A 72,089-nucleotide genomic window follows, 5' to 3' on the forward strand; every position below is an offset into this window, starting at 1 on the left:
TAGATACTATACACACTCGTATCACGATAAGAGTGTAGCTTATCGTTATTTCTCATAGTAATGATATGTATCATACCATATTGTACGATACAGTATGATACAACATTGATACTACATACCCAAAGCAGTTACCTGAGTCCCAGTCAAGCCCCAATTTTCACATTTATGAATGACCACACAAATAAACATAAGAAATCAGAAATGAAACAAATCAAAGGGATCTACTAATATTTGCTGCACAACGTCAAGAATAAAAAAAAAGGAGTTGTAGAGCTTATTTATTTACAAGAACATGCTCAAGAGGAAGTACGGAGAAAATGACAAAAGGAACAAGGATGAAACTAACCAGTATTGTATCAAAGGCTGAAAGAAAATCAACCTGGTGAGTCACTAACAAGGCGGTCTTCCCTGACAAGGCTCCCATGATACATTCCTGACAAATGCCAAGTTAGCCTTATATAAGAGCAAAACATAAAATTTGTAATTTAATAGGGATATAAGGCTGATTTACATTAAACAAGCTGTTAGCAGTGTGAGCATCAACAGCACTAAATGGATCGTCCAAGAGATAAATATCTGCATCCTGATACACAGCACGGGCCAGCTGGATACGTTGCTTCTGACCACCACTGAGGTTAATCCCTCTTTCTCCTATTTCAGTGAGATCTCCAAAGGGCAACATCTCAAGGTCTTTTGCTAGTGAACACTTCTCAAGTGTCTGCTGATACTTTTCCTTATTCATGGAAGACCCAAACAGAATGTTGTCCCTTATTGTTCCACTCTGAATCCAAGCACTCTGAGAAACATACGCAATTGTGCCAAAAACTTGCAACTGCAAAAGAACATGGCACCAATATAGATCTAAGGGAACATGAATCCTTATAAAATAATGGTTGATATATGGGGCATGTATGACTAAAGACACTGAATTTAGAAGATTACTTGCAAATTCCATCTGAGTTTGATTCAGTGACCAGACCATCATTTGTGGTCAATGAATGCAGCATGAGTTACAAAGACACTTCAATGTAGGGGTGCATAACAATGAGCCCCTGTTTGAGGCTCACTTAGTTAAATGAACCAAGCTTGAACTTGAACTTAGGCTCATTAAAGCTTGATAAAGCTCATTTAGGCTCACAGATTTTTTTTTTAATGTGTATATTCATACAGTTAGGTCATATAGTTTCTTTGTTGCACAAAAGACAAATAAATAAATCTTACCCTATTGAGTAGGCCATTTCCCATCCTTGAAAGAGGTACCAGGTTCTAATCCCATCCCCTCAAAAGCTTTTAATTGTTTTTTAAATAAAGTTAATTAACTTGGGTCAAGCCAAGCATAATCAATCTCGCTCAAGCTTGACCGAAGTTGACCTGAGACGAGCTTGAATAAGGCTGTTCAAGGTCAGGTTGAGCTCAAACAAATCTCAAACATGGCATTTTTTAAACAAGCTGAGCTTGAACAGCCCAAGCTCAGCAGCCCTACTTTAAACCCTTCTTATACGTTGAGAGCTGCTATAGCTTCCAAGGATTTGCAACTACAATTGAATTAGTTAATGAATTGGGACTAAGGGGTTCAAATGGATAGGATTTGGACTGGATCATGCAAGATCCGAATCCGAGACTGAAATGCAGAGAGTATACCGGACCTGGATCCAAATTAGATCAAGCCATTTCAATACTAGACATTCTAGCCACGAATGAAATGTCCAAACACTGTGATTGAGGAACATGAATTTGAAAATGTCATAAATGAATTGAAGAGGAGATGCACAAAGTTATTAATGGGCAGGATCTCCATGCACGGGCATAACCAAAACATGTCCATGTCTAGCATGCTCTCAGATTAAGCACTACTTAGAGCCATCACTGGTTGGAACCTATCATAACTAGTCCTAGACCAATTGGCACAATCAACATATAAATATATAAAACCAGGTTCGACTTCATTTCAGTAAGATCTGGAACCTTTAATGCTGAACCTGACTTGCAGATACATCTGATCATAATAGGATCCAGTCTTATCTGCAGCTGGTCCAAATGACAACAGAAGATGCCAAAACTGGATCTGACTTTCCATCTAGTTTAACACTAATATAACAAGATGGAATGATCTCTGTTGAAAACGTGTCAAAAATTATGATAAACAGGTAAAGACTTACAGTGCCTTCTACAATGGGAACCTCCCCAAGAATTGCAGCAAGAAGGGTTGATTTTCCTGATCCAACTTCTCCACAAATTGCAACCTTCTGACCTGGTTTGGCTACAATGTTTATATTCCTAAGAATGGGTCTCACGGTGTCCCCTTCCCATGCTAAGTTGGCGGACTTTATACATATTGAATGTTCAGGTTCTTTCTCACTGAAATCCCTCTTGATATGTCCATTCACCAGCTCTGGAGCATCTAGAAAGTTCACTATTCTTGCAAATGCAACCTTGGCTTGAATGACGACTCCAATAATGTCAGGTATTGATCTAACAGGATCTTGAACAAGTCGCAAAGTTGCTACAAAGGTGAAGACATTGCCGGCTTGAAGAGGAACCTTTAAGAGATAGCAGGTGGCAAAAGTAGCAGTTGAAACCAACACAGGGGATGTCCAGAAAAGGAAACTGTTGTAAGCATTTTCTAGCTGAAAAGCTGATAACCATTTGTGTTCTACTTTGCGCAAGCCTTCTATGGCTGACTTGAAATGCATTTCCCATGCGTACAGCTTCAGCACCTTCATGTTCACCAGAGCCTCTGAAACTGCCTTGAGCCTTTCATCCTGTGCCTGCATAAGTTTGGTCTGAAATTTATGTTGCAGTTTTGCAAGGGGAGTATTACAGATGACAGTCAGTATAATGACAACCAATGCTGAAATCATAGCGGATCCCACTGCATTGTAGAGAATTGCCAATGCAAAACAAAGCTGGAGGCTTGTTGTCCACGTCTGATGAAACCAGAAAGGGAACTCTCCAATGCGGTAAGCATCTACAGTCAAATAGTTCATTATCTCACCAGCAGAATGCCTCATCTTAGCCCCATTAGAGAGCCTTAGTTGCTTTTGATATATAGCAGCTGACAGAAGAGATCTTAACTGGAGACCAATCCTTCTGGTCCGAAAATACCACTGCCTCTGGGATAGTGATTCTAGAACTTTTGCAAAAAACAGAGATATGGCAAGAATGTAACCCTCGTACTTAAATGATTCATTACCTTCCGCAACCTTAATGAAGACATTAAGAAGCATAGGGCCTGAAGAAATGGTGAGAATTTTAAGTAAGGCAAAGAATCCAGACACTATTATCTCCCTGCGGTGACAGAAAACCAATGTCCAGAATATGGATGGTGATCCAGACTTATTCTTTTCCTTTTCTTGGTTCAATCTCTCAGTGAACAATGCATAACGGCTTTCTGCCCTGTCCTCTATGCTTAACTTAGGCATGTCTTTCTCCTCCAGAGGACTCTCCCATCCCTTTTTCATTATGAAATTCATCCACCAAAATGATAATCGACTCAAAACAGATGCCTTGGCAAATGGAGACACACACTCATCCAAACCAATTTTCACCTTACTTTCACCATTCAAAGGCATGTAAAGGTCACTATCATCAATCTGACTGAAATCGATTCTTGATTCTTTTATACATAGTAGGAGCAAGAGAGCTCCAGGCAGTGACAAGAGATCAAGCACAATCTTAATTGACAACTCTTTGTCAATTGCAGCCACTAAAATGGCTGTAACAGACAAGAATGCTGAAAAAAAGAATGAAATCATTGACCAGATCCTCAAAAAAGCTTTTGCAACCTGTTCTGTCCTGAGGCTGACTGTCAATCCTAACAGTGTCCATGTTAAACCCTGAAACAAGGGCACCACCCACATGTGTAAAGGTACTTCACCTGTTATCCATCTCACCTGGAAGATCCAAAATCCTAGCACAATGTAAGACAGCCCCACGATGCTGTTATAAACAGCAGAAGATCTATGTACATGTGAAATATGCGGTGAATGAGTGCCTGTCCCTGCTGATCTTGATCCTTTGTGGACGAGATTGAAGAAGAACATAAGCAGGAGCAGCATGCTCACACAGAGGGAAAATCCATTCTTGATACATAGAGAAGAGTGGGTGGAACCCAATAGCACAGAATAAGCTGATATGCCAGTTCTTCCGCAATCTGAAGCATTAGATGAAGACTGGGACTTCCCACAGAAAGCAACCCAGACACCTATACAATTTCAGAGCTTTAGTTAAACACAGAACAACTTGGAGCTAGAACTTGCATTGATGGTCTTGCACATGATAGTAGCAAAGTCTTCTCAACTAACCTGTGACAACCTCCATAATTCTCTCTTTAGTTGCTTATCTTCCTATTCTGCATTCATCAGAAAGGAAGCTTGATAACTTGAACTACACGCCATATGATTTCAAAGTGCAGAAAATGATAATGCATAAAAAGGTGCATGCTGACTTAAGGGATCAGAGCCTCTTTTTTCATTTTTGAAAGAAATCAGAAATCAAGTTTTTGACTTATGACAGAAGTGGAGTATATTTGTTGGAGATAAGGATTCACGCCTGGCTGTGCGACCTCTCAAACCGTCTGGATATCTTGTTGGATATCTTACCTTTCATATGGCTTGATTTCCTACCTTATGAATTATCCTTCAGATTTGCTTATGGTGCTACCTTATGAATTATCCTTCAGATTTGCTTATGGTGGTTAGGTAGTTCTATCTAGTGCTGTGTTAAAAGTCTATATATGCAGCTTATATTTCATCGTATGAGAGAGATATAAAAAAAGGACGTGTCTCCTTTATCGTAGATGCAGGTCGAACCTGACCGAACCTAGTGTATTGTTCTTGTGTCTTCCATCTCTTCTACCTCCTTCTATCACTTTTGCAACATGGTATCAAAGCCATGTTGCCTTCATTGATTCCTCCCAGTTTAGTGATGGCCAACGAAGAAGTTCTGCATGGATTCATCACGACAGATAACTCGATGCAAACATCTCATCCAATGGCGCTTCAGGAGCAGGTAAACTCAACCTTAAAAATCACCACCGTTCCTCTGAATGGTTTTAATTACCTCACTTGGTCAAAATCTGTCACGTTGTTCCTTAGTGGCAAATCTCAGCTCGGTCATGTGACGGGAAAAAAACCACAACCACCTATCGAAGATCCCAAATTTGAAGAATGGGAATCAAACGATCATATGGTTATGGCCTGTCTCCTAAATTCGATGAAACCAAAAATTGCAGATGGTTTTATTTTCTTAGACACTTCTAAAGCTATTTGGGATGCTGCCAAACAATTGTACAATGTACAATTTAATGTTGCCAGGCAATATTAATTGTCACAAGAACTACAAGGATTAAAAAAGGAAGATCGTCCTTTCAGTGAACATCTTAGCAGAATGCGTGCTCTTTGGGATGAGTGGAACTCCTATACACCAAAATCCACCGATCCCGCTACTCTTCTCAAATGGCACGAACAAGAAAAAAAAATTCAGGTCCTTGCCAGTCTTGGAGCCGATTATGAACAACTAAGGAGCCAACTACTTATGACACCAGATCTACCTTCTCTTAGCACTGTATGTGCTACGGTCATGAGAGAGGAAAGTCGTCGTAAGGTAATGAATTCTACCTCCTCCTCTTCATCCCAAAAGGATGAAAACTTATTAGGTTCGACAATCTAGATAAATAAAGAGGTTCCAAAAGATCATGAATCTGAGCAATCAAAGGAAAGAAAAAAACTTTTTTGTACGTATTGCAAAAAAGAGAATCACACCAGAGAAAGATGTTGGAAACTCAATAAAAGGCAACAACCTCAAAATCGATCCAAGATGGCCAATGTCGCTAGTGAAGGCCAAACTGAGACACCGATTACTCTTGAGAAGATCACTCAGCTGATTCAGGATTTTTTGAAACAAAATATTGCAGTCACCGCTGTCAAAGCCTACGACACCGATCCAAGCACACACGCTGGTATGAAATCTTCTAATTCCATTTCTTCTATATGCACGTCTGAATGGATTATTGACTCTGAAGCCTCTGACCATATGGCTGGATACTATGGGTTACAAAATATCAAGGAAACTTGTGATAAAAAACCGGTTACCATTGCCAATGGGAATACGCTGAATATTAAGGGAGAAGAGAATGCTCAATTTTTTGGGAAAAAATAGTAAAGTTCTTTACATGCCGTCAATAGCTTCAAATTTACTATCAGTGAGCAAGATAACAAGCTCTCATAATTGTTATGCCATCTTCTCTCCTACTAATGTGATTTTTCAGGATCGGATGACGGGCCAGAAGATTGGTAGAGGGTTCGAAAGGCATGGAATTTATATTTTAGATGAAGATAATAAGGTTGCACTATCCTCAGTTTTGGACAATAAAGAGAGAAGACTACATGCAAGACTCGAACATCCTTCCACTCAAGTCATGAAACATTTAGACCCTCATATTTCTTTTGATTCAGATAGCTGTGAAATATGTAAGTATGCCAAACTTACTCGTGCACCATTTCCGAAATCTGAAAACTCTTCAAAGCATTCGTTTGAGCTTGTTCACTCTGATCTATGGGGACCATCACTAGTAAGCTCGCATTTGGGATACAAATATTATCTCTTTTATTGACGATTTTTCGAAAGCTATGTGGGTCTACTTCATAAAATCAAAAGAAAAAGTCTTCTCAAAACTTCAGATTTTTTACAACATGATTCACACACAACATGGAGTCAAAATTAAAGCCCTCAGAACTAATAATGGTACTGAATATGTGAATGAAAAATTTGAAAATTTTAGAAATGAGCACGGCCTTGATCATCAAACCACATACGTGGGATCTCCGCAACAGAATGGGGTTTCAGAAAGAAAAAACTGACACTTACTCGAAGTCACTCAAGCTCTTCTTTTTCAAGGAAATATTCCTGAAAATTTTTGGAGCGAAGCAGTCGCTATTGCTAGCTATATTATCACTAGACTACCTAGCAAACAATTGGGTTTTAAAACTCCAATTGAAGTTTTAAAGGGCAGATGTCATTCCATTGAACACTTTCGCATATTTGGATGCATAGTGTATGCTTGGAACCCTCCCAATTCTAGAAACAAATTCAGTCGAAGAGCCACTAAATGCATGTTCCTTGGTTACTCTCCATCACAAAAAGGATACAGATGCTTTGATGTTCAAAACAATAAAACTTATATTTCTAGAGATGTCAAGTTTGATGAAAACTGCATGTATTATGAGGGATATACTACTCAGGGGTAGTTAAAAAGGTTAACGTCAGAAGTTGCATTTCCAAATCTACCTTATGATGAACCCTCGATGGTTCAAGATAGTGAACCCCAGCCCGAAACCAGTTCTACTCTACCAAGAGAAGAGATAGAGCAACCCATGGCTCCAAACTTGAGGAAATTCATTCGTGAGACAAGAGCACCTAGCAAACTTAGGGATTTTGTTACTTATCAAGCGGTAATGTATCCTATAGAATCTCACAGTTCCTACAACCATCTATCTAAGGAGTTTTTTGCTTATCTTACCAAGATAGATGAGTTGAAGGAACAAAAATCGTTTGATGAAGCTAACTCCATTCCCAAATGGCGTCAGGCCATGAGAGATGAAATCCAAGCCTTAGAAAGAAACAAGACTTGAACCCTAACTACTCTTCCTATGGGAAAAAAGGTTATTGGATGTAAGTGGGTCTATCGACTAAAGTATAAGAGCGATGTCACCTTAGAAAGGTATAAAGCTAGACTTGTTGCAAAGAGATTCACTCAAACTCAAGGTATTGACTATACAAAAACTTTTGCCCCAGTCGCGAAGATGAACACCTTGAGAATCCTTCTCTCTGTCGCATGTAACTTCAATTGGAAATTGTACCAATTGGACGTTAAGAATGCTTTTCTTCAAGGTGACCTTGAAGAAGAGGTTTATATGGAAGTCCCTTCTGGCGTTCACACCGAAAGAAAGCAAGTTTGTAAATTCCAAAAAGCAATATACAGATTAAAACAATCTCTTGAGCATGGTATTCGAAACTTAGTAGTGCTCTTAAAAGAGTTGGTTTCAAGAAATGTGCCTCTGACAATTCACTATTTGTAAATAAACTCTCAAAAGTTTTCATTCTTATTTATGTGGATGATATTATCGTTGCGGGTGACAACTCTCAAGAAATTGAAAAACTCAAGAACTATCTCCATAAGATATTTGATATAAAAGATTTGGGTAAACTCCGCTATATTTTGGGAATTGAAGTTGGGCACTCAAAGAAAGGCTTATTTCTCTCACAAAGAAAATATATCATTGATTTGCTAAAGGAAACTGGCAAGTTGGGGGCAAAACCGATTGAATCTCCCATTGAAGTTAATCATCACCTTGACGTGATTCAAGATGAACCTCTTACAAATATCAAGCAATATCAAAAGTTAGTTGGTAAATTGATTTAACTAACTATTACCAGACTAGATATATCCTATGTGGTCAGTGAAGTGAGCAAATACATGCATTCACTACAAAATTCTCATCTAAAGGCCATAAACCGCATACTCAGATATATAAAGAGTACTCCTGGATAGGGACTACAGATGAAGCACTCAAGACACGTTGAAGTGGAAGGATATTCAGACTATGATTGGGCAGGAAGTGCTTTAGACAGAAAATCCACTAGTGGATATTGCGTATTCGTTGGCGGTAATCTTGTTGCTTGGAAGAGTAAAAAACAACAGGTTATATCAAGATCCAGTGCTGAAGTCGAGTATCGATCCATGGCTTCCACAACTTGTGAATTGGTCTGGGTGAAGGCTCTTCTAACTGAAATGAGATTTTAAGTGACGACTTCCATGAAGTTATTTTGTGACAACACTGCAACAATTCATATAGCCGCAAATTCAATATTTCATGAAAGAACCAAGCATATTGAAATTAATTGTCACTACATCAAAGAAAAAGTTCAAAGTGGGGATATCTCTACTCCATTCGTAAGAAGTGAAGAACAACTTGATGATATTTTCACTAAATCTGTAACCAAAGAAAAGCTCAAGGAAATCACGAGCAAGTTAGGAGCTTTGAACCTTCTCGCTCCAACTTGAGGGGGAGTGTTGGAGATAAGGATTCACGCTTGGTTGTGCGACCTCTCAAATCGTCTGGATATCTTACCTTTCATATGGCTTGATTTCCTACCTTATGAATTATCCTTCAGATTTGCTAAGATTTGTTCCACAGATTTGGTGGTTAGGTAGTTCTATCTAGTGCTGTGTTGAAAGTCTATATATGAAGCTTGTATTTCATCATATGAGAGATATATAAAAAAAGGACGTGTCTCCTTTATCGTGAACGTAGGTCGAACCTGACCGACCCACGTATATTGTTCTCGTGTCTTCCATCTCTTCTACCTCCTTCTATCACTTTTACAACAATATCCATCATCCCTGGCCGGAGCGAAATCACAGGAAATCAAGTTTTTTTGGGGGGGAGGGGGTGCGCGGGGGTGCCTTTTCGCATATTATTATGAGAATTCAAAGGGAAATTTCTTAGAAAGTTATATTCTACATGCGTCCTTCTTGTTTTAATATTCCTAATCCTGTCACTTCACGGTTACAGTTAGTGTGCCAAATAGGTGCAAAAGAAAATAACAAGTTCAGTTTTTCTTTCCTTCAGCTTGGACTTTTGACACTCACAACTGTTTGAACTTTCCAGAAATTGCAAAACATATCATATCCTTGGAGGAAAGCCAAAGGAAAAACTTTTTGAGCTCTTGTGCTCAATACAAATATATAAATTTATATTTATTTATTTTCTATATATACACTCACACCAATTTTCTAGAGAACCATGGAGGAGAAAATAAATTCACCTTACACGATTAAATCAGATTTCATGAACTAATGGCAAACTTATAAATTGAAAGCAAATTGCACAATATTCCAAAAATCTCCATCACAAATCAAATTTTCTGATGTCAAGATTTATCACCGCAATTTCAAAAATATAGAGAACCCCGCTAAAAATTGAATACGTATGAAGAAAGCATCCAATAGTGAACAACATAAATCAGAATAAAAAAAAGCATAAAAAGTTGCAAAGCTTGTCGCTATCTCTTACCTTCACTCAAAAAGTTTTTTGTGCCTGTTGACTTCCTGCAAAACACAGACACAGACAGATCCAAAGAACGATGAGAAAAACATGAAAATAATGACTCAAGAATCCACAAAAACTTCTTAGTTTTCTTTGAAATTGAAAGAAGAGAAGTTCAATTTCACGATTTAGATCTTTAACGAAAAATTGCATACATTCACTAGAAAACGACGAGAAATGCATCTACAAAATGAAAAACTCATTAGAAAAAGACCAAAAACCAGCCGTTAAACTACTAAAAACAAAAGCAAAACGACAGAAAATACTCAAACAAGTTAAGAAGAAAGCGAAAAGGAAGCCAGAACTCACGAAAAAGCAGAAAACAAAAAACAAAAAACAAAAAACAAAAGAAAAACACCAAAAAATACTCAAACAGGTAAAGAAGATCGCGAAAAGGAGACCAGAACTCCCCCTTTTAGTCGTTCTGACTGAGACAAGACAGAAAGAATTACGGTCCACGCGATAGAGACGGATGACGGCGGCCCCTCCCCTTTTGCTTTATTTATTGGGCGAGTGTATGGTCGCGTGCAGTGTGCCTCGTGCCGAATGAGAACAGGTGAGCGTCCTCACCCAATGTTGTCAGTATCGGTATCGGCCCAGAATCGTTGGGCCACCGATTCAGCTGTATACTCAACGGAATCGCTGTATCGGCTTAAAATAATAAAAAACTATTACGTATCAATCATAAAGTGACATGTGTTAAAACCATTAGAATAATTTTAAAATAATATTAAAAATGTTTTTTGACATTTTTAATATTTATTAAAAAACAGCCGATTCAGGCCTACGTACAGCGTATCAAAATTCTGCCCGATACTATGTGTATCTTAGGCCGACCGATAATGATAACATTGTCCTCACCATAATTCACTGGCCCCTGTGTCAAACTGAAAGCCCAAGATCAAATTCAGCTGGCGCATGAGAGTTGTTGTTGCTTTGTCACGGTTGGGACACTTAAGGCTTGGTGGTCAGTTTTATCTTACAAAAATGCGGGCTCAGTAAGTGACCCGATTTTTTAAGAGGGTTTTCCTTCATAAAAAAAAAATTGCAGATCAGGTCATATTGTATATAAGTGATTGCAATTATATTTAATTTTAGCTGCACTGAAAGAATGCGCAGAGACAAGGAGGAGAAAAATGATTTTGATATATTAACAAGCTTGATACTCTTTACATTTTATACAATACAGATAAGAAAATAGCAAAATAGAAAACTGTGTGAGATGGTTAAGATGTTATCACATTCGATGTTATCCTCTATCACATTTGATGAAAACCATGCGAAACGGTTATCATATAGACGTGATTTCCATTTGGGAAATCGTCTGGATATGATAAGTCCTTCCTTATCATAACCAACGGCTGGATTAGGACTGTTTCTAACATGCACATTTCACTTGGGAATTGTGAGTGGAGCACTGGCTCATTTCCATGGAGAGGGAAGGGTGGGATGGAGATTGAATAGAAAAGATGAAAGAGTAGGTCTAATTTTGAAGACTTTGGACGTCATGGTATATATATATATATATATTCTTTTTTTTTTGTGATCAAACCCTACAGATGTAATTTGCTAGGTTGTTTAGTAGAAAAAAGTTTTCTCATGTGTAGTGACGTGTAAAGGGCTCCTTAAGGGCTTCAAAAATCAATGGTTCACAATGTACAAATATGTTTACATAAAAAAAAACGTGAACCAAGGTGCAAAACTTAGGAAAAAAAACATGCTGAGGGCACCTATCGGATCAAACACCTATGATTTTCACCTATAGAATAGTACCTTTGAGGTAGCAGGGACACACACACATACACACAGATCTTCTAGGTAGACTTTTGAGGAGCATAAAAATCCGCCTTACACGATTAAAACAAATTTGGCGAACTAATGATAAACTAAAAAGTTGAAAGCACATTGCACGATATTCCGAAATCTCCATCAAATAAAGCATCCAAATACAGAGCGACATAAATCAAAGTGAAAAATAAAAAAGATGCATAAGAAGTTGAGAAGATCGTCGCGATCTCTTTTACCTTCACTCAAAAGTTTGTGTGCCTTTGTGTCTGTTTGACTTCCTGTAAAACACAAACACATCCATAGAACCATGAGAAAACATGAAAATAAAGACGCAGAAATCTACACAAAATCCTGATTTTCCTTTGAAATTGGAGACAAAGAAAAAGAGAAGCTGCATTTCTGTAAACACGTTAGAGCAGAACACAAAATCATGACAAGTTTCGCGATTTTATCCAAAAATTAAGCTTCATTTGCTCAAATAATGAGTACAGAAGGAATCAACAAACGAGGACGGGACTCGTAAACAATACCAGAAAAAATAAAATAAAAAGAAAACTTGAAAATCTTTAACGAAAAAAAAAATCTCACGTTCAAACTTGAAAACAACGAGAAATACTTCCTTCTCTACAGATGAAAAAACTCATCCAAAAAAGACGAAAAAAGGAAGTTAAACTAGTAAAATCAAAAGCAAAACGCCAGAAAATACTCAAATAAGCAAAGAAGAACGCGAAAAAGGAAACCAGAACTCACAGAAAAAGCAAAAAAAAGAAGAAGAAAGAAATAGAATCCAGAACTAGCGCGCTTGAGCAAATCCTGCACCGTTCATCCCCGAGAACTCGAACAAGGACCCGATTTTCGAAAACTATGCACAACGGAAGAGAAAAACTTGCAAAGAAATGCAAAACAAAAAAAAAAAATATATATATATATATATATATCGAAAAAACAAGGCTTTCTCGCTAAACCACTAAAAAACTTCAACACAGCTCTTCCGGTGTCATGATCTTCCACCACGAACAAGTCCTCCTAACTTCAACTTCATAAACACGCCTAAAAGCAACGAAAACTCGCAGCAAAAACGGAAAAAGTATATATACGAAAGCAGAGGAAAACCGCTTCAACAGACTCGCTCGTTCCTTCACGTGCTTGCTCACCTGCGTTCATCGCCCTAACTTTCGCGTACAGATTCCGAAGATCAAACCGTAAAAAACGAACAATACCACGCCATGGCCATACTGCACCACCGGCTCCGATCTCATCAGACCGCCACGACTGGGCGAATGGCTAAATAAGAGAGCAGCGTGAGGCCGGACTCTCGTGGCCCCACCCACCGTCTCAACGGTTTCTTCATCGCTCACTCCCTCTCTTAAGCAAGAAGGCGAGAGACACCTAGCTTGTTTGCATTTTTTTTATTCTCAATGGTGTTCCTACAAATGACTGCCTGACGGGTTTTTTCACATATAAAAATGTCGGCAAAATTTTAATTTGGCTCAATAATTCGCGGTTTCAAAGTTCAATCAAGCTTGCTTATTACTTGATAGCAGATCCAATGATATGCATCCACAATATACACACGGACGATGGTCGATGAAGTTGGACCAGTAAAGATATCAATTCACTTTCTTAAAGTGATTTGACAGATGTCATGATCTGCTCTGCCTTTTTCTTTTATTCAATTATTTGAACGCTCCAGATGTGAGACTTGCATAGTGACCAATACCGCAAGATTTATAAAAAATCTTGAGATAATATGGTGAGAAATTGCCTGAAAGTTTAAAACAATATTTTTTTGTGAGATTCTTACAAATATCGCAAGATTTATGAAAAAACATAAATACCCCGTTTTAAACGTGATATTTACATTTTAAATAGCTATTTATCATGAAAAACTCATGTATTTTTTTAAAATAAATTTTATTATAAAATATAATTATTTAATTTATTTTTTATTGCAGAGATTTTCCATAAAAAGCTTAAGATTTATGAAAATTTTTCAAATTCTTGCCAGTTTTTTAAAAAACTAGATTTTGCCGATAAAAACGTCACGGCGCCTCGTGCCTAATAATAAAAATGGGTGAGCGACCACACCGTCCACAATAAACACAAGGACGGTGGTCCTTGTCGAATTAAGCTGGACGGTCAGGATGTCAAATCACTTTCCTAAAAATGATTTGACAGATCATGTGAAGATGTCAAATTACTTTCTTAAAGTGATTCGACAAATCGCCTGATCTGATCTCTGATGACTCCCATTTCTTTTTTCTTTTATTCAATTATTTGCACGTTCCGGATGTGTACCTCGTGCATAATAATAAAAACGGATGGTGATCTCACGGCGGGCCTTCCTTGGGTGAAAAGATCAGGTGGAATATGATTGCATGAAAATGTGTGCATTAAACATCCTCCATTTTGGGGACAGGCCTGTCAGTTGTGGGGCTTAGAGGGCAATCAAGTGCTTAATGCACAAATTTTGTGCCATGCGATTGCACTCGATCCGAACTCTTCCCTTTCAATCATCATCAGTCATTCAGATTCTGTGGGCACATCTCCTCTTTTTAATGGAGAACCCGGTCAATTAATGGGCCAGTCTCATCAGTCATCTGTTTCTTTTAGTGTTGATAAGCATAGAGACTATGGTGGTGGGCAGTGGGTTTAAAACATACAATTTGCTGTGGTTTATCTTTCTTCGTGGTTCATGCAAATGCAAATATGTACTTATCAGAGAATCTTTTTATCTAGGTAGGGGCCTAAAGGCAAGGTGATTCCAAGTAGTTGGTCCCTTCTTGAAGAAAGTTTTGAAAAATCCTTCTACAACAACTTTTATCTTTTCATTGTGTTATTTCAATTCCTCGACATTGAAATATCACAACTTTTATCCTGTCACTCTCTTGTGCTTTGTGTGCTCAGACATCTTTTTTTCCGAGTGTGATCCCTGAACTTTGATATGCTAATTGTTGGCTCTATTATTTTCTACCCCAGATATTTAATAGCTTATGTCTGTGTCACCTAAGGAATGTCCTGGTTATATGATCCTTGGATCCATTTGTGCTGTTATCTGGGCACTAATTAACTAGATTTTTTTATAATGTACTTCCCACCAAAGATATACTCTCTTATTTCTTTTTCCTTCTACTGGCTGAACCAGGACCTTCTCTATCTTCAATATTTCCAATTAGTGGTTTCCATGTTCCTGCTAATAAGTTTCTGTCAGATTTGTAAGCAATGTATGTGTTGAAACCTCTTTTATAGATGATATCACTTCGTCTATGACCAGCATATACATCTAGAGAATTAAGGTGGCCATTCAATTTGGCTCTACCTAATTCAGGGAGTGTCTATTCACAGTCCTAGCACTAAAATTTAAGCATACATGTATTGAATATTTTGGTATAGTCAATTGATACTGTATTGCCTTTATTTAACATTATGGATCAGTTGCCTCTATCCATCATAAGCTTTTGCTGGGTCATAAGAACCATCGTTAATTTTTATCTTTTGACATTTCCTGTTAGTTTCATTTTAAAAAATAGCTTCTTTTATCTTCCTTCCTAGATACATCCTATTTGATTTTTGAATAAAGTGCTACTCTGCCATTCTTTTCCTTTTTTTTTTCAGTCTGGCTCATAATTTACTACCCTAGAGTTGGTAGTTGATGTCTTTGTTGTTCATATAGATTCAAACCAATCTTTTATCTGTCTAATCATTGGGTTTTTTTTCTGTTACTGTAGTCAAAACATTATTGAACAGCTAACACTATCAACTACTAGTTAACCTTACAGAAAGAAAGGAACTAGATAAGAATATGGAAAGATAACTAGGGATCTTATGATCATAAAAGGTATACTAAGGGTGAATAACAAAGAGATGTTGAAAACAGACCAGGAAATGAGATATGGACATAGGAAAGGATAAAAAAAAAAAAATTGGTTCAGTTTGGATTTAACACACACACGCTCACCAGATGCACTTTAAAATGAGCGACATTTTTTAGAACAAAAAATGAGAGAGTATTTGAGTACATAGAATATGATAATATTATTTGTGCCTTAATTTAACGGTTTATTCTTTCCTAGAGGTAGATTGTTCCAGCATTTTTGCTTGTGGTCGATGCTATTAAGTTCAACATGCTTGAGATAGAGAATTTGCATGTTTGCAATCTTTCCTGGTCAGAGCTTATTGGTGATGATTTGTTTGCTGTACTTGTTATTATCAATTCTGAAGATGGATAAGTTACATGTTATCAATTCTGAAGATGGATAAGTTGAATGATGTTACTACTGTTTTTTGTGCTCGTTGTTCATGCTTTCATCATTAGGCTATGCTGCAGCTTGAGCGCATGAGTTGTAATGAGCTGAGTTAGTTCATCCCAACCATACTGAGCTCGTGGAATAAATTTTTTTTTTTTTTATGTTGAATGCACCAAGTATCAAACACCTGACCACCTCTATCCCAACTTCATACCACAACCAAGTTTGTCACACCAATAAATATGTTATAACACATATAATATATACATTACCTTTATGTGATGAACTTATATGAGTGGACCCAAGGTTAGGACCCTTGGCCATGCTCAGGTCAGCAATCCTTCATGTGTTGCTCATGGCTTAGCTCGCCAAGCCTATTTTATGAGTGCAAACTCACTCTTGTTGAGACAAGCCAAACCACAAGCTGCTTGCCCTCGTTTTACCAGCCATAATTGTGTGTGTTTGCGCGCTCACTGCTTTGTCCTGTATCAAAAACGTCAGTCACATCTCTCTGAAATGTAGGACCGAAATCTCATAAGCTAAACTTTTATCTTTTTCCATATTAAAGTTTTCTAATGATTCGAGTAGTGTCAAAATTGTATTTAATTTTTTTATTAATATAAAGTAGACAACTTTTCTAAAAGGTACCCATCTCGAGAAATGCAAACATGGATGGTAATATATAATTTAAAAAAAAATTTACTGCACATTTTTAAGCTATGCCTGTAAACATTTTTTGCTGAAGGCCTTTTATAACCTGGTTTCTCTGCCATAAAAAAGTGTTTAGTGGGGCAACTCTGCGCCAATAAAAGATCTTTTCAATTTCGTTAAACATCTTTGCTGGCGCAGCAATATTATATTTTTGCTGGTGCAGAACTGCACCGGTAAAAGATCCTTTTAATTTTGTAAAACACTTTTGCTGGCGCAAAACTGCGCCTGTATTAAATTTTTGCTTGCTATAGAACTGCACCAGTAAAAGATCTTTTTAAATTTGTGAAAACATCTTTGCTGGCGCAGAACATCAGTATTATTTTTTTGCGCCAGCAAAAAATCATTTTCCTGGCAGTGTAAAGTTGTGCTAGGAAAAGCTTTAACGGCGATGCCTTTCTTGGAGCATTTTTGCGCCAGCAAAAACCTTTTTCCTTGTAATGCATTCAGGTCCTATGATGGGTCCGATTAGACCTTGGACCAGACCCCATACCATAATCTCAAATTAGGTTTGGGTTTAGTTTTATTTGGATCCGAACCAAACCTGACCCATTAACACTCCTACCGATGAGGTGTGCGGGTCACTTTAACTGGTGGACTCGGTAAGGGTTTGGGTGTTGGTGACCCCACCCAAAGTTTACCTCGTGAGGGGCAGACCCATTAAATGACCCGGTTGTCGATGAGGGTTCTTTCTTTTCACAAAAAAATAACTATAAGCATATTTACATTAAAAGATTAAGATGAGAAAAACCTATCCAAAATTTTCAAACATAGAGTGAAAACAGATTAGGTCAAAGGCACATCTGATGGTACCTCTGGCACCGTTCATCCACACGATGAACAACCTCTTAAACACTATAATGGTTTTCTTTGTGTCTTAGATGGATCCCACAAAATTTTTTGGACCATTGATTCTCTAAATGAAGGGCATCTAGTGCACACAAAATGAATGGCTGGAAATCAATCCAAGACCATCTTATAGATGAATGGTACCAGAAGGATACATGCCTCTGGCAATAATCTGTCTGAGGTACCTCTGATATCATTCATCCATAGATGAAGGGCCTTCCAAACACAGACTGTATTCTTTGCATCCTAGATGGGTCCCACAAAATTTTTGAGACATTGATGCTCTAGATGAGAGGGCCATCTAGAGCATACAAAATGGAGAGCCGCTGACCTGATTAGACTAACTGCTTTTGCAAAGACAAGAGATCATTATAGAGTTTTTTGTAAACCCAAAAAACTACAATGACTTGCAACATTTTTTTTAAAGGTAAGTTGGGGTTAGGCATACCCCCCACCAGTTATTAAACTTACCATTGGGTTTTGAACCTGCAAAATCTGACATATGCACGAGAAAAACATGATCTACATGGTAGTTTCCACTCAACCAAATATGTAGATCACATCTAGAGGATCAAATGTGCAAACTTTTTTTTTACAAACTTTCATTAAAAAATTCAGAACTCATAAAGTAGCAAACATTAATCCCCCACCTCCCTCTCTCTCCTTTATTGAGTGATGCCTCAACAAGGGCCAAACCTCTCTTCTCAAGTAGAAACCATCCAATTTTCAACTGTTTCCGAGTTCTGTTGCTAATCAAACACTACAAATATGATTTACATGACTTAGAAGCCATTTGGATGTCACCAAAACCTAGGTTTAAGTAGAAACCCCGTTTAGAGTCTAATCAAATTTCTATCCATTTGTATTAGGGGTGGCAAAACCTGACACGACCCGCCAACCCGCCTCTTAGGCGGGTTCGGGTTTGGAAAAAATGAACCCGTTTAATAAACGGGTCGACCCGCCTAACCCGTTTATTAAACGGGTCGGGTTCGTGTTAAGGGTGTGCCAACACGCCAACCCGCCTGACCCGTTTAATAAACAGGTTAGGCGGGTGGGTCGACCCACCAACCCGACCCGCCAACTCCTCTGCCAACCCGCCAACCTGACCCGTCAACCCGACCCGCCAACCTGCCTACCTGCCAACCCGATCCGTCAACCCGCCAACCCGACCCACCAACCTGACCCGCGAACCTGAAAACCCGTTTACCCGACCCAACCCATTTATTAAATGGGTTGGCGGGTCGTGTTGGGTTACCCGTTTATTAAACGGGTCGGGTTCGGGTTGAGGTATGCTGACACGCCAACCCGCCAACCCGACCCGATTGCCACCCCTAATTTGTATGATACAAAATATGGTTTTAACAAAGGAGGTTTACCCAAAACCTAAAAAGGAATTTTCAAATGCACACCAAACTTTTGGCTTTAATTCATGTATCCACCAAACTTTTGGAGGTTTTCAATTAGGCGCCAAAGGTTTCTCACTGTTGGTCAAATGCCCCCATTTCTAAACTGCCGTTAGTTTGCCCTTGAGTTAGCACTAACTATTGTTTTAAAGTTACTATTTTGCTCTTGCAACAATTGAATTGCACGTTTGGGCTTTTCTTCATGCTTGATTAAAATTACTTTTTTACCTTAATTCCAGAAGTTAAATCTACCTTTACCCACTGATTTGTCATGTTCTCCAAAACAAAACAAAAAGGAGATAGACAAAGGTGGTCCTCTGATCAATCCCGACACCATGAACAACTCCTCTTTAGAACCAATGAATGAAATGGCGTAGAGAGAGAGAGAGAGAGAGAGAGAGATCATACTTATGGAAGACAGTAAATTAGGGAATATGAGAAAACCCAGTTAAATGCGGGCAAGTTTGGGGTTGTTTGAGAAAAGTTTAGGGTATCACCAAAGTTGCTTGGATAGATTGGTCATTTTAACAGTTAACAGAGGTTTTGAGGGTAACTGATTTAGGTGTCATTTGCTTAACCCAAGTAAAACCTTTTGGTGGATAAGCGTTTGGTGTGCACACGAATTAGACCCAAATGTTTGGTGGGCATTTAAAAATTTTTCTTAGGAAAAACAAGGCAAACTCGATTTTCTCAGCCAAGTTTATTGCGGGTCAAATGCCCTGCACCCACTCACGCATGTCCATCCTGTCCCTTCCACCTCCACACACATTATGGCCTTTCTCCAGCCACACTGGTACTACTGAGGAAAAAGAATACCAGCTGCACATTTTCTCACTATTGTTCAACCAGAAACTAATTAAAAGGTTTTGACTTAAGAAAAATATTTCTGCCAAGTGACTGACCGAAAATGGTTGGTATTGCCCTTAATGTCCAAAACCAACCATTTTTCTAACTAATAACAAATCAGAAAATGACCAGATAAGTTCTACACTTGATTTTATAACAATGAACTCTTGGATCGTCTAATTCCGACAAGTTGGTACGTTTTTATAAGGTTTAGAAATAAACGGTCTACTATTGTATAAAATGTTCGAGTCAAAAATTTATATTGTCATAAAAAAAAATTTGATCCAAGTATCATTTTTCTAACAAATCAATCATATTTAATGCATCTGCGGGTCAGATTTGCTAACAAACAACCCAAAAACTCTTGTTCATTCATGGTAGACTCATAAATTTGGAAGGCACATACTCCACACTCTTTATTATATGTATAAGTTCGAATCTTTTGGAAGATGCATTGAGATCCAGCTGACGAAAGACTTTGTAATCAATAACGGATTTTTTATAAGTTTTTATTTTTATAATTATTAAACATCATTAATTTCAGTCAACTGTCATTAAAAGTTCTTTCTCTCTCTAACCCCAATATATTTAATATGTTTCCCTCCTTATTTGATAGTCCATGTGCTCTCTATTTAATGTTCTCTCTTTCATTCAATGTCCCTTCTCTGTCTTCAATTAGTATGATTCTCTTTCCCATCTGACATCCCCTATGCCCTCTAATTAGTTTTCTCTCTCTCTCTTACATAGACATCTCATTTAATACTTTCTTTTTCTCTCAAATCCCACAGTATAGCATTTAAAGCAATGTTGTCTTTGTGTTATCCAATACAACAAAAAACCATGCATCCCTTTTAAATCATTCTTTTCAGATCTCATTAATTTAAAACATTTTTTCTCATGTAAACCTTCTCCCTCAATCTCTCATATTCTCCATTCAACCAGCCTTCATGCACGTCTCTTCAATTCCCCCCTTCTCACTCCATTGCTTTTAATGTGACACCTCTTTATTATCACCAATGTAACTACTACCATTTATATCCTACGGTTCCTACCCTTCACTCTCAGTTTTCAATGACACCTCTTTACTACCCCATTGTGACTACTCTTATATATCTCTCACATATGACATTTGGCCTTCAATCTTCTATATCAACTGAATTAATAATTAAGGGCTTGTTTGGAATATAGGAACTGGGATAGGAGTTAATGCATTGGGCAAAAAGTTGGTCAAGCTATCACCTGGTGGCTGTTTGGAAACTAGTAGCTGGGATGGGAGTTAATGCACTTGGGATGGGAAGTGGTATTGTATTTACACTAAAACATGGAATTGACAACTACTACCTCTAGGATTTAGCAGCTGCCACTTCCCATCCCAGCTACTATATAGTTTCCAAACAAGGCCTGAATGGTTTAGGCATGACCTTATCACTTTTTATTTCAAGTTTTTTACAGTTAGATTTCAAAGAATCCGTATCTCCATCATATCACCATCATCATCATCTCTCTCTAGGTTAAAGTTTATTACATCAAGCGAGTCATGCTTATTAGTTTGGTTATACATGAGGATGGATTTTGAGACTATACACGTTAGGTTCTTCTTGTCATAATTTTTTTATTTTGTTTTTATAATATTACCTTTTGATTTGTTGTCTAATATTACTATTTTATTTTTCTATAATATTACACAAAAGGTAGCCGATTACATATATATTCATGTTAATATAATGCTATGTTTTATAGTCTATAAAGTTAATTGGTGATATTTTTGTTAATTTGCTTAACATTAACATCAACATCAATCATATAAGGGTTGAACGTGCAACCTTTCTTGATTCCCTTCTAAATATTGTACTTTCTCTTTTTGTAAATTGCATTTTTTTTAATTAGCTACGGAGTTGGGAATGTGTTCCTTTTTTATCATATTGTTTTGTTGGATTTTGATCTTTCTAAAAATAATACATATTAACCTTTATATTCTCTCTCATCCTGTTCCGTTGCATGAGTTTTGTACTAGTGTGTGTCTATTTAGATGACTCAAACAAACAAATGCATTTGTTTGGACGTGAGATTATGCAATTGCTCGGCCTTTTTTATATTTTGTCATGCATAGCGTAAATATTATAAAAGCATAAGGACAATAAGGGGCGAAAAAGTGATTCTTCATTACTTTTTTTTAATGACTTGCTTGCCATGTCTTGTAACAATATAACTTAAAAATTGTTTGATCATTTTTTATATAGTTATCAAAAAATAAAGTTACTTCGAATATGATAATTTTCTAGAAACCTTTTTATTTACCTTATATATAACTCTCTCTCTCTCTCTCTCATGAATTGCCAAATCTTGCATGGCCCACTATGTTCAATTTTTTTTTTTTAGAATAATGAAGAAATAGTTTATTAGATCAGAGAAGATGACGAGAACAATAAAGATGGACTAACAGGTTGGTTTGGCCAAAGATGCCCTGACAGATTAAAACAAATCTGATTGAACAGCCATTTGTTTGGAAAGTAATAAGCCCCTTTGACATCACTTCATCTGCAAAAAAATCTCGACCTAAAAACCCAGAGATAAAGGGCTGATCTTTGAAAAGGAAAAAGAATTGATCTGCATAATCCCAAATCTCTCTCTCTCTCTCTCTCTCATCAATTGCTAAATATTGCATGGTTGCTATGCTGAAATTTTAAAGCTTATCTTTTAATTACCCCCTCTCTCATGTTACTCATCATTTGCCAAATTTTGCATGGCCACTAAAATGTAGAAAATTCGAGTATTCGTATCAGCATATATACAAATATTTTAAAGAAAGCATTATTTCTCCACCTACTTGGAGAAAATTTTCATAGACACAATTGCCAAAATTATTAAATTCTATGGCTTGGAAGTGTTGGGAAAAAATATTGCTCTCATTTCATACATGATCCAGATAGGATGTGGCCAATACCATATTTGGCCAAATGGATTTAAATTTGTATTTGGACTCAGATGGTCAAAGGTTCATGCCCAATTCACCTTTTACATGTAAATGAATTCGGATATTCATCAAATCCAGATATTTTCCCGGATTCAGCAACAAAAAATCAAAACCATATCTGCATCCCATTATTAATCGGATATGGTTTTGACTTATCAAATGCAACTAAACTGAAACAATTTGGATCCGACATTGAATAAAATATGATTCATTGACATCCCTATTGGGAGGAATTTTTCTGTGATCGGACCAGAGGGGGGCTGGTCTGGGGGCGCGTGACTGTCAGTGTTTGGGCTGAGTATGTAAAAGGTACTCAACCAATCATTCAACATGCACCCAAACAGTGGGGCCCTAATTGGGCTAGGGTGCATTTTTTGGGTGTTGTTTCACTTATAGTGGGGATGAGTAATGATATGGCACTTCCTTGTAACAAACAGGCTTAAAAGAATAATGTTGATTGAACATATTGTTTGGATTGCATTGGTAGAAGGGCTAGAAACTTGTTTGGATTGCATGGTAGCTTTTTTCACAATTTTTTTTTTTTTGGGATAAAGTGAAGTATATTAATTTAAAAAGCTGAAGTGGCGTTACGAGGAGTAACACCCCCATCAGACAACAACAATAAAACAGAGCAATAAATAGATAAAAATAACAGAATTATGCAGGGCTCAAACCGTTGAAGCCAAACTGGCTGACATCTCTGATTCTTTGCTGAATTAAATGAAGGGGGGCACCCACCTGTATAAAACCAGTGTGCTCTTCCTCTCTTTCCATAGATTGCATCTTTTTTGAGTTTTACTCAGAGAAACCGCCCCAGGTGAAGAGACCTAACTGCTCTGGATCAGCCTGCCGTGCTATGGTCTCTGTCCATGTTGGAGTAAAACTCAGAGGGCCATGGGATTTGATATTACACCAGTAAGCTTTTTAGGGATCCTGAAAATAGACATCAGTAGATAAAAATGGCTGGTATGGCACCATCCACATCGGATAGAGCTGCCAAAACATTTTCCAGCATTGGGAACTAAAAAATGAATATGTATTTCCTACAATTGATTATACCAACAGTCTACTTGGGATCTCATTATGTAAATTGTTTTCACTCAATCTAACATTGTATATAATCAGGTTTATTTAATGGAAATCGACTCTTCCATGGTATTTCCTTTTTATCAGAAAACACATTTTGAGTTGGAAAGTTTTGGTGTGTTCACAAATTGTCAAGTTTCGTTCATGTAATCCTTATAGGTCCGGGTATGTTTTTTCTTATGGTGGGTTCGACCAACATTCAACTGCATGAGGTTGATGGGCGGACACAGGTTAAGTACTAAAAAAAAGACCCCTTCAATGAAGGGTCTAGCGCTCGACTACCCAACCCATGAGTCATCCCAGGTTCGACTCCCACAGGGTGTGTAGGTGCCTTTAAGTGGTGGGCTCCGTAAGAGCTGGGTGTCAGTAACTCCACCTGAGGTGTACCTAGCAGGGAGGTGAGCCCATCAAGTGATCTGGTTCTCGGCGTGGGTTCCTCACTCATCAAGAAAAAAAAAACACAAAGGGGATCCTGATCTACGCTAATCTAGGCTATGTGATATAGATCCAATGCCTAACTAAGATTCAAAATTAAATAAAAATTCAAATGAAAAATCTGGATCCAAAGCACATCGTATGAGTCCCAGTATATGTCTCCCTTCAATCTGCATCAAGAACAAATTCCACGCACGGTGACAAAATAGTGCCATAATCAGGTCAGGCTGGGGCCTTGGTTAACTCGAGTTTGGCTCATGTTTTCCGATGGGATGTGAAAAAAAAAGACTTGTTGCCAAGCATCACAATTTTTTTCTATAAAAAGTTATCCCTTGTTGATGCTAGAGCGGAGCAGAAGACCCCAATGATTCATTTGGATCTATTTTCATTTTGGATTTCTATTTTGGTTTTTGTGTTTAGATTACTATATTTATCCATCTTTTTTAGGCTAATCTTATCTTAAAAATCTCCATTCTTTAAAAGGAGAATAGTTCTCGTTGTTAATGGGGAGTTGATACAAGAATTCCAATTAAATTTTTTTGTTTAAATTTTGAGTTTTTTTGTTCTTGTTTTTTCAGCTTTTCTTATATTATTGGTAGGGATAATAGTAGTTGGTAGTTTTATCATAAATCAGATCGTCTCGATTTGCATCAATTTGGTATCATTGGCTTTGATTTAGTGGAGGTGTCGATCCTCCAAGCATAACAGATATGAACTTGGGAAGGAGATCATTGAAGAGAGATGATTTATGATTGCATAACAGATTTTTTCAAGTCAACAATACTCAATGTCGTTGGCAAATCGATTCTCTGGTCGCACATGCAATCGTTCCAACAATCCGAAGTGATCACCACCACCTCTTCCTACCTTGCTTCCTCATCCATTACACACCCATAGCCCTTCTCATCATTTATCTGCCCATACCAGACTCCCACTAACCGGTTTTTCGCAAACCATATCCCAGACACCGAATAACCGACGATCGTGACCTGGCCAATGGATGCCCGTGATCCGAACTCAGCCCTTGCCATTGCATATTCTTCTTCATCCCTCTTTCTTTCATCTCCCCCACTAACCACCACTTATCTCGAGCCATCGATCCTCCTGCCACCGCTGCCACTCCCTTCATTTCCCTCTCGTCCACACTCGCTCGCCACCACCTCCATTGAGACCCACCATACCTTCGCTGAATCCCTGCCCTGCCCACCGTTTTTAACCCACCACAAACCAGCCAGAGGGACGGTCATCGATCAGGATCTTACCGGCAACCTTCTTCCGGCCAGGCTTGACCGACGGGACATCCATCCACTAGTTGGATGGCTTCCCTGACCTCCTGGCTCCTACAACACAAACCTCCCACCTTCCATCATCATTTCCCTTAGCCGCCGATGGCTGGAGACCTACTGCTGGCCAGGCATGTTCGATGAAATCCCCTGCTCGTACCCTCTCTGCCAATGTGAGGTACAAAGATGGCGATGATTGGGATTCCAAACCCTACCCATCGCTACCCTCTTTCACAACCTATAAAGGGTGGGAGTGGGGGCAATGGAACTGGTTTGGTTTTCCTCCCCTACTTTTATCTCTCTTTCCCAATTATCTCATGTAGAAAAACTGGTTCTAACCCACAGAACCGAATCTCAACCCTATCCTTTGTATTGGGCCCAGAACCAATCCAAAATACTTTAAATCTGCCTCATCTTGATCCAAAACATTGTTTGAATTAAATGGGTCAAGACCAAACCCAAACTCCACCAAAAATTGTAGAGCAATGGTTAGAACATTTAATCTGTGCAGAGTATGGTGATAAATTTGACATTTTAGAGTTCACAGGCTTCCACGATCCAAATGCATTCTTTGTTTGGATTCAAGCAATGGAGCATACCTTCGAGGTGAATCACATGAACAAAGATCTAACATGGATTGAGATTAAATAATTAATGCGGGTTAAGTTCACTGATCAACTACCCTTAGCCTTTGGCCCAAACGATACTCAAACCCAAATAGGTAATACCTTGTTAAAACATATCCCAAATGAGCCTTCATTTAAATCCATTCAAGACCTATGTAATACCCAAATAGGTAATACCCAAATGTATTTCAGATCCAAACCTAATAATCAGATCCAAGATTATTCTATATCCATATTTCACAACCCAAACCCATTTAAAACCTTGGACTTGCTTAAATGGGATAGTATGGGCTTCCACAAGCGGCTATGGATGGGTTTCATCAGAGTGGATCTATTTTTTATCTCAATCATCTGCTCCAGATCTATTTGACATGTTTTATATTAGATTTGTATCTCAATCATCTGCTCCAGATCTATTTGACATGTTTTATATTAGAGGCATCTCGCGTAACTTTGGTTAGTTTGAAAAGAATGTTCTTGGTTTAAGTATGTTTTGGAGTAGATTTTGTTCGTTCAGTTTATAGACCATCACTGATATTCAGTTCCATATTATAGGCTCATAGCCCACAAGGTGGAACGAAATTGAAAAAGGCGCAAGCAGAAACCAAACTTAAGGGCAAGTCTTTTTCAAGAAAAGAATGATGCAAAGAGTGGAATAGAAGACCCGGGTCCATAAGAATGTATTTTCATTTTGAATTTCTATTTTGGTTCTTGTGTTTGAATTACTATATTGTATCCACATTTTTAGTATAAATCTTATCTTATAAGGAAGCTTGTTTTGAATTATTGCAAATTTTTTTCTTATTTTTTCAGCTTTTTCCTAAAAATTGGTAGGGATAATCGTAGTTCATAGTTTTCTCATCAGGTCCTCTTAATTTACATCAATTCTTCATAATTATTCATTTTCATTTTGAATTTTTATTTTGGTTCTTATGTTTGGATTACTCTGTAAGATTCATATTTTTAAGATAAATCTTATCTTTTTAAAAGGTCATCTTAAGAGAAAGTTTGTTTTGAATTAAATTAGGAAATCCCTTTAAAAGGATAATAGTTCTCATTTGTTAAGAAAGAGTTGATATGAAAATCCCAATTAATTTTTTTCTTTAAATTTTCAATTATTTTGAATTTTTTTTCTTATTTTTTTAGCTTTTTTAGATAGTTGATAGTCGTCTCATAAATCAAGCCCTCTCAATTTACATCAATTAACAATACTGGAGCAAAGCAGAAGACCCAGGTCCATAAGGATCTATTTTCATTTTTTTTTTGTTCTTGTGTTTGGGTCCCTATATTTGATACATATTTGTATGATAAATCTTATCTTTTTATAAGGTTATCTTAAGAGAAAGTTTGTTTTGAATTAAATTAAAAAGTCTCCTTTAAAAGGAGAATAATTCTCATTGTTAAGGGGGAGTAGATATGAAAATCACAATTATTTTTTTTGTTTAAATTTTTAGTTATTTTAAATTATTGTTTTTTCTTGATTTTTTTTAGCTTTTTCTAGATAATTGATAGAAATAATCACAGTTGGTAGTTTTCTCATAAATCAGGTCATTTCGATTAACATCACTCGTGATGCAGTTTTCCCAGCCTGTACTGCAGAAATTTCTCTCCATCTTCGGAGAAATTTTTCTCCACCTACATAGATAAATTTTTTCTTAAAAAAAATTAAGAGGCCCAAATGGCCAAAACATACCACTGAGCATAGCAAATGTGGACACCTTTTCTGGAGGCGCATTCTTTTTAAGAAAAATGTTCAGGAAACCATACTCCTTGTCCTATGAAAAAATTTCACTTCCAAAGAAGCTGCAATTTTTTCTGGCTGCGCCATGACCACAACAGGGAGAAACAAGAAGGCTCCTGCAGATCACCTCTTCTGCTCTTCCCAACTAGAGAAGTGAGAACTGGTAAGCAGCAGCTTTGGCGCTGCGGGTGGTTCCCCAATCTACTCGATAAAGAAGATTGGAGCCATTGGCTGCAGACCAGACCCTGGCGATTCCATCTGACACCCCACAAAGAACCATGGTTTACACCAACAAGTTATTGCTGGTTCACAGTATACCAAGTTTGGCTCAAAATAAAACCAAAAAAGGTGCAATAAGACTGCTCAAAAGGCTTAATGAAGATCTAAGGGCTTAGGCTAGTCTCAATTAACTCGTGTGGCTAGGAAAAACAGTTGGCAAGGAAAACCACAATTACAAGCCTAAAACCATATTTAACTTCCATTATTTTCTCATTTGTTTGTCCACAAATAATTCCGCATATCATAAAGGTCCATCTTTAAAATAAACAATGTAGCCCCAAGAAAAGTAAACCTCAAAGGGAATACCTCTAAAGAAATTGTTGACAACAAGGATTAAGGAGTTTTATGCCACTATCTTTGCATTTCCATAAAGGGAAAAGTGACGGGCGTAAACTCAACAGGTCATCATGCAGCTATCTTTGCAAAAAGCTGCTTGCGGATCTGCACAGACAAAAAGATTTGTTAACCACAGAATGAAATCAAGAATGATAATTTGTAGGATATTTTATACTGTAATTTGCTACTGTTACATGCAATGTCATAATATGATGCAATGGCATATCTATGACATATGTTCATGTTCGAAATTTCTGATGTTCTGCCAGAACCTTTATAGATGAATGAAGTTGACAACCATGAGTTATATTGTTACCGCCTCATTTTCCTCATCCCTCAAATCAATCCTCAGATCTATTGTTTTTCTTCTCTAAAGATGATATCACTGCTAGTGTCAGAATCTGTTTGAATAATATGAAGATTTTGAGCCGGATAAAACCACCTATCAAATTGGTACTACATAGGAAACATGAAAGTAGGCAAATGTCTTCCAAACTCCATTAAACACATCTGAGAGAGAGCTCATATTGACCATTCTAAGTGAATATAATCCAAGAAAGGCTGAAACATTCAAATACTCGTACTAATTGAGACTAGGAAAAAACAGAGATACAGCAGACACACAATGCCTATATATATATATATATATATATATATATATATATATAGAGAGAGAGAGAGAGAGAGAGAGAGAGAGAGAGAGAGAGAGAGAGCCATAAAAGTTGTCAGGGGTTTAGCATCTAATCTGGCATTACATGCACAAGCAGAATGCCATGTTTCTTCTCATACAAGAGAATATCAGGTTAACGGATCTTCAAATGAATTGCTGATAAAATGAAATATAATTCCTGTGTTAAAAAAAAACTCCAAAAGAGCAACGTGTGGATCTTTAAATGTCAGATGTCTTTCAATTCAAAATATGGACTAAATGCTCAAATGTTATTAGAGTATCACGTCAGCTTGTCCATGACAGTAAAGCTCCCACATGCATTACAATAGTATGCAACTATTGCAGAGGAACGAACAAAAAGCATATTCCTACTGCTCACATTCTTTCTTTTTGAAATTCAAAAATTATTTCAACTAACTAAATTTCTTTAAAATCACATTCATGTTCATTGTGCAATGTATCACAAAAAAGGATCTCTAATTTCCAAACAATCTGTTGTCCATATGACTAGGAACGGCTAAGTGTCAAGGAACAGGTACCTCTGGCAGCTTCTGTCGAAACACAACATCCAATCTCGCATCAAGTGTGTTCTCGCACACAATCTTTCCATCACGAGAAGCCAACACCACACCACCAGCACTGGACAAACACATAAATCATGATGAAGACCACAAAACACAGGCAGTGGATAACAAGTTGCGAATCATGTACTAGAGTTTCTCATAATAGCACTCAAAAGCACCAGAAAAAGGTGATATGTTCAACTAATTTCTAACCATTCTCTACCAACAAATTAATCTGATTCCAGCAGGCTACGGTTATGTTATTCTCAGGATATTTTACTGATATACAGTCTTTTAAAGCCAGGAAACAACCACACACACACACACACACCGGATGAGCCAGGGGATCTCATATTCATGAACTCTGACCCAACGAAACACCCCCACCCCCACATGTTAAGAATATATGTATATACATGTATGTACATATATATATAGTAATATGTATATATACATATTTTTATGTGTTTGTAATAGGAAATACCCACTAGGGTATTTCTGTCTTTTCACACTGTGTAATAGGCTGCACCCAGTAGGGGCACAACTGTCTTTTTTTATTTTTTGTTTGTAATATTGGCCTATTGCCAAGGGCTTTTTAGTCCTTTGGAATAGAGCTGTTGGGAGCTCCCCCAACAACTCTCTTTCTAGCCATTGGGGTGCTCCCAACAGCTCTTTGAGCCCATCTATCTCTATAAAAGGAGGTCGCTCACTCTTGTAAAATGCTTCTTGTCTCAAGCATTTCAAGTTCAAATATATTTATATTTTTTTATACTTGCTTCTTGCCCTTTGAGGCCTTGTGCTTGTGCTCTTGTACTTTACCCATAAGTGGTCTTTGTGTGTACACACTTTAGTGTGTTTGTAACAGCCCATAAGAGGCATTCTATTGTTCGTTTTGTATTTCATTACACCACACACACACACACACTACTAGGGGTGGACAACGGGCCGGGTGGTCCAATGGGCAAAGCCGACACAGCCCGCCATAGGCCGAGTTTGGGTCAAGGTTTTAGGCCCGGGCCCGTTAGTTACCGGGCCGAAACCCGGCCTATTGTATACATGGGCCGGGTCCAGGTTGGCCTGCGGGTTACAGGGCCAGCCCAATGGGCTTGAGCTATTTATTATTTTTTAATAATATAAAATTTAAAAAATAATTAATTGCGTAGCAACTTGGTAACTATTATTATTTACCTAATTAGTTGTATTAATTTTATGAAACCTAGAAAGATAACTAGTTGGGTACATGGAAACTTGTTAATTATTATTTACATAATTAGTTGCACTAATTAGTTGGGTTTGGGTCGGGCCCGGCCTGCTTCACATTGGCTCATTGGGCCGGGTCATGGGCTGCTCTTCAAACTCGAGCCCGTTAAGAACCGGGTCAAAGCCCACCCCGTTAGTAAATGGGTCAGGCCATCTCCGAGCTGGGCTGCACTTAAAGCCCGGGGGGGGGGGGGGGGGGGGGGGGGGAAGTTCTAAACAGGCCCAGGACGGCTCGATGCCCACCCCTACACACCACCGAAACAGTGTGTTACCCCTAGATGTCCAGTCAACTGTTGCGCCTCAATGCATTTCGGGGAGAACCAGATAGCTATGGGTTCGAGACTTGGGTTGGTTGAATAAGAAAACATAGCTTGAAAGCAACCTCCTCAACCCCAGATGCAGCAGGATTATAAGAGGTTTGGGGGATCTCAGGTCAGCAACCTGAGATACCGTGTTTGAGTAAAGATTGGATTTGAAATGGACCCATACAGATCCGACCTCAAACCACAAAGCTGCCAAATTCAAATGAGGGCAAAGAAATAAAAAGAACATTCAAAAATTTTGTCCCTGGAACCCATTGGTTCCCATTTTGAATAACATCATGACAGTTTGACTCTCTTAAGTCACCAAAGCTTATTAATGCTCCAAGATGAAAGCCTTGGTGAATGAGAGGTTACCAGGAAGGACCATGTGCATGATGGTGGCTTGGAGCAGGAGGCAGATAGACTTGATTATCAACCATAATATCAGGAGCATGAACCTTGGCTTTCTCGGCATATTCTTGCTTTGCTAATTGCAAAATTGACTCTACTGATTCAACGTCATCCTTCCGGCAACGTAATAGTACAGCTGGCTCTTTTAGTCGTAGCAAGCTCTAAAAAAGAAGGCAGGTCTCAGTACAACTAAATTGTTCATCTAGAATCATCAGTACACAGTAATCAGTTTTGATCATTTTTACCTGAACAATCAGCTCTTTCAGAAGCTTCCCATAGGCAGCCCCATCATGGCTTACACACAAGAGCTCCCTTGCAGCCGCTTCCTTCATAGAGTTAACTAGATCATCCTGGGCTTGCAGAACTTTGATACGTGATGCATTCAGCTGCATGGAATACTCACTGCATAGAAAGAACACTTAAAAAATCAGACGTCCACATGCTACATCATTGCAGATGAACCAATTATTACATACCCAATAGTAAAATTGATAGTCTATCAACATAGAAGCTCCATTTTGATTGGACAAGCCATTAGGTCAATACACCAAATTCTTAGAAAATGTTTATGACATTGACATCTAAATAGGCCAAAAGATTACCAATATATCAATTGTGAGGCAGGAAGAAAAGGAAAGCCCTCATACCATGGTTGGACACTGAGCCTAGCCACCAAGAAAGTCTGTTATCCAGCCTAGGCCAAGGCGTCAAACCCAATTTTAGGCCAAGAACTAAGCTTCATTAATTCCAAGCCCAGGCTTGGGCTTGGGATTCTTTCTCATTTTAACTATGCTAGCTAAGATTAGTTACACAAAGGTTTATTGTTTTAAGGGCGTGTTTGGGAACCCACTCTCATTTCGAGTATTCGCGTGTGAATTAACTGTTTGGAAGACTCATCGAAATTCTCATTTTGCAAATTTTCTGTAGCCAGGGACAAAAATGGACGTTTTGTTATCACAGACTTTACCATCTAGAGAAGTGGTGAAACTAATACAAAGAACATATTTGGTGTAGATTGTGGGGCCCAGGAATTCATCAAGAGGGGTCTCTCTTCTATTTTACCCAGCAAACACTGAAACAAACACAGCCTATATCATATAATAGCATCAATAACATCAAGAGCAGATAAGCTATCAAATGCCTATACCATATAATAGCATCAATGACATCAAGAGCAGAGAAGCTACCAAATGCAGGTGGAGCAATAGCATATCTATCCCTGCTAGAAGGAACATTATGCTACTAGAGAAGCTAATAAACACAGACAGAGCAATAGAACAGCTATACCTGCTAGAAGAAAAAATATGCCACTAGAATACAACCATTTGCATCATGAATAACCAATAACCTATGTCACAGGGACTCGGCCAACTGGGTGCCTCACCCGCATCGATGCGATGTGATGCGACGCGGGTGCGCGTGCGGGTGCAGCACCCGGTGCGGTCAACCTGACCCTGGGTGCGTTGACTGCACCCAGGGTCATTTATGTCCAACTTTTGGACTTTATATATATATATATATATATATATATATATATATATATATATATATATATATATATATATATATATATTTTTTTTTTTTTCCGCACCCCCGCACCCAAGTTTTTTGAAAGTGTCGCACCCCTGCACCCACACCCACACCCGCACCCGCACCCACACCCATGTGACATAGCCAATAACTCTTACCACGTGAAAGTTAATACAGAAGGATACTGCTCTAAAAGTAGCCATCAAGGACAAAATTTGCCCAATTATTTTTATACAATCAATAGGAATTAATTTGCAAGAAAAAGAAAAAGGAAACAACAAGTAGAAAGATAAATCAACCAATGTCTAGTGAAATGGTTGGCACTTTACATCTTTTTGCGGATTTCAACCTGCTTCTCCTTTTTTTCATACTCTTGCCTAATCTTACGCTTCTCAGCTTCCACTAATTGCAGTTTTTCAATATTAAATTCCTGCAACAAGGTAACATGACAAAAAACAGAGACCAGCATTTAGATGATAAAAAATTAAAAATCTAGGAAGAATTTCAATAGCTAACCTAACATCATTACAAAATACAGAAGTATCAATATGGAAAGCATATTGAGCATTGTGTACAAAGAGTCACAGTAAAACTTTATAATCTTTATATGATTCACAACATAGACAGTGCCAATTAGAAAAGAGATCTGAATCTCCACATTACACAGGAAGAAAGCAAGTAATTATTATTTTTGGATGATAAGAAGGATTACTGACTGTTCAAAAATGAACCCTTTCTTTCATTTCAGTTTATTTAGACCTTAGTATTTTACTGTCTTATATGTGTTTAATGTTCAAAGATGACTAGAATTGTTTAGGTATTCCACCACGTGCATATTGGCCTGTGGAGAGAGAGAGAGAGAGAGAGGATGGGCATGCTTGGTTAATTGAGAAATTTTCATTCACTTAATTTTATAGGGCTCAATTAGTGAGTGTTGCAGGTCTACATTTGTCTGAACTCCATAACCCTCAATCAGTGAGGTTAATTCCCTATGTCACACGAACTCGGCTAGGGGGTCGATGCACCTGCGTCGACACGCCCCGACACGGGTGCGGCTTCGGACACGGTCAACAAAGATTCAGACTCGGTCAACAAAGATTCAGACTCGGTCCCACTATCACCAAACAGGGACGCAAAACTAATTGCTTCACAATCCCATTCACATGAAGCCCGTTAATTTAAGCCCAATTTTGCCGCCAACTTGTCGCTGACAGATCCCAAATCCACGAAACCATTCATAGGCAACGCTATCTCACCCCGCGCTTCATATGCAGTTCAATGGACCAGCCAATTCACTTCAAACACCCCTCTTTTTTCCGCTTTTCTGATAATCGATCTGGGGGATGCCCCCAATGGGATTCGGAACAGAGATTCGTCATCAAGATAATGCAATTTCTATTTGGTCCAGCTCTTTCAACTCACTTACACCAATCACTCAAGGTTTCAGATTACCCGTCTATTTTTAACACTCCGAATCCTACCACAATCGTCGGCTCCATAGTCGATCACAATCAAACTTCAAAAATGGCACGAAAATTATGAAATCCTCTTTCACCAACCAGAAAAAAAGGGACAAAAGTCGAAACAACATCAAAAGAAAAGGAAAACGTTTCATTAATATTTTAATTCTAAAAAATATTTTGATCCATCGGACAACATAATATGAGCATGAGAATGATTCTTTAATCTTTCTGATGTTGAGAAGAATCTCAATGTTTAGTTTCGATCTAATTTCTCGATTAAACGCATAAAAGCATGAATCATTGCATAAAAAAGGAGCAGAAAGGAATCCAATGGATAAAGAGAAAAACAACAATCAGGGTTGTGAATAAAAAAAGAGAATCGATAAAAGCCATCAAGAAAACCCTAATTTACGAGAGGAAGAAGGAAAATTTCCCACCTCTTCCGCAGAGACGGAGATCTCGCTGGCCTTCTCCTCCGCCTCTTGGCGGATGAACCGGACCATCTGCTGGATCTGCTTTGACACATCTGCGTCGTTCATCTTGGCCCCCGGAAGGAATCAACGGTGGCGATGGTCTCAGATCGTACCCTTTCCCCTCCCGCCCGGCGCAGAGAGAGAGAGAGAGAGAGAGAGAGAGAGAGAGAGAAGAGAGAGAGAGGGCTTTTGGGTCGTTGCGGGATTTCTAGCTAGTCGTTTTTTTCTGTTGGCAGCCTTTTTTACGTCAGTTTTTCTGTTGGCAACCTTTTTTTTTTGCTATATTTTACAGCACAACCCTTCGGGACGGTCATATTTTACAAATCTGTTCTTTTTATTTTATATATTTACACGAAGAAACCACTCGAGTCGAGGATCGACCCAGTCACGTTGGCTTTGCCTGCTGTCATGATAGCGTAAAACTCCGTGAGCTTCGACTCGAGCAAGGAGTGATGCCCATGGGATTTGAACCTAGATCACCGGACTAGCGGTTAGGTCCCATCCCACTGCGCTCCCAAATCTGTTCTTGAAAATAAAAAATAGTAGTTACATACTTATGTTGAAAATAAAAAATAAAAAAAATCTAGCGTGGATGAGTAGATCAAGAGACCTCAAATGTTTTTGACAACCAAAGGCGTCTCAATGAACTGACACAGAAGAGCAGGAGATTACATGGCCTTGAAAAAGAAAAAACCAATAAATCAGCATCTTCATTCTTCCAAAACCACCATCTTATTTGCCCAAGAAAAGGCTAAAATATTATTGTTAAAAGTTTACTCAAGTTGTGAATGAAAAGTAACTCAAGTGATCATCTAAGAAATTCGTTTTTTATCTTACATATTTCAAAATTATTGCGGGGAGGCCAAAATTTACCATACGCAAGTATATGTATATGAAGAGGTCATTTGAATGAAGAAATACCAAGATGGGTGGTTGTTAAGCAAGTGCATGCCCACCATGCTGCAATGCGAACACTAAGTATAGGGATGCACACGAGCCGAGCCGAGCTGAGCTGAGCCTGGCTTTATCGAGCTCAATAGGCCGATTAAGCAAGTCTACAAAGCTTTATCAAGCTCAATAGGCCGATTAAGCTCGGCTTGTTTGCTCGCCGAAGCCTCATAGCCATGTACAAGCTCGGCTCATTTAAAGCATGAGCATGCTTCAGGCCGAGCTTAACCGAGCGGGCTCGTTGTGCAACCCATAATACCCTCATTTCCTTTTGATGAATCAGTCTAAAAATTAAGTCTTGAACCTTAGCTGTCATTTGTAGAATCACAGAGGCATCCTCCCCAATGTTGTTGATATCCAATCGGACCTGTATGGTTGGCCGACGATTCAGGTGGACCGTCCCGATACTGATTCTCAAGTGATTTGTTCTGAATCGGCCGAAAAAACAATTAAAAAAGTATTGTGTAAATCAGAACATGACACGTGTTAAAGTCATTAAACTAATATTTAAAAATAATTTTAAGTTAATTTTTATATTTTATTAAAAAATAACTGATTCAGGTAGTATCGTGTCAATTTATTGGCAATACGATACGTATCAGCCAATTCAGGCCGATACCCACCGATACTGACAACAATGATCCTCCCACAATCTCTTACTGCCCTTTTTATTTTAGACCAAAATAGCTTTATTTATAAAACTGACAATATGATGTGATCAAGACTGGGCATCAGGCACCCAACTCGAGATGAACTGGTTTCAACTGTCATATGTAGCCCGAGCCCAACAAAAGCCAGGTTGGACCTAGCCTGACCACTAAACAGAGCAGGGGAATATGGCCAAAACAAAATATTAATGAAGATCAACAAAACCTGACATAGGCCTGAGACGGCCCACTTAGGCCTTTGCCCAATAAAGCCTAGGCCCAGCCCTAAACTTAGCAAGAGTGGGGCTGGGCTTCAGCGGGTTTGGGTCTGAGCCAGGTTTGTTGGGTACGATCGGGCATCAAGTCAGGCCAGGCTAGCCGGATGCCCACCTCTAAACAACTCCACGCACCTGCCTAGATGGATTGGCTTGAACCTTGCAAGTTAAATACCTGGAGTAGTCAGCGGCGGAACCAAGAATTTAAACTAAGGTGGGCACAAACACGCACATTGAAAAGAAAAACTTATTCTTAATAAACTATATTAACATGTAAAAAAATCAAATATTTTAAATCATTACATTTACAAAAAAACCCGGAAGCCCCTCTCTTTCTTGGATCCGTGATGACTTACTGAAGTGGGTCCATAGGTCGGATCCAAATGGATCCAACCGCGGATTCCACCCATTAAATTTTTATTTATGTGATATTATATATATATATATGTATATGATATTATATATGGATCCCTTTATGGATCTTGGATTCCCAAAATATGGATCCCAAGACCAATTTAAAGTATATATGCTATTACGGTAAAAGTAAAAAAAAATGAGGTTATTACATTTTTGGCCATTTTAAAATTCGGCATTAATCTTTTTGGGTAGGGGTTGTCAATGGGCTGGGTTTGACTGGACAGACCTGTACCAAACCTCCTAGGGTTAGGATTCGTTGATAAATTAATAACAAAGTCCGATTAGAATCTGGGTCGAACTCCAAGGGTCTAATGAGTATATAGAGCCAGGTATGATTTGTGAACTTTCATACCAGACCCAAGTCCGACCTGAATAACTATTAAGATTCATGATTTTTCAATGTAAAAAAGATAAACAGTATTATTTTACAGGGTATGGACCGGGTCTGGATCATGTAATTCGTATAGGATCTAGGCATGGGTTTTCTTATCGTGGACCCGGTCAGGCTCCATTCCTGACTCAGTACCCGCATGTCAAAGTCAAATCTGGGTTTGGTCTTACCTGGGTCTGAACCAGATGTGATCCGTTGCCACCCCTAGTTTTTGGTAGGGCGGCCAATAGGTAAGGTTTGCCTTGATAACCCGAACCTGCGCGCTTAGATATGAGTATAAAAAATGTCTGTCCTAGTGCTATTTCGGTGGACCTGAACCCAACGCGAGTAACATGTGGATCGGGTTTGAGCTATGATTCTTACGAAATATCTGGCTTAACCTGACTGACCCCAATGTTTTGAAAAGTTTTTTATGCAATAAATAAATACATATATTTATTTATTTATTTATGTATATATAATACCCTCTAAATTACGTGGGTCAAGTTTGTAATTTCATTTTCTCTAAATGACTGGTTTTGTGACTGTTAAATTGCGTGCGGTTCATCCCTGTTTAGCCAAGAAGGTAAGCAGCTACCACTATATATATATATATATATGTGTGTGTGTGTGTGTGTGAGTGAGAGAGAGAGAGAGAGTGAGAGAGTAATGTGCTGGTTCTGCTCTTGTTTGTTCCCATTCTGCCTCTTAAAATTACAGTTTTTTTGTGTTTTTTCTCACATCTAACACCATAGATGTGATCTATCAGTTTTGTAGGAACTAACTTTTGGATCACGAGAAACTTGTATACAGGTTTTTTCTGGTGATCCAAAATCAATGACTACGAAGGGGCTAGTTTTTTTGGTTTATAAAAACATATTTTTCATCAAAAAAACATAATCCAAGAGTTGATTCCTGCTAAATAGAGCGTGCTGAACACATATAACGGTTCAAATCTATCATAGAACACTTAAAAACTATGTGGCAAAACCAGAAATGGGGCCTAAAGTGCCTAACGAAAAAGGAGCCTAAGGAATGCACTATATATATATATATATATTGCAAATTGCTATAGAAGTGTTAACATACGAGGCAACGTGCTACATTAGACGTGATCCGAACATGCAACCAATTCGCCCTAACTAGATCCATTGCAACTGGTGAGCTTGTAAATATAGCAATATTTTTGAAATAATAAAAAAATAACACACTATTTTGTCACGCATTTTTTTAAGCCTATAAAATATAATGATATTTACTTTTTTGTACAATACAGGCAAAAGGGTTTTTTTTGCATATGTTTACATTTTTCTTAATATTTATTTATTTTTAATTATATAATTTTTTTGCCAATAAAAACATGAGACGAATAAAAAGTTTTGATTTCTCATGAGAATTTTGATGGTTGTTTATTTGCCTGTCTTTTAAAAACTTTTTGTTGCGATAGGCCAGCCCAGCCTAGCATGGGCCCGTTTAGAGCTCGATCCACCAGGCTTTATGTCCGGCCTGGCCTAGAGATGGCACTGCCCATTTACTAATGGGTCGGGCTTTGACTTGGTTCTTAACATGCTCGGGTTTGAATAGCAGTCATGACCCAGCAATTAATTAGGTAAATAATAAATAATTAACAAGTTCCCATATACCCAATTAATTATTTTTTGTAGTTTTTATAAAATTAATATATATACATATATATAATTAGGTAAATAATAATAGTTACCAAGTTACTATATAATTAATTGTTTTTAAAAAAAAATTATTTTATTAAAAATTAATAAATAGCTCAGGCCCGTTGGGCCAGCCTCAAAGCCCACATGCAAACCTGGACTCGGCTCACATATATAACGGATCGGGGTTTGGCCCGATAGTTAATGAGCCCAAGTCTAAAACCTTGACCCAAACCCGGTAAAGCAGTCGAATCAATTTGGCCCCTGCCCGTTCCGCTACCCACCCCTCGACGGACGTACAACCTCTAGTTTGAAGGCTGTTCGTAACGTTAGCACTAAGCAGGTCAGAATGAGGGTCTAGATCCAGATCCACAATGAAGGTGGAGATATGGGCCCACAGATTCTACTAAATTTTGGCATGCAAAAATCCCCGAAGTGATCTGGAACGGATAGGCCTTCCCCACTAGCGACAAGGTCCAAGAGACCCCGACTTCTCCGGGTTTGACCCGGATCCAGACTCAACGGGTTTCTGCGTTCGGCACATTGATTGTTACGGATCGTGGAGCTCAAAAAAAGGGAGGGGATGAAGCTGCTGAGCTTTCGTCCACCAGTTTGAGTGGTGGGTCCCACAGAAAAGAGCACCACACCACGATGGGGCCGGTGGTTTTGCGATAACGATCGCCCATCTTGAGTTGGTGGGACCCAGACGGCCATGTTTTTTTTTTCTACAAAAAAAGGTGTCAGATAACGGTCACGGGTTGGATCCATGTAACTGTCTCAAATATCCGAACTGCTCTTCCTGGTTTCCAGATAATAAAGACCCTTCGGTTCACCGTTCACCCAAAATGCTGGGTTCGGTTATGGTTATGTTCTACATCACGCTAGATCCGACCCGTTTATTTACTGGGGAGTGGGGACTGAGGACTGGGGAGGCATCATTCACGTTGACGTTAGGAATTAGGTTGTCTCCGTCAAATGAGGGGCTTTCCTGCAATTAATAAAATATACCAAGGGGTTGAGAGATATCAAAAAATTAAAGAGCGTTTTCTTCTGAAATGACAGTAGTTAAGGGAACCAAAAAAACCATTAAAGAGAGATGACGGAAGACATCGATTCGGGAAAGCGTCGTTGATCCAGAGATTCTTCTTCTTCTTCTTCTTCTCTTTTCTGCAATCTCCGAGTCTTCTCGCTCGCTTCTTCTTCGAAGACAAAAAAGAGGGAAAAGGAGAATTTTCTCCTTCTTTAGGCCTTAACTTTTCTCCCGAAGAGCTACAGAGGTCGGGTGTTCGAATCGCGCGAGATGAGGTTTTGACGGGAAGAGAGAGAAAAATGCAGATCCGGGGATCGAGCAGCGGGCTACCCGGCTTTGTTCGTCGATCGAGGATCTCCTCGTTGATGCTTTCGATGATCGCGATGATGTCGACGGTTTACGTCGTGGGACGGTGAGCGATTCTCTCTCTCTCAATCTGTGTGTGTGTGTGTGTGAAATTAGGGCAAGTTTTCGTGTTATTTAGCCTTCGGAACTGGATATAAGATTTTCTGATTTGAGAACCGATTGAATCTGCAAACTTTTCAGTTTCGTGATCGATTCCGGGGTGATTTTATTGTGATTTTAGGTATAAGACTGTAATTAGGGGAATCTGCCGAGAATTTTCTTTCGGATCAGGGAATCTATAGAAAAGTTCGTGGCATTCGACGACGCATCTCGTAATCGGGCGCTTGTTAACTAATTTTATGTAGAAGTTTATCTGGATTGAGAAAATTCCTGGAATGGATTCTGATACTTGAAGTCGGTGAATTAAACTTTCGTATTGAAGACGGGGGTGGAAATTAGGGCGAAACGTAGGAAAGTATATTCGGAAGTCGAAAGTATGGAAGCAGATCAAGTTTCGGAAGTCGAAAGTCGAAACGTAGGGCAATCGTTTGAAATCGTGGCAGTTTTATGTTTTCACGGAATATCTCGGGGGCATTTTCGTCATATCGAAGCTCTCGGGGCGAAGTAACCGACTTTTTCTTTCACCCCCTCGAGGAAATCGATCGGAATTTTTTCGGAAGATTCTACGGTCGCCCTAAATCTCTGGCGCTTTTCCGGACGATCGGGGGGCATACATGCGATTTTGAATCTTCTGCAACCCGTTTGTGGATAGGGATGGCAGTGGAACGGGCGAGGTCTTGGGACAAGGTCTCCATCCCCGCCCCCGTCTCAAAATTCTGCCCTCATCCGGGCACAGATTTTGATTTTAACCTCCATAATATCCTCAATCTCCGTTCCAAACGGGGCGAGCCCGTTTCTCCTCAGTCTTAAGGTTTACCAAGGGAAACGGAGCGGGTAAGGTGGGGCGGGGAAAAACCTTCATCTCCATTTCATATCCTCCATCCCCGGTCCAAACAGGGCAAGGCGGGGCGGTGCCGTTCCCCCCGTCCACTGCCATCCCTATTTGTCGATCCTGGGAAAGAGGTAGGTTTTTATGCATACAGCGACGCTGCTGATGACTATCCATCTCAACATTTCTGGAGACGGACACCTGCTGTCAAGCAGGTCGCTGCATGCGCTGTTAATACGCTGTGTAATTGCCCCTGGATCTGTAAATTTTTTTAGAAAGTGCCCCTTAAGCAGGGAACCGCGACTCTCTTTCAACAAACGGTTATCTGGCCCCTCTTCTATCCCGACTTTGTGGGTTGAGGTTTCCATTATGATTTTAGGATACGTTTGAATGCCTCGAGATTAGTCTAGTGATTCTGGTGTGGGGTCCCCACTAAGAACGACGCTAAACAAGCACCGAGCCGGATTGGGAGGTGGAACATTGGGCCAGACGTACGTGTCTCCGATCCTCGATTCTCGAACTCCGAGTTTGAGATCCAACTAATTGTATTTTAAGGTGTTTTTTTTCTATTCTTTGAGTTATTAATCTTTGATTCTGAAATTCTGACTTACTGGTCGGGCCAGAGATGCATGCTTCTATAATCCTTGGAAGTTGGATCTCAAATCGGAGCTATCTGAGTTTTAACTTCTAAGGTGTTCTCCCTGAGGGTAAGGCGTAAAGCCCAAGGAGTTTTACGCTGCCAGGACAGTGATCGTAAGTAAGTACGGCAGGCAGAGCCACGTAAAAAAAATATGAAAAACAAACTTCTAAGGTGTTTCTTCTGTTTTCTGAGTTACGTGACACTTTGTTTCTGCATTTCTGACCTACTGATAACAATTAAGGGATCTAATTTTGTTTAAATAAATTCGATTTAGCCTCTGGCAGGATGCAGAAAATAGAGTCTATCTTATTAAGGAGCTGGACAGGAGAACCGGCCAGGTACATACTTGACTCATTTAAACTTCCTTGCGACTGGCATTATGATCAGAAAACTAAGTATTTAAAATTGAATTCGTTATTGCCTTTGCATTAAAAAACTCTCTTAGTAACTCCTGAATCATACTCATAAGGTTGGGTAGTTTCGGTCTCTTAGTAGTATTTAGAGTTATGCAGCAGTTTTTTTTTCCAATTCTTAAAATTTAGCGTTTCATAAAATTATTGTTCAGGGGCAACCAGCTGTATCAGTTGATGACACATTGAAGATTATAGCTTGCAAGTAAGCTGAATTTTGTCTTTGTATTTTATAGATATTTACTGATGTTCCTTTTTATCAAGTTTTTTATTAAACACTATGTGATGATAGCATGTTTCCTATGGTTTGTAGAAGATGAGTCAAAATATTTATCTATTTTAATAGGGACCAACAAAAGAGATTATCGGCTCTGGAGGCAGAACTTGCTGCAGCCAAGGAAGAAGGTTTTGTTGCAAAGCACACATTGGATACAAACGGGACACATCCTAAAAGAAGGTTCTTTGCGGTGATAGGGATTGCTACAGAATTTGGTCACTGGAAGAACCGGGATGCAATTCGGAGGTCATGGATGCCAACTGGTAGAATATTTTATTTTGTCAGTTCTCATTTCTTAGATTACAACGTGAAACTTTCTTTACATATTTAAACATATTCTTTTAGTGAATGCCTCTTCGCTGGGCTGTGGAAAATATGGAAGCTTTAGATCATAGTTACTGGAATCGCTTGTGGTACATGGAAATTGTGATTCCCAAGAAGCAGAATTGGAATCAGTCAGGAATCACAATTCCCGGTTATGGGAATCCCGATTCTGTTGCATGGGAATCTTATTTTCTGTAACTGGGAATCCTGATTCATTCAGCAATCCTGATTCCTATGTTTAGAAATCATGATTTTATCATGGATCTTGTTTCTTTTAGAAATCTCGGTTTTTATGCTCATACGGTTTCAAATATCACTTTCTAAATGATTTCCTATACTCCTTCCTACTCACTTCTCGCTTCCCAAATCCTCTAAAATTTTGAATGTCTGTTTCCCGATTCCAATTCTCGCTCTGGAAACTATGCTTTAGATTTAAGGAAGGAGGTCTTCGAGTTCGACTCTTTGCTTAATGCTTATGTCTTTATGCATTGATTACCAAAGGGGATGACAAGGATGTTTTCGGGGTCATGGCACTGGGAAATATTTCATAGACCAACTTTTTAAGATTTTCATATCTCTCGATTAATACATGCCGAAACACAATATCTAAGGACTGCTTTCCCATCATTTGCTGTTATATACCAGTAATGGAGGAGACATGCTCTTTCCAGCCATATGAAAATGTCCTTAGCATGGTTGATTAATAAATTGGTCCTGATCTACAAGTGAAGCATTCTCATCTTATGAAGGTGCAATTGTTATAGGCAGATGAGGCACAACTCTAGGAGTTCACCACTAAAAGTTTTCTTGTTATGTTTCCATGTTAAGGTGAAGAAATTTGGAAAAATCACATATCTAATCTATACTTCACTCAATGGAGCAGCAACATTTACTGCCATGTTTTGTAGAAGGATCACAATGAGAATCTGCCTTTGCTCATAGTTAGCAGGCCTCCAGCCTCCCTGTGTGCTTGTGATGACCCGGGAGGTAAGAAGTGATGTCACCGATATTATTTTAGGTATTTTCCTCTTTATTATGAAGAGGTGCCTAACCCTTGTTAAAATGGTATTTTGTGAAAAGGGCAAATTTCTATCATTCCATTGCATGTTGCCTAAATGTTTTATTACAACAATTGTTTTAATGTAATCGGTTTAAAAAATAGCATATTAAACTTCAGATCTTTTCACCACCACTTGTTAGGATATAATATTTCATCAATTTTGACCATGACTTTATATTTATTTTTAACTTTTTTTTGTTAAATATGGTACTAAGGGATATGTATATGATTTAACAAGAAGCTAACTAACTAATATGATGCACACATAATGCATGGGAAAAAACCTATGTCACAAGGACATGGGCAAAAGGGCACGAGACCTGCCACTTTTGTGCAATTTTCTACTAAAAATAGAATACAAAGGGATACAACACGAGGGTAAGTTTAATAATCCCTATGACAGGGAAAAACAAAAAACTCGCGCGAGAGAGAGAAATTGTTCTGCTTGTCATAATTATTTTCTAAAAAGAAAACTCTTTAGTATAGGGATGGGCCTCGTGATCTTTGTGTGTATGTGTGTGCTCTTACATGCATGTGTGTGTGTGCTCTTACATGCATGTGTCTGTATGTGTATTTATTTTGGCATGTGCAACCACGAGATTTCATTTTCTGCATAGACGGCCATAAAACTTGGAGGGCTATACCAGAGTTACCGGAAGCGCCCCTATAGTAGGGGAAGCACGCTTCCTCGATACGCGCTTCCGAAATGCATGGGAAAGCGTCCCCTTTTTTTCGGAAGCGCGCTTCCCCCACACTTCCCTCTTTTTCCCATTTTATTTTTTATTTTTTTATTTTATTTTTTATTTTTTATTTTTTTGCTTCCCCCTCGCTTCCTAGGTCGCTTCCGGTTCGCTTCCTAGGTCGCTTTCGAGACGGTTCGTGACTCGCTTCTAAGTAGTCCCACGCTTCCCGCTTCCTAAATTTTTGAAAGTGCCTCGCTTCCCGTATCGCTTCTCGTCCCCGCTTCCTCGACTGGCAACCATGGGCTATATTGCATTTTAGAAGTAGTATTTCTATATGTGGTGACATGCTACTGTTTCTTAGTATTTAGTAAGCTTTGATGGGGAAGGTTCAAGGCCAAACCCATACACTATTGGAGTTGCAAGGCCACGATATGCTAATAACTTGATTCATGCTTGCGCAAGTGAGGGCCTTATGTGACCAGGCAATACTTATATATAGCTTCACATTTAAATCGATTATCACTAGTACTTTTCTCAAGATAGATATGGATTTCTACTTTGTGCTCTATTAACCGTAATAATTAAAGTGCTATTTTACACTTTAATTCAAATGTTTGATCCTGTTGCCATCTTGTTTGACGATAATATTGTTTAAACTTTAAACGTTGCTTCTATTTCATGATATAAGTTGATATGTGACTTTATACATGTATCTTCTCATTGTATAGATTACTGAAGATGGTAACATATCTTACTTGATACAGGCGCAGCACTAAGAAAGCTGGAAAAGGATAGGGGTATTGTTGTACGGTTTATTATAGGAAAAAGGTCTCATTGTTTATCATATAAATATCTGTCCATTGCCTTGGATTTTAGTTCTTTACTAAATTCTTTGATACTGTTATTCAGTGGACATGAAGGCAACAGTACTGACCAAGCTATCAAGGAGGAGAATGAACAAACGAATGACTTCATTGTTCTTGTAAGTTCTTTTCCTGTTATTTTGAGTGATATTGGGCATGGCTTTTTGTGGCATGATACAAATCTCTTCTCACACAGATACTACTGTCGGCTTCGGATGTAAGAGAAAAACTACAGGATATGTGTGTGCATGGTCAAATTTCTACTTTTCTGCTCATTGCTTTCTATTAGAAAATCTGTATTTTATGTTTCTTTGCAACATATCGTGGTATGTGAGCTTTACTTTTTTAAGGTTTTTGAAGTTTGATTCACAATTTTTCATGTATGCTATCACCCGCCTGTAAATTGTGAGGTTCAAATAGGATCTTTGTGAGGTAATCTACGTGTGTCTTTGTTTTTCATGCTGACAAATCTGCTTCAGTGGATCAGATGCATGGGCTTTGTTCTTGTATGTGCTCAGTTTTGGGTCTTCAGGTCATTCTAAGCTCTGATCTTGCTTCTGAAATTCCAGAAAGAAAACTCCATGAATTTCTACACAAGGAATCATGTGTAATGATCTGATATATTTTACCTTTTTCATTAAGTTTTTCGAAAATGAGCTATCTAGGTCTACAAAATTGTAATTGAAAACCTGAATACTACTGGTATAGAAGACAAAATAGCAACCGGACATGACCTCTGATACACTCGCAGGCTTGGTGCAAAATTACCATTTATATAAATCCATAATAGGGACAGTTACAAAATGTTCCAAGATTGCATCAAGAATATCAACGAATCACAAAGATACCACTATGATGTATTACAAAGAATTGCACAACAAAGAATGATATTTCAAAAACATCCAATCTGGGCGACCTGCATAAAATTACCAAATGCCCCTGCTAGACAAAATGGCCAACATACCGCCAGTTGGTCTCGCACACTCCCTCAAGTTGTACATCATGTTAAACATGCACAACTTGTTCTGCAAATGTTTGCAATTTGGTTCTCAAAGCCGATAAACTTGCCTTCCACCTCTGCTTCAATTCTTTTTCTAACAAAACGGTAGTCAATCTGAAAATATTTTGATTTATTGTGAAATGCTGCATAAGCATCCAAGACTAATGAACTTTTATTTTTATGTTCATAACAGGTAGTAGAAGAACACGGGTTGAACCCCAAATATTCATAAATCCTCTAATCCAAATAATCTCTGCAATAATGCCTGCAAGTACTCTGTATTCTGCCTCTGTATTTGAATTGACCATGCTCTTCTATTTCCTGCTTTTTCAGGAAACTAAGTTTCTTTCAAGAAATGCACAATACCCTCATATGAATTTTCTTGTATTGGCATCAACAGCCCAGTTGAAATTTGATTAATCATCACTGATTCAATTGTATATTTGTTTGGATAATTTCTTTTGTAAACAATGCCATGATTAACAATTCCCTTCACATATCCAAGGATGCTCTTCAAATCCTCCATGTGAATTGTTGTTGGTGCATTCATGAATTGATGCACCTGGCTGACAACATATGATATATCTGGCATCGTGATGGTGAAGTATTATGGCACCCTGATAAGAGTTATATTTATGGTTCTTCAAGTGACTTCTTTAGATAACCTTCAGTTCATTACACATTCATTCGGTCATCCAATGGGGTTTATTATTTCCTCAATTCTGCAAACTGTTTTTAGTTTGATTTAAGGACTGGACCTTCAATGTGAATTTACTGCTATGGTTGAGAAGTATTATCAGAGTGGACAAGCATTTTGATTTCAGCTATGAGGGTCTTCAGGATTGTGTTTCCATTTTTCTACACAAAGATGGGTTTGACATAGGAACTGGTTTAGTAGGTCTCATGCAAGTGGAATATGCTCTGATATGTTCTGTTGTCTAAATGGAAGTCTTTTTGTGTTTTCCTATTAAAAGCTTATTGGCTCTGACCAAGCAGACCTTTATGTCAATTCTTTTCCACAAGATTGGTTTGCTGTCGTTTTTATGATTGATACCTTCTGAACTTGTCATATAGTTTATTTGGTAATGGTGATGTGCATGCATACCGCTTGATGTTGCCTGTTGCCTTTAAAGAGATTTGAAATTCTTTTTGGCCTTGGATAGAGAGGTTTATTCTTTCGAGGTATGCACTTGTATGCAATAATCACCTGGGAATAATTTACTAAATGGTGGTGGTTGTTGTTAGATTTTATAAATCCAGAGTTTTACCATGCACGAAGGATGAGGAACACACAAAGAGAGAGAGAGAGAGAGAGAGAGAGAGCTGCAGAGAAACCCTCATTCCCAAAATACAGGAATCGGCTGCTACTAATCTTGTCATTATATGTTATTACTAATACAAATTTAGGGTACTAAAATACTCTTTTATAACAAAGAATAATTACATATGTTCCATTAATGAAAGGATGCATGATCACAGGTCTGGACCCTGACCCGTGATCTGATATAAACACAAACACGTCTTTTCACTCTCTCTCAAGTTGTGCATGGTTTTGAACCATGAACAACTTGCCTTTTAACATCCAAAACATGTCTTTAGTCAAGCCTTTTGTGAATATATCAGCCACTCTATGTCACATGGGTGCGGGTGCGGGGGTGCTGCACTTTAAAAAACCTTGGGTGCGGGGATGCGGCAGGGGCAAAAATGTAATATATATATATATAGAGAGAGAAGGGGGGTCTGGGGTTCCCCCTGGCGCAGGTCTTGATGCGCGGTCTGCGGGCGGGGGTCCGGGGGGGCCGCCCCTGGCGGGGGGTGATAGGGGGGCAGCCCCCCCCCCTCCCAAGATTTTTTTTTTAAAATTCCGCAGCCCATTTCATAGGGCAAATTTTTTAAAAAAAAATCCAAAAAATAGACCGAAATGACCCTGGGTGTGGTCAACGCACCCAGGGTTGGGTTGACCGCACCCGCACCCGCATCGAGTCGCGTCGACGCGGGTGCAACACCCTGCTAGCCGAATCCCTGTGACATAGCAGCCACTTGATCGATAGTTCGTACAAATTCAGGCTCAATCTCCTTCTCTTCTACCTTTTGTCTCACAAAATGTTGATCTATTTTGTTGTGATTGGCATGACTGTGATAAATGGGATTGAATGACATATTGATGGCACTTTGATTATCACATAAAAGGAGGGATTGAGAGATTGGTTCTCCCACTTCTGTCAGTAAGTGCCTAATCCATGTAGCTTCAGCAGTAGCAGCTGCCATTGACCTATATTCGACTTATGTACTTGATCTAGCAACAACCTTTTGTTTCTTACTGCTCCAGGATACCAAATTCATCCCAACAAACACAAAATGGCCTGATATGGATCTACGTTCGTCTAGATCTCCCGCCCAGTTTGCATCAGTATAGACAATAATTTCATGTGCATTTTGCCCATTTGTCGTTTTTATGTACAAAAGACCATCCCCAACAGATCCTTTCAAGTACCGAAGTATCCGCTTAACCACTTCCATATGCCCTTCACGCAGCTCATGCATAAACTGAGATACTTGATTTACTGATTTAACGATATCAGGTCAAGTGAAAGTGAGATATTGCAACATGCTGATTATGCTACGATATTTTGTAGGATCCTCATATAAATCTCCATCTTGAGAACTGAGCTTCTGATGAAGGACACTAGGAGTTCCCAAGGGTTTGCAATCTTTCATACCTGCCTTGTTGAGGACATCAATAGTGTACTTATGTTGGGTGAGTCATTCCTTCAGAAGTACTGTCAACTTCAACTCCAAGGAAGTATCACAGTTTCCCAAGATCCTTCATTTTGAATCTCTGATTCAAGAGATGCTTAGGCTCCTCGATATGAACTTTGAAGTTACCTGTGATGATAATATCGTCTACGTATATCAATAGGAGAGTAACTGTGTCTTGGTTCTTAAATATAAACAAGGAATGGTCAAGGAGAGATCGCCTAAAACCATATTTTTGTATTTTCAGAGAGAAACTATTAAACCAAGAACGGGATGCCTGCTTCAACCCATATATCGCCCTTTTTAATTTGCATACGTATTTTGTAGGATTGCCTTTTGCATATCCAGTGGGTTATTTCATGTATACTTCCTCATTCAAATTTCCATGTAGAAAAGCATTTTTGACATCAAGCTTACTGATTGTCCATTTATGTTCAATAGCTAAAGATAGTATGACTCTGATTGTTCCCATTTTCACAACTGGACTAAAGGTCTCATCATAATCCTGTCCTTGCTCCTGTGTAAATCCTTTGGCGACAAGTCTCGCCTTGTACCTCTCTATAGTGCCATCCGGTTTGTACTTTATTTTGTACACCCATTTCGACCTAACTACATTTTTGTCAGGTAGTCTTGGAACAACATCCCAGGTACCACATTCATGTAGAGCCTCCATTTCTTCGTTCATTGCTTCAATTCATCTTTTAGAATTTGCTGCTTGAGAAAATGTTGTGGGTTCATCTTTCTTGCCCAAAGCAGTTAGAAAAAGTTGAAAGTCTAGTGAATTTTTTTTTATAGCTGACCCATCTTTTGATCGGATGACGAGAGCGGGTGGATCTTCTAACATCAAAAGTAGAAGTAGATGTAGAGGGTGTATCCATTTTCTGATTACAAATAGTGGGCGTCTCTCTTCCTCGTCGAGTATAAACAAAACCTTATACCTTTCTGGATCCAAAGATGGCTTTGTGCTCTCCTGTGCAATCAACCTATCAGCAGGCATAGTTTCTTTATCCTTCTGACCACAATCTGAAGAACAAATATCGTTAGTACTGGAGAAAAGTTCAGAATTCAACCAAGGATGATAGACCTCAACTTTGGAATTTGATTCAGAAGAAGTGATGTGACGATGATCAGAATTCAATTCGCCGAAGATAACATTTCTTGATATTTTAATGCGCTTGCTTATGGGATCATAGCACCTGTATCCTTTATAGTTATCTGTATAACCCACAAACCTGCAGTTCAAAGCCTTGTCCTAAAACTTATGTCTCATTGAACTGACAATATGAACATAAAATACACAACCAAACACACGCAAATCATGATAGTTGGGATGAACTTGAAACAGGGGAAAGTAAGGAGAGTTGTTCTCCAAAATGGTCATGAGCAATCGATTTATCACATGGCCTGCTGAATGAAAGACTTTTGTCCATAGAGTAATCGGAAGATTACTATCATGTATCATACTCATTGCACTCTCAACAATATGGCGATACTTCCTTTCAGCAATTTCATTCTACTGAGGTGTATGAGGGCAAGACACCCCTTCTCCTTATTCCATTACCTTGAAGAAAATTAATAAAGTTACTTAAAGAGAATTCACCTCCTCTGTCACATTGGAAGCAAAGAATATTTTCAGAAAATTGATTATTGACAAAAGAGTAAAAATTTTGGAACAATTTAAGGTTTCAGACTTGTGTTTCATAAAGAAAATCCATGATAACGAGAATAACTGTCAACAAATATAAGGTAATATCTAGTTCCAGATACAGAAGCAATTGGAGCTGGCCACATCAGAATATATAATCTCAAAAGGTCTTGAAGCTCTTTTATTGATAGAATGAAAAGGTAAAACATGACTCTTACATAAGAGACAACTAGAACATTTGTTGTCATTGACATTCATTCCTAAACTAGACTTGGGAATGAGGTTATTTGAGACAAGCTTCTGAATGAAACTACTACTGCAATGACCTAAACGACCATGCCAAGGATTTGACTTATTGGACTTAGAGACACTAAAAACACATGAAGGAATCACTGAAGACGATGATGAGGAGAGCTTCAAGTTGGAATCAACAGGGCGAACACGAGTAGAAGGATCTTCTTGGAAAACATACATATTGCCTTGTCGTTTTCCTTTAGCGAACGTCTCCCTTGTGCAGAGATCCTTGACAAGAATGGAATAGGGAGTAAATTCAGTTGAAGCATTGATATCATCAACAAGCTTAGAAACAGAAACAATGTTTTTCTTGATGTTACGAGTATAAAGAACCTTTGAAAGACTGAGAGAGGACTTTGACATAAGTATAACAGAATTTTTAATACGAGAGATAGAATGGTAGGATCCATCCCCAGTGACTATACTATTTTTACCAATGTAAGTAACAAGGTTTAAGAGCTTACCAGCATCACCAGTAACATGAGTCGCTGCTCCAGAGTCCACATATCAAGTACCCTGCTCATTTTGTTTCAGATTTAATCCTGCTAAGGTTGACAATAACAACTCTTTTACTTCTCCATTGGCCTTTGAGCTATCAGTTCCTCTCTTTGCTTCAGTCTGTGTTGATTTTCCTTTATTCAGGGGATTAAACCAACAATTAGTTTTGATATGCCCATTTTTATTGCACAGAAAACAAGTAGGAATTGGCCTCTGTCACTGTGAGTTGGGAGGTATGTTGGGTGTAAGTAATATTCCACAGCCTCCTCGTCCACTTCTTCCTTGTCCTCCTCTTCCTTTAACATCATAACTTCCTTGTCCTCGTCCATAAGCTACCCCTGTGGCAAGAACATCTTGCGTGCCTGTATGCATATATGATTCTTCAGAGAACCCTTTTAAGTTCATCTCATATTGAAGTAGTTTTGCACGCAGGTCTTCAAATCTGGGCAGATCAGGTAAACACAATAAGGAAGTAACAATCATATGATATTTAGGCCCCAATCCACTCAGAGTTTGTTGTACCATATCTTTATCACTCACTGCACACCCAACAACTGCTAGTTGATCTGTGATGATCTTTATTTTGTTCAAGTACTCCATGATAGTCATGGAGTTCTTTCTTAACATCTGAAATTCTCTTTTAAGAAATACAATCATGGCCCGAGAAACCTGTGAATATGTCTGAACTAGTCTGTTTCAAAGTTTCATGGTTGTACAATCATTTGGAATTGTCATAAGCATCTCTTGTGACAACGTAGAGGTAATATAAGCAACTGGCGCCTGGTCTCTTTTCATCCAAGTTACGAATTCTGGATTTCTAACATATAGTGTCGTAGATGCTCTTTTACTGTCATTTTCTTCTCGTGAGGGACTGGAACAGATCCATTCAGATGTTTAGAAAGATCCTGACTCCTAATAAAAGGAATGATCTGTCTCTTCCAAGTCAGGAAATTAGAATTGTTTAATTTTTCAGATACGAGTTGACTAAGAAAGCTTGAAAAAAGACCAGAAGGAGAATGAAATGAATCCATGTTTCACAATAAGAAGAAATGTCCAGCTCACAACCCGATAATAGCTAAAAAAATCAGTATATCGAAAGGCAACTTTCAACCTCAAAGAAATTCATGCATCCTCTTACTCTTCTTTTTTTTGCTGACAGAATAGTCACGCAGATCACTGAAATAACTGGAAACTTGTTTTTTTTTTTTTTTGCAGAATAGACTATATCAGGCTATGTGAAGGACAATAAACATTAAATAAAAAAACTGAAACAAGAAAACCAAATCTGGTCTTTCTGATCAAATCTGATCAAGTGATTTGAATGAAAATGTCAAAAGGCAAATGGAGCTAGATCTGAATCAGATCTGATCAAGAAAGGATTAACATGGCTGATAGGCAACCGATTACGTGATCAGATCTAATTCTGATCAAATCTGATCAACAAGATGATTTAGAACCAGGTTGAGAATTAAGAAGGCAACATAGAATCTATTAATAACAGAGAAACGTGATCAAATCTGATCAAGAAGATGATGCAGATTTTTTTTAGGAATTAAGAGGCGAGCCAGAATTGATGTAAAATCTATTAATAATCAGAGAAACATGATCAGATCTGATGAAGAAGATGATGCAGAAAAAAAATTGGGAATTAAGAGGCGAGACAAAATTGGTTAATGAAAAACGTAATCAGGTCTGATCAAGATTGAGAAGCAGAAAGATATTGGTCTGATCAAGGTTAAGAAGCAGAAATAAATATTGGAAATCAATTTTCTGACTTGGGAGATTGAACGATCTTTCTAGACATACCTTTTGGAAGCAATCCCGGAGCCAGCTCTAACCTGGCTCTGATACCATGTTAGATTTTATAAATCCAGAGTTTTACCATGCGTGAAGGATGAGGAACACAGAGAGAGAGAGAGAGAGAGAGAGAGAGAGAGAGAGAGAAGGAGCTGCAGAGAAACCCTCATTCCCAAAATACAGGAATCGGCTGCTACTAATCTTGTCATTATATGCTGTTACTAATACAAATTTAGGGTATTAAAATACCCTTTTACAACAAAGAATAATTACATACGTACCATTAATGAAAAGATGCATGATCACGGGTCTGGACCCTGACTTGTGATCCGATATAAACACAAACACGTCTTTTCAGTTGTATATGCTTCATGTTTCATAACTCAGCAAGTAAATTTGCCTATTATCATTTGTCAATTGCATTTAACTTTTAAATGAGTAACCTTCTATTTGTTTTGCAGGATGATTATGTTGAGGATTCAAAAGGGATTTCCAGAAAAACAAAATCATTCTTTGTTCAAGCTTCAGATACTTGGGATGCAGAATTCTATGCAAAGGTTAATGATGATGTCTTTGTTAACTTAGGTTAGTGACAGGCACATATCATCATTACTTTTCTTAGCCTTGCCAGTTGCTATTACTATTAAGTTTTATAGTTTACATTACTTAAGTATGTCTCCATAGTTTCCTTATTATTTGCCTTGCAGATGGTTTAGTTTCTACGCTTAGAACACATTGGCATAATCCTCGTGTTTATATTGGGTGCATGAAATCAGGCGAAGTTTTCAGGAAACAGTAAGTTCAATTGCTATTTTAACATTTTGGCGTACAATCTCCTATTGATAAGATCTGAAAAACATTAAGCTTTGATATTTCCTTTTTGCCTTTAAAATATTTACATTGTTCAACTTCTGTAGGAGGGATAAATGGTATGAACCCGATTGGTGGAGGTTTGGTGATGGAAAATCGTAAGTGTGTTTTATTTTTCTCAGCACACCCTTGTATCGCCATATGCAAAATAGTTTGTATTTAATTTCTCAGAAGCCTCTTTTGTGAGACATGTCATTATTCTATGGGAAAAGTTCTTGTACTCTTCTAATGTTGGAGATGGTTGTTTTGTAGTGCCTAACTAGTTGATGACCTCTAAATGGCATGTATTAATTGCTTGTCTGTATCCTTTTAATTCAACTTCAAACCTTAATTTATTTTTATTTTATCATTAAATTCTTAATTGGATAATGCATTGGCTTGGTTTCAACTTTCTGTATGGTTTTTCTGGTATACTTTCTTTTATGTTTGCATTTATTTCCTTGTTAGCTTTATTTTTGGGTGCTTAAATTCTCACTTTTTTTTTTCAGTTTTTCATGGAGGTGAATTTTTTTCTAAACTTGTCACTAATGTTCAATTATTGAACCTAGTGCTAGGTGAATTGTTGATATATTTGGTGGAATTACTTGAAAGCAAATCTAAAAAAATTTGGTGCATGTGACAATATGAGTCGGGCACATATGTGACATTGTGGATCATATGCATGAAGTAGGCATCACCATTTTTTCTGAGGAAGCCTGCAGTAAGGGTTTGGATCAGATATATAATTTGACTAAAACTTTACAATCAGGTTTTGAAAGGCCTTCCTGGTCTTGATTTGTTAAATGGGTTAGATTTTGCTTTAGGCTTCTATGTATGAATAACAAAAGAAGCTTCCAAATCTGATTAACATCCAACCAATTTACATGTGAAAATGTACCCAGTTAGGGCAGAGATAGTTGGATCCAGGTATGGTAAAGGCTTTCCCTATCCATGTCCAAATCTCTGAGTCTGACCTGTTCACAGTCCCTAGATGCTTGGGGGAAATTTCTTATCAACATCCAGGATCCAACAATGCCTAAATCAACCATGAGTCTGACCTGTTCACAGTCCCCAGATGCTTGGAGAAAAATCCTTATCAAGATCGTAAAGAAAATTGGATTTTGGTTTAGGATGGAATTGAGGGTTGCATACTATCCTGACATGGTATGAACTAGTGAAACATTGTGCTGAAGTTCTTGTTGTTAGCTAGACTAATTTAGACTATGCTGATTCTTTTGAAATAGAGACATTGGCATGATTTTACTGCGTCTTGCACATGTCATTGAATTTTAGGTTTATAGGAAATAAAGGGTAATAGGGACACGAGTGTTTGTATTTTAGAGTATAATATGTTCCCAGTACCTATGTCACAACCATAATTGTTTTATTTTATGATGTTGATAATTGTTCTCATATGACACTGGTGAGGATGTTGGTGATGGTGATGCTCCAAGCCCATGAGCTGTGAGTGTGTATTGCTCATGCATGGCTTGTTGCAGGCTTATAGCGACGGGGATGTGAAACAATACCAACTACGGACACAAATGACTCTATTCGTATGCTGAATAATTTGGATATCAGCATCTGTTCCTCAATTTCTCAATATCAGCACAACCTTGTACTCATCATTGAATGTGTATTCATGACATGTTAGTTCCTTGAAACCTGAAACTGTTGTGCATGCTTGTCTTTTTTATGTAAGCATGTAAAACTCCTCATCTCTTTTCCTCGTGCTTGAAATTTTTTATTTACAGGTACTTCAGTCATGCCGCTGGACAAATGTTTGTAATATCTCGAGCACTGGCGCAGTTCGTGTCCATAAACAAGTTCGTTCTTATATCTCTTTTCTATCTTTTCAGCCCATGTTTAGATCCATTTGGTGAAATAGCATTTATTTAATTGGAATTTGAGTGATTGATAAGATAAATTATACTGGCAGCGCGGTTCTCCGGATGTATGCCCATGATGATGTTAGTGTTGGCTCTTGGATGATTGGGCTGGATGTCAAACATGTTGATGAAAGCAAGTTTTGTTGTTCATCATGGTCGCCAGGTTGCTCTTTCTCTCTCTCTCATATGCTTGTTTGCTGAATTGAATATTGGCTGTGTTTTGACTTGTGAATCACAACCAGGTGCTATATGTGCAGCAGTATGAACTTTGTAGAGGGAGAGGGACTAATTATTAGACTGACCATTTTTACCATTTGATACGATGGGTTCGTCGCTGCTGCCAGGTCATATCAACTTTTGGCTTCTTTCAACCAGATCATCAGTGGACGTGTTTTATATAGCTGCAATCTGCAAAACCAGGCCTTCATAGTTCATTGAGATTTTGAAAGAGGTTTCAGGAATGGTGGGGCTCATGAGATGCAGAAACAACAGAAGCCCTTCAATGTTGCTGGATTGATGGAGCAAACAAACATGCACAGTTGCCGATATATTATTGTTTTTCATTCTTTGCCATAAGTTGTTCTGATCTCCATTCTTGCTTGTTGGCTTCTTCTAGAAGCCCAAGCTTGAGAACCCTTATGTTCACCTGCTTTTTCATAATTCGGTGATTTATTGATCCTTTAGTTGGTTGCAGTTTTATCTTTTTAGCAAGAACTTTTAGCGAGTTTCTGGTGTCACGCATGACAAGTATATTGGAAAATATGTATGCAGCAAGCAAACTTGTGACTTGGGTTTGAAGATCTAGCAGTGTGAAGTGACCCGAATTCATACTGACTTTGTTGCTAATTGGAACTAGCTTAAAGTCTCTTCAATCCGAAATTTTAGTAATAAATCTTAAGTGGGTAACTTATTGTTTAGATTTAAATTTTTTAATGTAATGAATCTATTCTGATCAATTTTAGAATTAGGGTTTTCTTTTTATCTTATTATTACTTTGTTATATGGATTGTTATATGGAGTTGATGGATGAACCCTTGTTGTTTTCTTAAATTTTTGCATTAATTTATTTTGTTTTTCATTATTTTATTGTTAGCTTTGATTTCCCTACTAAGAGTAGTGTAGATTTTCTACGTCCTTGGGATCTAAGGTGCATTAAGGTAGTATCAGAGCTGATGCAGATGGGTTGAGCTCTGCCATGACGGGAGACTGAAGAATTTAAGAAAGATCACATAAATCAGATGGAGTCTAATGTTACGTTGTCGCAAATCCACGTAGATGAGAAGTTGAACAAGATGATTGAAAAACTGGAGGCGCGAGCACGACAATTTGAATCGATGATGGAGATGGAACAACACATAATGCAAAGCAAAGTATGATTGAGCTTTTGAACACGCGATTGACCATTCTCAAAATCTTGGAAGAAAGTTGCATTGATGGATCTCAACTCTCAAATATTGGTACTTCACAACTCCCAAACAATTCCAATGCAAAAAATCGCTTGCTTATGGATGTGCATGGGTTGGTGATCCAAACTGATGGAGTAGAATCGATGAGCGTAGAGGATGGGAGAGCATATTGCTGAGTCAGGCAAGACCAGCTCGGTCCCAAATGTGCTACGGAGCCCCAACACCACGTCCACCACAAGTGTTCCCCAGCTGTAGGGTTCCACTAGAAGCCGAGCAATCACCAGCGGTTTCTTTTTAATATAATGAATCTATCTCATATCCAAATTAGAATTAGGGTGTATGGTGACAAATTAGAAGACCCTATTAACACCTGGGTCCAGACCCAAAGGTCTGATTAATACATAGATCTGGGTATAGTTTGTGAAACTTTATACCAGACCCGGGCTCAACTCGAGTTTCCATTAAGACTTGCAAATTCTCAATGTAAAAATGATAAAAAAATATTATTTTACCGGGTATTGTCTGGGTCTGGTTCATGTAGTTCTTATCAAGTCTGGGTATGGTTTCTCTTATAGTAGACCCGCGATACCATACCCAAAAATCTGGTCCAAGTCTAGTTCCACCTGAGTCCGAACCAAACCTGACCCGTTGATACCCCTACATACAACGCTTTACTCTTGATTAACCTCGATCTGATATTTACAAGCAAAAACTAAACATTAGATCATGTTTAGCATGGTTATTTTATTATTTTCGTGTTAAAGTTGATTCCAACATAATGTTTTGGGCTACTTCTTGACTCACGGCTATTTCTAACCCACCCTCGTCTTCATGAATCGGGAGCTCTTTTCATCATTTTCCATGAAATATGGATGTCATGGATCAAAACAGTGTCCTGATTCCATGGATTTCAATTCTAAAATCTAATAAGCTGTTTGTTTTATGGGTCATGCACTCATGCCAGATATGGGGAAAAAGAAGGGCGTCCATAGGCATAATAAGAACGCCTTTTCCTCATCTGTGGAATGTTCATTCTGCTTGTCAAAACAAAAAATTTCCATCCTACTAATCAGATTTGGATTCCACAAACCAAACAGACCTAAAAGCCAAGGAGTCATCCAAATTTAACCACATCAGGCTGATCAAGTCCCTTACAATTGACAGAGAACCATTTGAAGCTCAGCAGTCTAATCCAGCACTAGCACTGTTCAGGCTTGCCTGTGTCATAGTTATCTTGGTATTGGCCACCCTCACACAAGACCTTATAGAGCCCATCCACCAGTAAAACTGTTAAAGGTATCCCCATGTCCAGTGAGAATCGAACTTGAGGGGAAGGGGTCCGCACCTTCTCTTTGTAGAAAAATGATGTCAAAGAAAAAAAAGCAGCGAAGAAGAATTCTCATTTTTCTACTGTTCATTTTACAAAATTACAGAATATACAGTGTAAAATAAAAGATAATGATAACACCTCTATCATATCCTTAAACTTTATGGGATTTCACAATGATCCTTCATATTTATTATAGTAAATGAGATAAATTTTAACAAATCTAACACTCCCCAAGCCATGTTTGAAGAAATGAAAGGTTAGATTGAAGGCAAGGTAGAATCATGCACTGACCATGAGCTTCCTTGTTTCAGTTACAAGGTTCATCATCATATAAAAAGTTGCCCAAAGATCTGGAATTCCAAGAGTAAAAATTTGCTGAAGGCTGGACTATTCTTTTTGTGTGGTTGACAAACCTTTCTTTTCTTTTTTTTCTTTTTCTAGAATGGCAATCATTAATTTTGAATTACACTATTTTCTTTCTTTCGGTTTAAGAATATTTAGGACCATCGTTTTTTTGTTAAAACAGTTTTTTGGTTTATAATTATTATTATATCCTTCAAAATAATTAGCCTCCGGACAAGCATTGAAGCTTCATAGAAATCACCTTTTTTGTTTTCCTTTGTTTAAAACATTTTTTTTTTGGGTCGGGCAAGCTACCGATAGCCTATGAATTTGGACCTGAGACACATCAAATTATGATAGTGTGATTTAACCATCCAGCGACCCAATGTTGTCAAAGACAATTAGGCTATATGTTTGGGAGCCTTAAATTCTGAGGTTGTGTTCTGCCATACTCTCTTGTTGTAATAGCTTTGCTAAGACAATGCATTAGGAAATAGTGTTGGCAGCCCTAACGCCACATTTCAATACCATTTCCAAGAGGATGTTTTTGGCAACTCCATCTCTCAATGCTTGACCAAAAAATCCCTCTTTTGAATATTACCGAAAGAAATTATAGGAAAAACAAAAAATAATTGAAAATAACAATTTTAATAATCTCATAAACTCTCAACTGTGTGCTATAGAAACCCTATAATGAGTATTTGTAGGAAAACACGATAAACCCTAAGTCTACTTTGGATCCAAGATAAAATTATTGCATAAAAGAACCAATTCTAAGAAAGAAATCCAAATAAAAACTCTAAACTAAATTAGATTCAAATGAATCTTTATGGGCCCAGGTCTTTTGCTTCTGCATCATTCTCTCTGGGTTGGAGAAAGACTTGCCCTCAAGTCTTGATCCCGCTTACATTTCTTTCAATTGTACTCTAGTTGTAAGAAATAATGATCTATTGGATCCTCTAGAAGGTACAAATCCACTAGTACCGATGTGATCCGATCTAAAAAGTGCTCATACAAGTGCAGAATGAAGAACTGATCTTCTACTAGCTGGTGTAGCTAACCAAATGGCTCTTCGTGTATAACATCACTCAAACCAGAAAGATTCATCTTAGAATTCACTTGGATCCAAATAGAATCAACAAGATCCAAGTTAATCTTAATAGGATCCAAATGGGTTATGGCAGGTCCAGGGTCAAATGGATGGGTTAGTTCAAGTTAAACTGGATCCAATAGGATTTGGGATGGGTTTGATTCATAGGTCGGATTCGGGTTTGGGTGGCTAGGATAATGGGCTTGGTAATGATCCGGTTGGATTGCGACTGGATCTGGAATATATTGATTCTTCAGACCCAAAATGGGTTGGGTTGGATATTTGATCAAAGTTTGATGAGGATAGGTCTAGTTTAACACCGATTCATATCCAAAATATGTATGGGTCTGGTCTTAACCCAGTCTGGATTGAAGCTGGAGCTCCATTTTGGTTTCATTAAGTCTAATTTGGGTTTGGATCATATAACTCAGACCAAAATCAAAGGACTGGGCCTAATCCAGATGTGAAAACCCCTGAATCGGACCCACAGACCCGAAATTGGTATATTAGGGGTCGGAACCAGTGAAAACCAGTTCGAATCCAGACCCAAAATGCCCAGAACCGAGTTATGTACAAGATAACCAAGTTGTGCGATGGTTCCTAAGATGAACCGGTTACAGGAAACATTTCAAAAAACAGTCCCACCTGGACCCGGGTTCCGTATAGAACACCCGGGTTGGTTAGTGGTTCTTGATGCCCTGATCATTTCAGGAAATCGTGGGAGGGCTTCCTGAAACAACCTGGGCAGGCAGTGGCTCCCGTTGCCATCTGAATCAGAGGCCACCGTCTCTGGTGGAAACTTATCGGACAATGGCTGGCCGTCGATGGGGCCTCCCACAGATGTTCCCTTTGTCAGCCCTAGGGCTGGCGGGACGGTGAACCAAGGTCCACCGTTGACCACCCCTGATGGTGTGGTGGGTTCCCCCCGACAGAAAGGTGTTGCTTTGGTGGTGGTGGTGGTGGTGGTTGTGGTTGGTGGGAGAACAAGGAGAGGAAGGGTTGAGGCCCTCCTCCTCCGGTTTCTTGCACCACGAATGAGGTTGAACTTGCACCTAACGGTGGGAAGACCGGCGACGCGATGTCTCGCTCAGTCGGAAAAACATTGCCATCAATGTCATTGCTTCTTTGGGTGAATCTTGGCTTTTCAGTGCTATTTCTTTCATGTTTTCCTCGTTTTCACTTTTTTGATATTTGCACTTTATGAAACTGAAAATCTAATTGGATGGTTCCTCAAATAGAATCAAGGCGATGACCCCTTGCTCACAGAGAGGGCTTAATTTATAAGAAAATATAGCAACTATGATTATATTTAGGAAAAATTGAGAAATGCGAGAAATAGCTAAAAAATGTAAGAATTTAATGCAAAGCAGAAAATACAAATTTTTTTTTTAAGGAAAACATGAAATAATTGAAAATAACAATTTCAATAATCTCATGAACTTTCAACTGTCAACTATGTGCTAAACAAACACTTATAGAAAAACACAATAAACACTAGGTCTATTTTGGATATGAGATAGATAGGTTACCTAAAAGATTCAATTCTAAATAAAGAATCCAAATAAAAACTCTAAATTAAGTTAGATCAAAATGAATCTTTATGAACCCAGGTATTTGACTCTTCTCATGCATCACAAACAAGCCCTAGTTTTATTTATTTTTTTCAATCAACATGGAAATACCAATGCTATAGTTTGAACATCCCATTACGGGCTAATTAAAATGTGTCACATTAACCATGAACGACAATAGGTGGGGGTAAAACTCCACAGGTCATATAGTCATACCCAATGTTGAGAGTATCACTGCAAATCATCGGATTTGTATGGTATCAGTCAGAGATAGATATGGTGAGGGTCGTCAATGGGCCTGGTTTACCTGAACAAAACCCTATAGGGTCAGGGTATGGTGATAAATAAGAAGACTTGATTAAGACTCTGGTCCAAACCCAAAGGTCCAATTAATACATGGACCCAAGTATAGTTTGTGAAATTTTATATCAAACCAGACCCGACCAGAGTTTCGATTAAGACCCGCAATGTTTCAATGTAAAAATGATAAATATGGTTTTATGGAGTATGGTCTGGGTTTGGTTCATGTAATTCTTATCGGTTCCAATTATGGTTATTCTTATAGTGGAGTCCATTTCGGACCCGATACTATACTCGAAAATCTGGTTTCACTTGGGATCAAACCAAACCAGACCCATCGACAACCCCTAGATATGGTACAAGGCTGATTCAGCTTACTTTAAAAAAATAAAAAAACAGTTATTTTTTCAATATTATTTAATTATTTTTGTGAGGCAATATTTTTTATTAAAAGTTGGTCGATTCAGCTCCAACTCAGAATCGGCCGATTCACCTGAATCGTTCTCAAAACGATTCATGGCCCGATTTGACGACATTGGCCATACCCAATACCAAGTCACACCAACACCACCAGTCAATCGCGACGACAGTAACAAATGCACATTGGGGTCAATGACCATGTCCGTCCCAGCCGAATCAACCCACGGATATTCTCGTAATTATACAAGTCGACGCGGGTCCCACTTCTCCACGCCGAGCGAGAAAAGCTGCCGTGCCACGTCACCCTGCCGGGGTGAGCTGTACAGATAATGTCTCCATGTCAAACGGTCCACTCCGCCCCCATCTTGCGGCCCCCGTGGCCCGATGACGTGTAGATCCCCGATGACGTCATGCCATACCACCACCCACGCCTTCCTTTTCTTTTAATGCGTCATTTAAATTATGCAGACAGCTCAGCCGAAACCACGCATCCTGCAAGTTCATCCAATAGCTATTAGCCACGTGGCTAGTACCACGTGGGACGCTCACGTCGGCCACCACAGAAAAGTCGCGTCGGGTGAGCTGTCGTGGCTTCCCTCCTCCTTGTGGCGGGCTCCACTTACTTATGATCAACCAATCAGGTACTGCAAAAGCAGGAGCGGGGACCACCCACCGTGCAAAAGAGCTCCTTGCGGGACCCGCGTCCCCTGTAAAGTGTCGATCTTCCTTCGGTAAGTGGGCCCCGCGGAAGGGGTCTCCACCCCTGGTCGTGGCGTGGACGTAGGAGAATCTCTGCCGACTGATCGGCCAGCGTAGTCTTCACGTACGCTCGTGGGTCCCACGGGTTCCCCAGTTGGAGCCTCGGTGGAAGCTTTGGCCTCGTGATCTCTGCGAAGGTACACGTGGGCAGATATACGGCCCTTTTTTTTTTCTTAATTTTCAAAATCGCCTAAATTTTATTTCCTAATTAAGGCACCCTGCAAAGTTCTCTCATATTTCTATATACCTCAAATCTTTGCTTCCTTTGAGCAAATACTTCCATTTCCTTACCACCTTGGTTTAATAATGTCAATCATGAAGTCAAAACTACCATATTATCTATAAAAGAAATGTGTATACAAACTCCTCTTATTGTGAATATAAATTTTCTTTCTACCTTTAAAATGCGACAAAAATTATAGATTAAAACAAGGTTTTTATTTGTCAATCACTTGTATTGCTCCAGATAAAGTTGGCAAGATAAGGTTGAATAAAAATGTTGTATTTAAAATAGCTCTAGTTACATTTGCAAAGTTAAATTGGCTTTTCTTTTATAATTTTGATTTGTAATCTGAGGGATAACTGGTGTCAAATTCGAACTCAAGACCCCTCAACGATTAGCTATCTCATTAGAACCTTGGTAATTGTCTATTTCAATTGCATAAATCTTAAATAGAGAGGGAGAGAGAGAGAGTCAATTGATGAGGCTATTTGGTTAGCGCAAGTGTTTGAGGGGAGTTTGAAATATAAGAAAAACATCGTGGGGGTATTTTGATTAGGTGCAAAAATTTGGTGGTGGGATGAAAATTACTCTTTTTCAAATATATTTTTGCGTTTGATGAGATCTAAAGCCGACGGCTGGGATTAGCCTTTTGTTTCTGATCTGCTTGTCAACAAAAGAAGGCGTCAAAAAGATGAATAAAAGAAGATGGTTGTGGGACACGTCAGAGCGCCGCGACGACTTGACGGATCAAAATCAATATTCTGATTTCTGAATTTATCCTTCTACCTTTTTTTTATTCACCAAACCAGTCGACAAACAAAGTTGGATGAAAATTACTGAAGTAGCCTTCAGCACAACTAAAATAACTCATATATTTATTTTTAACGAAATTGACCAAAAAATTACTGAATTCTCTCTCTCTTATTTCTTTTTTATGAAAAATGACCAAAAACTTACTCTCTCTCTCATAAACCCCAACAGGAATTGAAACCCAATGACCAATTGGTTAAGAGATCCATAATATAAGGTGAGGTGGGGTGACCACCAGGAGTTTTGAATCGGAGACCTCTGGGTTACGATAGTGTGGCCTAACCATCCAACTATCTCATTCAATCGTATAACAAGCTATTCCATTGACAAAAGTAATCCAATGAAAGCAGCTGGTTCAATAGGAATCATAATTTCCAAATTTTGTTAATTTTATGAGCATTAATAAGGATAGTAAATGTAATCCACCATGGATTCGCCCTTGTTTGTGGTTAGGCTGCATTGCAATCAGTGTAGCCGTCCTCGACTAAATCATCGATGAATCGCGACTCATTTAAAACTATTAGGCGACCACGATTTTCATTGAAAATCGTCGGATCGCCAAATTGCCGATTAAACCCGCGCTGCAAAGGAGATATATGGCAGAGAGAGAAAGAGAGAGTTAATTGAGGAGTGACAAAAGGCATATATAGAGAGAAAGAGAGCATTAATTGAGGGGTGAAGTCAGGTAGAGAGAGAAAGACAACATTAATTGAGGGGTGACTGCATGGAAAGGGAGACGGAGGCCGTCCTAAAAAAAATAAAATTTATAAATTTTATATATAAATGCAAAAACCATAAATAAATCATAAACCCTAAAATATAAGAAAATAAATCATAAAATATTATAAAAAAATCATAAACTATAAAATTAAAGAATCTTAAATAAATTTTAAAATCAAATATAAAAAATTCCTAATTCAAACTCTAATCAAAGAAGATAAAAAAAATAACCCTAATCAAATACAATAAAAGTTTTAATCAAATTAAGTATAAGAAACCCTAATTAAAAAAATTTGATTCAAAACCAGAAAAAAATCTCAAATCAAATTAAATATAAGAAAACCTTAATTAAAGATATTTGATTCAAAACCCTGATAAAAAGATTAAAAAAACCTTAATTATATCAAAAGAAAGTTAAAATCAAATAACAAAAGCCGTATTTGATTCAAAGCTCTGATAAATAAAAATCAAAGAAAAAGCTTAATCAAGGAAAAAAAAATCTTAATCAATAAAAATCAAAGGAAAACTCTAATCAATGAAAAAATCTTAATAAAAAGTGAAAGAAAGAAAAACCCCTAATCAAAAAAGAAAAGAAAAAAAAAGAGGGCCTCGCCAGCACACACCCGAGAAACCAAACCTGAGACCAAAGGGTCAGCACATTCGCCCCAAGCCCACTATCACACCGGCCAAACCTAAATAAAAAAAAAAACCCTTTCAACCCAAAATACACAGATCGGGAGGAGGTATTTTGGGCCGTAGAAGCGTGTATAACACACATTAGGGGATGTTTCGATGACAGGGGCCAAAACCTGGCTTTTGGCAAGCCAGGCTTGCCGCAAATCAGGTTTTTGTCCAACCTGATTTGCCAAAAACCAGTCCTGTTGAGCCATTTGGGTGACCAAAAATGGCCAGTCCCTGGCGACACCGGCCCGGCCATTTTCCGGCCTGTGGCTGGGCACCCAAAAAACTGCAAAAAACATTTAAAAAAAAAAAGAATGCATCAGTCGGTATTTTCCGGCCACCCATTCATCCCAACCATTTCCCATCTTGTGGGTGGCCGGACGGCCATGAAATAAAAAAAAAACACAATATTTTTTTGGGCCATTTTCGGCTGGCGACCGACCAAAAAATGGCCGGATGGGTACCGCTCTGACCGAGTGATACCAGGCCGGCCATTTTCTGGCCTGAGGCTTGCCGGAAATGACCAGTCACTCGTCAGGTGGGGAGGGACCACAGTGGGCCGATCGGGGGTGGAACACCCCCTCCCTGGTAAACCAGGTTTGGGAAGGGTTTTTTTCATTTAACCAAGTTTTGGGGTCACTTAAACTTCGCTAAAACCTGATTTTTCTTCATATGATTTAAAGGGGTCAAAGGGGTTTTTCTTCGTATGATTAAAGGGTCTTTTTCATTTAACCAAGTTTTGATAAAAACTTGGGTTTTAAACCAGGTTTTGGGGTCACTCAAACGTCGCCAAAACCTGATTTTTCTTCATATGATAAAAACTTGCTTTTGAAACCAGGTTTTGGGCGCCATCCAAACGGTACCTTGAGACTTAAAGAGGACTGACATATTTCCTGTAATTCAAAACTAAACGTAAATTCACAATATTCTTCATACAATATGTAAAAGTAGAAGCACGGACACCCATTTCAAAAATTATTACCTAGGTAACTTATTCAAAATGACACGATTTATACAAAATTAAATATAAAGCTTAAAATTCGATTTCTCTGAGTCATTATTGTAGCACACATGCTAGTCAGTGTTTGTGTTACTTCTGTTAAATATTTTAATGTTCCAAAGTGTTTGTATTTTTGTCCAAACATCACTTGACACTTTAGTAAAAAGTGCATGTCCCTAGCAAACATTGTTTAAATGACTTTTTACTATTTCTTTGTGAAAAGTTGCTTCTTTGCTTCCAAATCACGTGATCTTGCTCATATCTACAGTTCTAAATATGGTAATTATGTTTAAAATAAACTTTTTTTCTCTTTTTTTGGTGTTGGATGGATGTGAACTGAAGAAAAAGCTCGGATTAATCTTTTTTTAAGGCTTTCTTCATTTAAGTAGCACAATTTACTATAGCCCCACCACATGGGTACTGTTAGAAAAAAACTTCTTGACAGCCACTCATTTTGGCATTTCTTGAAATGGATGGATGGATGTGTTTGTCTATGTGGAGAAATGTTGAGATGGATGATCATCAGCAATGGAGCTGCATGCTAAGCATGTCATAAAAAAAAATGATCTCAAAAATCAAACTTTTTTAGTTTTTTTTTTCTACAGAGAAAGTTGGGTTAGGTAGACCGCTACCAGTTATACAACAATACCATTGAGATTGGAACTTGCAACCTGAGGTTGCAGGTTCAAAACCCTTAGTGGTACGATTGAATACTAACTGGTGGGGATCTGCTTAACCCCAACTTGCCTTTCAAAAAAAAAAACTAAATCTCCCTTGCTTGCAACGAAGCAGTTTGAACTTCAGCCTCATGGCAAGGGACAGCCACTATGGTTTGGAACTCGTCACGTCCATTCAGCTTGGTGATGTTCTCAAGTTGCTCCTATTAAATGAGCGAACCCCTCGTGGGATGGAAGACTTATCTTCTAAAATTATTAACAAGAAAAAAGAGATTTGGACATAATGATATCTTAACAATAATTAGGGCATTTTTGCTCAGGACTTTTTAGTCATTAAAAGAAATAAATTAGGGTATTTTTGTCATGTTGAAAAAGGGATAGGACCCTAAGGTTGCAAACCAATCAGATACAATGCTGATCTTGTCTGATCTGAATTGATTCCAATATTGTGCACTTGATCCAGTGCATAAAAGCCACAACTATCTAACATCGGATCTGGATCTGAATTAGATCGATAAAAATATGTCGCAAACGTTCACTTTACATGTAAAAAAAAGGCAATCGGATCGGATTTTATTCGAATCCAGATTACAGCCGACTTAAAATAAGGAGCCGAAATAGGATATCCGATCCGTTTGCAGCTGCCTGTAGGGTAGGGTAGTCATATTAGGAAATCACGAGGGAAACGCCGATGAGAGAGAGAGGGAGATGCCAATTCGGTTAAATCCGCGAACACGTCAGCTACATGACGGGATGGATTAGCTGGCAAGGGGTCAAAGATGGACGCGTAGGTGCCTCTGCAACCAGACACGTGTACGAAGGAGATGACGCAGAATAAATTAATGGCGTGCACGAACACCGATGGCCAACTCAACCAGCACCATTGGCAAACCGTATATACGTGGCCCGTATACCCCTCGGATATACTAACACGAGTTCGGTGACGTGGCGATCGGCCTGGCTCTCCACCCCCTTCCCTCCTTCCGCCTCTTCTTCTTCTTCTTCTCTCTCTGTGCGAGGAGCGAAGCAGGAGTTCTCTCTCTCTCTCTCTCTATATATATATATATAGATATATATGAAGAGGACGAAGAAAGGCAAGTATCACCGTAAAGCGGTTTCCGAGACGGACTGAGACTCGAATCGGGCGAGCTGCTTCTGGATCGTCGGAACCGGGGGGGATCGGTTTTCCGGTTTTCTTTCTGCTGCGGAGCGTGTTTTTTTCCGGTGAGATCTCCGGCGGTATGGGGGAGAGGTGAACCGGGCGGCAGAGGTACTTCTTTTTCTTATTTTTTTCTTTTACTTTTCCCGTTTGAGGTTCCGGTTAGTTTGTTTATCCTTTTAATTATGCTTTCCAGAGTCGGATCTGTTGGAAAATTTGTGGATTTTTGGCGTTTGGACGGTGGAAGTTCCGGTTTTCTTGTTTTATTGAGCTGAGTTGGGGTTTTGGCTTCATTTCGTAGCGTTACGTGCTTGGAGATTCTGAAAATTTGCATCTTTAGGTGCTTCTTCTGTTTCTGAAGTAGAAAACTGAACTATTTAGTGAAAAGGGTAATATTTACTTGAATTCTTGGAAAGGGCAATTGAATCGATGTTCCTTTTTTTCTTTTTTTTGGCGTTTTTTTATTCTTGCAGTTTCTAGTATTTCTAGTGTTAGTAATTTTAAGTGGAAGAACGGAGTGTTTGCTGAAATTCGTTAATTTTACGGAGGAAAAAAGGGGAAAAGTCATTGCTTAGGGAGATATCTGAACTCTATTTATTTACTTATTTGTTCTTTTTTTTAGCACTCTTAGAAGAAATCGTTAGGTGATTTTTTTATGAAAAAAAAACAGGAATGGAAAAGCAAAAGAAAGGGGGCAGAAATAATTCAGGCCCGTGCGAGCTTCTCACGTGCTGGGAGACGGGGGAAAATCGCACGAACGGAGGATGGGGAAGAGATTTGTTATCTGTGACCGATTTGTACGAAATGAAGTAAGAATCGCTGGATAGGGAGGGAGTAACAGGACTCTTATTTTCCTTACGCGTAGAGAGAGAGAGAGAGAGAGAGAGTCGGCATTTAGGATCACTTTCACGTGCGGACATGGTTGTACAGAAGAAAAGAAAAAAGAAGAAAAGGACTAGGGAATCAGTATAGGTGGTCTCTTTCATGTGTAAAGAAGAAAACATGACACGTTTGGAAGCAAGAAGAAATTTCACGGGAAAAAGAAAATTTTCCCATGAGAGAGAGAGAGAGAGAGAGAGAGAGAGAGAGAGAGAGAGAGCATCCCTGGAAATGGCATTGCATGGTAGGAAGACGTAGATAGAGGAAGGCAGCCGATGGACTGAGTTTTACGGTAGGAAGAGGAAGATGGAGGAATAGGGGAATGAGTTGTGTAGGAAATCTGACTTTTTAGATTAAAAAATCCGTCAAAAATTTAATCTCGTATGGAACAGATGGAAAGTGCCACTTTTTCTTTCCTATTTGCATTTGCCTACCATTTTCTCGCTTCCAAACATGGGAAAAAAGGAGAAAGAAATTAATGTAATAGAAGAAGCACCGTATGCATGTGTGTGTACGCACAATTTTGAAATATGGCATGCCTTCTTGGTGGATTTGGGGAGGTCATCAAGAGGTGCATGTGCCACACTGTAGGATTCTTTACCTACATCCTGGTTCATGCAGCTTCCTTGGTTTCAGGATGAGTGGCTGAATTCATAAAGTTTGCAACTGTCAGCTGCTCCTCCAATAGTTGGCACCACAGCATGACCTAAAACTCAACGGACGCACACATGTACCTTTATCTTTAATGCAACTCTTTTTCTCCCTTTGCGCACGTCCTATATGCAGCGATGAAAACTGCCACGCCTGGTGACTGCCTATGCAAGAGTTGCTGATTGGTTGACAGATAAGTAGAGTAGCCTCAGTTGGATGGAGATGAAGTCTGGGGAATTCTTTATCTAAATATACGTTATTTATAGTTATGTTTCCAAGCCTGTGGGCTTGAAATATTTTTCCTTAAAATTTTGTTGATACTTATGCCCACAGCTCATGAAGACATTGTTCTCTTGCATACTCAAATACCTCAATGATGCAAACATGGACATAAGGCTTTTGTAATTGTTAATATTCTGGATGTTTAGCCGCTAGGATCTCAATGTTTGTGGCCTCACTTTGTGGAATGTATTTGAGAACTGTGTCGCCTCATCTTGTTTAGTTTAGTTACCTTCAAATTGTCTTCTTTTTGTCCAATTTTCATTACTTGTAATTCTATAATATTTGATGCCTTCATGCTTGCTTTATATGTCTTAAGTGTATCTTTGACTCTCATTTGATGTCCCTTTATACACTATAATGGAAAACTTTACCAAGATGGCCATATCCATGTGACACAGCACAATGTGTTTTTGTGAGTGTGTGCATATGCGCATGTGTATGCACACGTGTAATAGCTTGTCCATTTTTTCGAGTAACCATGAGACATCTTGTAATTGGTGAATGCTATATGTTCACAACCATAAGTGTTATAGCATCTCTCAGCTGTGTTAAACCAGTTGATGTCGAACTGCAGTCCTATATGATGATCAAATTTTTAGTTGTGTCTCCATTATAATGTCATGTCGTGCAGAAATTTGCAAGCAGTTTTACAATATCCTCGATCTTCATGACTGAATCATGAGCATGTGTTTAGGATAAATTTGGTTCTAAATACAGTTCCTTGGCTGATTTCAGGCATATCGAATTGCATTGTGAAAAGAGATATTGCCCTG

The 72,089-nt window shown here is 38.5% G+C and overlaps 4 protein-coding genes across 6 annotated transcripts in view; 2 read left to right on the forward strand and 2 right to left on the reverse strand.

Moving 5' to 3' along the window:
- The window catches only part of LOC149843788 (ABC transporter C family member 10-like), a 21,118-nt gene extending 7,962 nt beyond the window's left edge, over positions 1–13,156 (reverse strand). Inside the window, exons 1-7 of the mRNA XM_090000061.1 lie at positions 13,052–13,156; positions 12,134–12,175; positions 10,077–10,111; positions 4,305–4,351; positions 2,160–4,204; positions 512–832; positions 347–433 (exon numbers count right to left, since the gene is read on the reverse strand). Coding sequence (XP_089856187.1) covers positions 347–433; positions 512–832; positions 2,160–4,204; positions 4,305–4,320 — 2,469 coding nt within the window. The 5' untranslated portion in view covers positions 4,321–4,351; positions 10,077–10,111; positions 12,134–12,175; positions 13,052–13,156. The remainder of the gene's footprint in view (positions 1–346; positions 434–511; positions 833–2,159; positions 4,205–4,304; positions 4,352–10,076; positions 10,112–12,133; positions 12,176–13,051) is intronic.
- Positions 13,157–28,546: 15,390 nt separating this feature from the next.
- Positions 28,547–35,593, reverse strand: LOC149843789 (V-type proton ATPase subunit E-like). Its single transcript, XM_090000062.1, has 6 exons — positions 35,347–35,593; positions 33,776–33,876; positions 32,162–32,318; positions 31,881–32,077; positions 29,920–30,019; positions 28,547–28,815 (listed from the first exon to the last, which is right to left on the reverse strand). Exons 1-6 carry the CDS (start codon positions 35,446–35,448, stop codon positions 28,780–28,782), a joined length of 693 nt encoding a protein of 230 aa, XP_089856188.1. The 5' UTR covers positions 35,449–35,593; the 3' UTR covers positions 28,547–28,779.
- A 5,221-nt stretch (positions 35,594–40,814) lies between these two features.
- LOC149843790 (hydroxyproline O-galactosyltransferase HPGT1-like) lies at positions 40,815–57,922 on the forward strand. Of its 2 annotated transcripts, none has more exons than XM_090001931.1 (12): positions 40,815–41,148; positions 42,945–43,008; positions 43,236–43,285; positions 43,427–43,620; positions 46,189–46,252; positions 46,334–46,406; positions 54,740–54,863; positions 54,986–55,073; positions 55,196–55,246; positions 56,882–56,953; positions 57,067–57,179; positions 57,361–57,922. In XM_090001931.1, the coding sequence occupies exons 1-12, from the start codon at positions 41,036–41,038 to the stop codon at positions 57,444–57,446; spliced, it is 1,092 nt and encodes a 363-aa protein (XP_089858057.1). In that variant the 5' UTR covers positions 40,815–41,035; the 3' UTR covers positions 57,447–57,922. The 2 variants fall into 2 exon arrangements, with proteins under 2 accessions (XP_089858057.1, XP_089858058.1); XM_090001932.1 differs by having other exon boundaries at positions 40,828–41,148; positions 57,259–57,922.
- An 11,390-nt stretch (positions 57,923–69,312) lies between these two features.
- Positions 69,313–72,089, forward strand: part of LOC149843791 (common plant regulatory factor 1-like) — an 8,624-nt gene continuing 5,847 nt past the window's right edge. The window contains exons 1-2 of one of the 2 annotated variants that reach the window (XM_090001934.1): positions 69,313–69,615; positions 72,052–72,089. The exon at positions 72,052–72,089 is cut by the window's right edge and continues 104 nt beyond it. The gene's annotated coding sequence lies outside the window, so the exon portion shown is untranslated. The remainder of the gene's footprint in view (positions 69,616–72,051) is intronic. The other variant, XM_090001933.1, reaches the window with a different exon arrangement.

Source organism: Nuphar pumila, chromosome 3 (genome assembly GCF_984573655.1).
Source record: "Nuphar pumila chromosome 3, dmNupPumi1.hap1.1, whole genome shotgun sequence".
NCBI classification, from domain to species: Eukaryota; Viridiplantae; Streptophyta; class Magnoliopsida; order Nymphaeales; family Nymphaeaceae; genus Nuphar; species Nuphar pumila.

What these genes read in the sequence shown, in the direction of transcription:
- LOC149843789 (XM_090000062.1), bottom strand. Translation starts at nt 35,448, where the DNA reads ATGAACGACGCAGATGTGTCAAAGCAGATCCAGCAGATGGTCCGGTTC. An exon ending in TCTCCGTCTCTGCGGAAGAG is followed by an intron (nt 33,877 to 35,346) that starts GTGGGAAATTTT and finishes ACCTTGTTGCAG; the next exon opens with GAATTTAATATTGAAAAACT. An exon ending in GTTGAAATCCGCAAAAAGAT is followed by an intron (nt 32,319 to 33,775) that starts GTAAAGTGCCAA and finishes CTTTCTATGCAG; the next exon opens with TGAGTATTCCATGCAGCTGA.
- LOC149843790 (XM_090001931.1), top strand. Translation starts at nt 41,036, where the DNA reads ATGCAGATCCGGGGATCGAGCAGCGGGCTACCCGGCTTTGTTCGTCGA. An exon ending in ACGGTTTACGTCGTGGGACG is followed by an intron (nt 41,149 to 42,944) that starts GTGAGCGATTCT and finishes AATTCGATTTAG; the next exon opens with CCTCTGGCAGGATGCAGAAA. An exon ending in GAGGTCATGGATGCCAACTG is followed by an intron (nt 43,621 to 46,188) that starts GTAGAATATTTT and finishes TACTTGATACAG; the next exon opens with GCGCAGCACTAAGAAAGCTG.